The following is a 71,579-nucleotide window of genomic DNA, read 5'->3' as shown; positions in this document are numbered from 1 at the left end:
CCGTAGCGTTTGCAAAACGGGATTTGCCACGACTGTCACACTGAGAGCAGGAGGTTAGGACCCAAGATGCAGAACACCCAGAACGACACGAGGCAGAAGCGGTGTCATGTTCTGTGTCCCCTTGGTCCCCAGCCCCCTCCTGTTCTTCCTCAGGTTCTCCTCATGTGTCCTCTTGTGTTCCTCAGCTCCCTCTAGGCTTCCCTCATGTCTCCTCCTAGTCACTCACTCATAGTTCGTGGTTAGTTTTAGTCCTCCTCACCCCGCTAGTCATTAGTTGTTTATCTTTTTGCCCTTAGTCTTTAAGTTTAGTTATTTAGCGCTTTTGAGATTATGGTTTATCTCCCCCTGCTTTAGTTCTTCCCCCATTTTGTTATATGAATGCACCTGTCTTCCCTCCAGACCTCACTCCTCACACCTGTCACCTGTTCCCCTGATTGCCTCCCTCTTTGTGAAAAGCCTGTCTTGTCCCTCAGTGTTTGTTGGTTCGTTGTCATATTGTCTACGTTGTTCGTTCCCCTCTCGAGTATTTCCCGAGTCTTTGCTCGTGTGTGAGTTTTGTTTGTTTTTCGAGTCTTCAGTTTGTTTTTGAAAGTTAATCTTATTTTTGTGCCGTGGATTTTTGCACATCCTCCTTAATAAAGGAATTGTTTTCTTTAAAACCTCTCCTGCCTTGAGTCGTTCTGGGATTTCTGCATTTTGGTTCCAACCTCCTACTCTAAACGTGACAAGCGGATGTAAAAATAAAAATTCCTTTTATTAGGATGGGGAGTTTGGTGGCAGGAGAATCTCGTCTCTGCTTTTTGCGGATGATGTGGTCCTCCTAACTTCATCCAGCTCTGACCTTCAGCTCTTGCTGGGTAGGTTCGCGGCCGAGTGTGAAGCGGCTGGGATGAGGATCAGCACCTCCAAATCTGAGATTATGGTTCTCGACCGGAAAAGGGTGGCTTGCCAACTCCGAGTCGGGAGAGAGGTCCTACCTCATGTGGAGGAGTTTAAGTATCTCGGGGTTTTGTTCACGAGTGAGGGTAGGAGGGATCGGGAGATCCACAGTCGCTCCAAAGGGATTAGCGGGGCTGAGACGCGTTTAGCCCTCAGAGGCGAGGGGCTCATGCAGCAATATTACTACGAGTCTAAAGCGCATCAGAATCGAGTTTTATCACCTTTCCCCTTTGCTCCTTGCCGCATTCACGAGACCCACAAATTCGGATTTATCACTCTGTAATGACGCGATGGTCGGTCTTATAAAAGAGGCTATAGAGTGCTGCAGCGCTCATTGGAGCTTCTCATCGTTAGAGCTGGAGGTCAGATCACCAGAGACTGCACGGGGACTATGGAGGACAGACACCTTTAGGAGCAGCTTGTGAAAAAACTTAATGAGCCTGGCTTCAATTGCAATAAAAAGCAAGTCATGTCCAAGATAAAAAAAAAAGTCTGCTGCAGTGCAGGGACCCCTCCCATACCCCCTTCATGATGCCATCACCTAAGCGCTTACAAACAGGACATGATTGCGCCACATTAGCGCCACGGTCTGACCACTTATAAACAACGCCACGGCCTTGCGGCAAATTGACGGCATTGTGTTGTAAAAACGGCATTAGTGTTACATGAAGACTGAGATGTGTGACGATGAATGATAAATGAGGCACATCTTCTAAGTGATGAGACATTAAACAGGCAATCTAAGACGATTAATGTTGAATAGATAAACATAAAAAACTTTCATCATGGGGCCCATAGTAAGGTGCCCTTTAGACCAAGTGTGTGTGTGTGTGTGTGTGTGTGTGTGTGTGTGTGTGTGTGTGTGTGTGTGTGTGTGTGTGTGTGTGTGTGTGTGTGTGTGTGTGTGTGTGTGTGTGTGTGTGTGTGTGTGTGTGTGTGTGTGTGTGTGTGTGTGTGTGTGTGTGTGTGTGTGTGTGTGTGTGTGTGTGTGTGTGTGTGTGTGTGTGTGTGTGTGTGTGTGTGTGTGTGTGTGTGTGTGTGTGTGTGTGTGTGTGTGTGACGACTCACCACTGTTGCAGTTCTGACTTGGTTCAAGTTAGCAGGTCCTCTGGGAGTTCCTGTTGGCCTGGGGGCACCGAGCAAACGCCTGCCCTGCCTGTCAGCATGCAGCACCTCCGGTGGTACTCAAACCACTTTTGCTATTGGCTCAGCAGTGTGGTTTATGACATACAGACACAGGCCATTAAAACAGTATTGTAATAGAAGAACTTCAAATCGTCACAAATTTATTTACCCTAAAGACAAGTAGGCACACTGTGTATGTTGCTGGTGTGAGCATTTACACTCACTTTAATTGGGTTCTTTAGCAGTAGAAGTAACCAAACCAAGCTAAATGAACTAATTTTGTTGTGAGGTAATATGACTTGTAGTCTGTTGTTTGGCACACTAGTCAGCAAACATTAAGCTGCCTTCCTTCCTTTTTCCTCCGGTTGGGCCTCCCCTCACTGAGCTTTATCTTCTGCGCTTCCTCTGCCCTCTACTAAACACAACTTGATTAGTTTATATAATTTTTATTACTGGGCTTGAAAATGAAACTGCTTTAACAAGACTCAAGTTTCTATATGCCTGTGGGATTTACTTGTCTGCATGTAAATAATGACCTACAGGCTAAAATGCTAATATTTAGAAGGGGCCAGTATACAGATTTTTACATGGTCACAGAACACACTCAGTCATGGCTGTCAGATGCTGTGCTGCTTGATTGGCCTTAGGTTGTCAAACCACTGTGCTCTGCTCCATTTTGCTCAGGAAGACATAAAAGGTGATGTGGTAATTTGCTGGAGCAGCAGTTTTATTGTTAAGATAATTGAGCATTACCAATATAGAACTGTTACTTTGAGTCAGAACGGCCATCCAGTTTTTTCTGTCTTTTGTCCGTAAGGGAACTTGCAGAACTTGTTGGTGAATAAAACTGTTTTATTGTTTTTAAAATTCAATTCAATTCAATTCAAGTTTATTTATATAGCGCCAAATCACGACAAGAGTCGTCTCAAGGCCCTTCACATAATAAACATTCCATTTCAGGTCAATTCATTAAGCCAATCAGAAAAAAAATGTTTCCTATATAAGGAACCCAGCAAATTGCATCAAGTCACTGACTTGCCAGTGTCAGTGACTTTACAGCAATCCTCATACTAAGCAAGCATATAGCGACAGTGGACATGAAAACTCCCTTTTAACAGGAAGAAACCTCCAGACGATCCTGGCTCAGTATAAGCAGCCATCCACCACGACTCACTGGGGATCGAGAAGACAGAGCAGACACACACACACACACACACACACGCACACGCACACGCACACGCACACGCACACGCACACACCAAGCAATGTGTCCATGGTTACACCGTGATTGCTTAGTATATATTCTATTTGGTGAAAGATAAACTTTATTGTATTTATCCTAGTGGATCTATAATTAAACAGATAAACTAGAATTAGCACATCCAACGTCAAGGAAAGCAAAACGTTATTATCAAGAGAGGGAGAAAGTTTAAGTGGTTAGTAGCAGTGTGCTAGACGACGGCCCCCTCCATGAGGCCACGACAGCTCAGCAGAACATCACCATAGCTTCTTCTGGGGAGAAAAATACTTAGAGAAAAAATAAAAATAACAGCTGAAATAGCAGGAAATAATACAGTTAAAGAGCAGATTGTAGAAGAAAGTTGTAGAGTGTGAAAACTGGTCAGTGTATCCTCCAGCAGTCTAAGCCTATAGCAGCATAACTACATAGATAACTCTGGATAATCTTTCCTATTTAGATGGAGGCATGTTGGAGGCAGGGCAAGGAAGAGCCGTCTTTACCGACTGTACACTACACCTCCCTCCCCCACTTGTCCAGATCTAGGCTAACATCAGATTTTAACCATAAGCCCTATCAAATAAAAATGTTTTGAGCCTAGTCTTAAAAGTAGACAAGGTGTCTGCCTCACGGACTAAAGCTGGGAGCTGGTTCCACAGGAGTGGAGCCTGATAACTAAAAGATCTGCCTCCCATCCAAATTTTAGATATTCTGGGAACCACCAGTAAACCTGCAGTCTGGGAGTGCTCGGTTAGGAATGTATGGAACAATCAGATCACTGATGTATGATGGAGCTTGATTATTAAGAGCTTTATATGTGAGAAGGAGGATCTTAAAATCTATTCTGAATTTAACAGGTAGCCACTGTAGGGAAGCTAAGACAGGAGAGATATGATCTCTCTTTTTAATTCTCATCAGAACTCTAGCTGCAGCATTTTGGACAAGCTGAAGACTTTTAACTACATTCTACAGACTTCCTGAGAGTAATGAATTACAGTAATCCAGTCTTGATGTAATAAATGCATGAACTAGTTTTTCAGCATCACTCCTGGAAAGGATGCTTCTAATCTTAGCAATATTCCAGAGGTGGAAAAAGGAAATCCTACAAACCTGTTTAACCTGGGATTTGAATGACATGTCCTGGTCAAAAATAACACCAAGGTTCCTTACTTTGTTCTTGGAGATTAATTTAATGCCATTCAGGTCAGGTGATTGACTAAGCAATTTCCTTTTCTGGATTTCTGGTCCAAAGATGTGAACTTCCGTCTTGTCTTGATTTAAAAGCAAAAAGTTTAGAATCATCCAATTTTTTATGTCCTCAAGACAAGCCTGTAATCTAACTAAACGATTAAGTTCATCAGGGTTAATGGATAAATATAACTGAGTATCGTCAGCATAACAGTGGATGTTTATCCCATGCTATCTAATGATTTTACCAATTGGGAGCATATATATAGGAAAAAGAATTGGTCCAAGCACTGAACCCTGTGGTACTCCACAAGTAACCCTGGAGTATGAAGAAGATTTGTCATGTACATTTACAAAATTAAATCTGTCAGACAGGTAGGATTTAAACCAGCCTAACACTGTTCCTTTGATCCCTACAACATGTTCAAGTCTTTTTAAAAGAACATTGTGATCAACTGTGTCAAAGGCAGCACTGAGATCTAACAAGACTAGAACAGACACAAGATTCTTATCTGAGGCCATGAGAATATAATTTGTAACTCTCACTAATGCAGTTTCAGTGCTGTGATACTCTCTAAAACCAGACTGAAATTCCTCAAACAGAGTATTAGTGTTTAAATGCTCACATACTTGGATGGCCACTATTTTCTCCAGGACTTTGGATAAAAATGGAAGGTTAGATATTGGTCTATAATTCATTGGGTCATCTGGATCCAGAGAAGTCTTCTTAAGTGAAGGTTTGATTACAGCAACCTTAAAATCCTGTGGTACATACCCATTTACTAAGGATAGATTGATTGTATCTAGAATGGGGGCAGTAACCAAAGCAAATGCATCTTTAAATAATGTGGTTGGGATTGGATCCAAAATGCAAATGGAAGGTTTAGATGAAGCTAATATTTTATAACTCTGAAAGCTCAACTGGATCAAAACGGTTCAAACACAGATGAGGTTCTACAGTTACCTCTGATGCTGCCTCACTTACTGAGGAAGAAGAAATCGCATTAGGGAGGATGCTAAAGATTTTGTTTCTAATAGAATTAATTTTACTTGTGAAAAATCCCATAAAGTCATTGCTGCTGAGGGCTAAGGGAATAGATGGATCAGAGCTATGATTCTGTGTAAGTTTGGCAACTGTACTGAAAAGACATTTAGGATTATTCTTATTCTCCTCAATTAACACTGAGAAATAAGCAGTTCTAGTTTGTCGAAGCTTATTTTTATAAAGCACCAGACTATTTTTCCAGGATAGGTAGGCCTCCTCATGGCGCGTAGAGCGCCATGTTCTCTCCAATTTTCTAGAGTTTTGTTTTAAAGCTCGTAAATGAGAATTAAACCAGGGAGCCGACTTCCTGTCCCTAATTACCTTCTTTTTTAAAGGGGCAACCTCATCTAATGCCACACGTAAAGAGGAAGTAATATTTTGAACTAAGGCATCAATTTGTGAGGGGCTAGAACTGAAAATATTGCCCTCTGCTACATGCCTCTGAGATGCAGAGGACAGTAAAGATGGAACAGTTGATTTAAAAGATGCAACATCGTTGTCAGATAGAGACCGACTATAGTGAAATTTACTTTCATGTCTCGAGAACTCAGTTCTAAAAAACTCAAAGGTTATCAGAAAGAAATCAAATCATTAGATACTAAATTGTCCTTATGGGGCAGTGGTGTTGAATTCTGGTCCCTGAGGGCCACTATCCAGAAGGTTTTGGTTGTTTTCCTGCTCTGATTAAATGGTTGAATTACTTGATAAAAATTTCATCAAGCTCTGCAGATGCCTGTTGATCACCCACTGAGTAAAAGCCGGTGGGTTGGAGCAGAGAGCGAGCTATCCTATATATATGAATATATAGTGTGGCCACGAGCCATAGACAGAGCTCAAACTGTCTCCACATGCTAATGGACAACAACAAATGTGACACATCACTGCTACACATGTCAGTCAATAGGGCAGACAAGCTCCCATAAATGAGTCTTTGGATGTTCATCTAATACTGATGTACTTTTGGAGTAAACCCTAAACCAAGATGGCTGTCACAGCTGACCCACCTTAGCAAACACAAAAATGGCTTTAACACTATCAACTTCTACTAATGTTGTCGTTTTAGTCATGAAAGGAGAAATCTTTTGAAGAATCTCTTTTAAAGGGTTGATGTTGATTTTAGATGTAACTGACTTTGGGATTGTTATAAGAGCGTCTCAGTAGGTTGATATTTTTCTTGAGAGAGAGAGAGAGAGAGAGAGAGAGAGAGAGAGAGAGAGAGAGAGAGAGAGAGAGAGAGAGAGAGAGAGAGAGAGAGAGAGAGAGAGAGAGAGAGAGAGAGAAGGAACCCATAAATACAAGGAAAAGGGGGTGCAGGAAATTTGGAATTCCTATGTTGACAATGTGACATTCTTTCCTCTCATCTGTTCTCCTTCAGCATTGTTTTAGTGCTCTGTCGGTTTTCCTGTTCTTGTTCTTTTACCATGCTCCACCCACTGTGCTTCTTTCAAGTATCAGTGTGAATGCTTTATTATAGGTGGATAAACGTCTAAACTCATCCCTGATAAACACACAAACACAACCTGCTTTATTTCTTTGATCTTTGCGTCTGAGCAAATCAATGATCCTTGCACCGTGTGTGATATTTAATGTCTGGAATACACCACCACCCTCTGTCTGATCCAGCTGTGACTCACACACTTTGCTGTTTGTCATCATCGAGTGCCAAATCCTGTTTGGTTTTCTGATAAGAGCGCTGCTGTCTCCATGGCTCTGCTGTTGTTTCTTAGGTTGCTCAATGTGCTGATGTGTGGTGTCTGCTGCTAATCCAGAGAGAAAAGCTCCCTCGGAGATTCTGTCAGCAGAGTGTTTCCACATAACACACCTAGAATGACCTGGCTTTTGTGTTTTTAATGCTTAGCCCTAGCAGGAAGAACTTTTTTTTTCCATCCAGCTTCCCTGTAGGAGCTTTGGAATTACAAAAACCTGTTTCCAAGAAACAAAGATGCAAAAAGAGCCATCAAAATTTTCTTAAGATGAAAATGTTTGCATAAAATTCTATTTTCTTTTTATGTAAATAAATAAGAAATTTACCAATACCTGATATACCAATATAGTTGACTAGGGGTGTGCAATCTCAGGTATGTCACAATTCAATTCAATTCAATTTCAATGCTGGGTCCTTTGATTTGTTTATTAAAGGTTTATCATGGTTACCACGGTTACCACTTATTTAAATGCATTTTGTCACTGTTTAGTTTTTTTCTCACATCAGAGCTTTTTGATACTTTCAGCTTAATTCAGCACACATTAATTCAAGTTACCAGCAATATGTACCTGTCGTACTTATTGTTTTCAGTCAAAATTAAAATGTTTTGCAGCGCCAATGCGTTACTCTGTTTTGTTCCTATTGTGAGTTGGGTTAAGAATGAAGTGCATTAAAACATGTGAGGACCAAGCAACAACCATAGGTTCTCCCCTGAGTACCAACCCAAAAATATTATGTGCACCCCTGCTTATGGAAAATCTACATAAAGCATGTGACCTTTAGGAGACTGGGGCTAGTTTAAAAACCACACCAGACTAGCGGTTAGCTTCTCTTTTGTGAAGGGTGTGAACTATTTCTTCAAACAGAGGCTGTTGAGCAAGCTATCAAAAATAGCTAAGAAAGTAATTTTGTTTTAGGCTTTGTTTTACACCAAAAAATGGTTGAGAAATCTCTAAAAGTCTTCAAGGACAAACCTTCAAATTAAAACTTTACATCTGACTGGTAATTAAATAGTTTTAGTCTGTAGCACTTTCAGAGAATTTCTTGTCTCTGATGAACTTGAAAAAAAGAGTTAAAGTTTAAAGTTAAAGTCCCATCAGTTGTCTCACACTGATGTGTGTGCGAAAGTTGTTATCCACATTTGACCCATCCCCTGGGGGAGCGGTGAGCTGCAGACACAGCCACGCTCGGGAACCATTTGGTGGTTTAACCCCCCAATCCAACCCCTTAATGATGAGTGTCAAGCAGGGAGGCACTGGGTCCCATTTTTTCAAGGTCTTCGGTACGACCCGACCAGGAATCGAACCCCTGATCTCCCAGTCTCAGGGGGACACTCTACCATAGGCCACTGAGCTGGTCACACAAAAGAAGCTAACAGCTAGTCTGGTTGTCTCACACACACACACACACACACACACACACACACACACACACACACACACACACACACACACACACACACACACACACACACACACACACACACACACACATTATTTCACCATTATTTCTGAGGTTGAGGCAAAGACTTAATCCTTATTTCCTGCAGACTCAGCCATCATCTTGTGTAAATCGAATGTTTCGTTAAGAAACTTAAGCACACAGACTCATACAGGACGGTGGTGAATCATCTGAATTGAGCAATCTGATGGGCTCCTGTCTCCATGAGTTCTGTTCCGACAGATTAGAGCAGAGGTGTCAGAAAATAATGTTCTGACCAAGAATATAAAGTGAACAGAATCTAATGAAACACCTCTGGGAGATTCTAAAGAGAAGCAAAGGCACATTTCCTTCCAGAAATGCACGTAACATTAAAGCACATTTCATTGGAAAGTAATGACTTATTTAAATTACAATCACATGAACTGATTACCTACCAGGGCATCTTTAATTTGAAAAACAAACCTGTTGATTTTATTATGGTCCTTTCAGATCATGGAAGGTGTAACTGTGGTTTCTGTCAGTGTGATGCCGGTTGGACAGGGGACAGCTGTGACTGCTCCACTCGAACGGACACCTGCATGTCCAGCATCGGCCTGCTGTGCAGCGGCAGAGGGAACTGTGAGTGTGGTGTCTGTCAGTGCACTCAGCCCGGTGCCTACGGGTCTACCTGTGAGAAATGCCCCACCTGTCCAGATTCCTGCACTATCAAAAAGTAAGTTCATCTGTTAAGATTTAGATCCTCAAAATAGGGCAAAAATATCTCCAACAAAGCCTGAACAGTTTGTTTCCATTTTCTCCAAAGCTTTTGTTGCTGCTTAAATGTCTAAATGCAAATGTGTATACTAGTAGATACTGTAATATGACCAATGTGCAGTATAGTACAGGGTACTTGAAGACATTGTAGACCAAAAACAGCTCAACATCCTTTAACTCATTCACTGCCATTGACGACTAAAGTCGTCATTTTAGATCCAACCGTTCACTGCCAATGACGACTAAAGATCGTTATTTCCTCACACTCAATGCCATAAGTCAGCACAAGGTCCAATGTATGATGGCAGGAGTGGGTGGAGCTATGTATTCTTTGAGTAAAACCAATTGAGTCTAAGATATTACAAAAGGCTACAATGAGGCTATCATTTTCAATGTCCACATGAATATTAAAATCCCCCACTACAATGACCTTATCAGTATTTATCACCAAATCAGATTAAAAATCAGAGATCTGATCCAAAAACTCAGAGCAAGGGCCTGGTGGACGATATAAAACTACAAACAAGAGTGGTTTTACAGTTTTGCAATCTGGATTAGGAAAACTAAGAATAAGATGTTCAAACGAACTGTAACTATTTATCTGTAAGGGACTGATTAATAAGTCCGAATGAAAAATGGTTGCTACTCCTCCTCCTCGCCCTGTACTTCGAGCAATATGATGATTTAAATAATTTGAAGGAGTCGACTCGTTTAAGCTAACATAGTCCTCTTGCTGCAGCCAGGATTCTGTGAGAGAGAGCAAAGAGATCTGATTATCACAAATCAAGTCATTAACTAACAAAGTCTTAGAAAAAATAGATCTAATGTTCAATAACCCAAATTTAATTTTTCTAGTTTTCTGCTCAGTTGAATTTGTTCTAATATTTATGAGATTTCCATGATTTGCTTTATTAAGCCTGATATTTAATCTGTGTGATTTTGGCCATGGGCAGGACACTGTCTCTATGGGGTAGTGGGTGGGTAACAGTACAGAAGCTGCAGAGGGGTGGGTTAAACTACGACTCTGCTTCCTGGTCTGGACCCTGGGTTGTCATGGAGGACTAATAAAACTGGCCATGTTCCTAGAAAGAAGAGCTGCTCCATCCAAAGAGGGATGGATGCCCTCTCTCCCCATCAGACCAGGTTTTCCCCAAAAAGTTTTCCAATTATCAATGTAGCCCACGTTGTTTTCAGGACACCACCTAGACAACCAGCGGTTGAAGGACAGCATGCGGCTAAACATGTCGTCAATGGTCCGATCAGGCAGGGGGCCAGAGAAAATTATGGAGTCCAACATTGTTTTGGCAAACTTACACACTGAAGCAACATTAATTTTAGTGACCTCCGACTGGCGTAATGGGGTGTCGTTACCGCCAGCGTGAATAACAATCTTACTGTATTTACGCTTATCCTTAGCCAGCAGTTTCAGATAAGATTTAATGTCGCCCGCTCTGGCCCCAGGTAAACATTTAACTATGGTTGCTGGAGTCTCTAATGCCACGTTTCTGACTATGGAGCTGCCAATGATCAGAGTCGGCTTGTCAGTGGGTGGTTCACTGAGTGGGGAAAATCTGTTAGAAACGTGAACGGGTTGGTGGTGGCCCACGGTCTGAGTTCTATGCTTCCTGCGTACCGTCACCCAGCCGGCCTGAGGTCCGCAGTCACACCAAAAGAAATACCATATGATGAATTCATTGTAGCAACAGAACTAGCATGACAACAGATCACAGATGAGGGAAAGAAAGCAGAACTCAGAAATAATGTAGTTGGGAAATTAAAAAACAGCCAAATTCAACACAGCAATATTACAAAAGAACAATCAGCCATGACAGCTTTATCCAAAAATGAACAGATAATTATTCTACCGGCAGACAAAGGAAGAACTACAGTAGTTATGGACATAGAAAAATATAAACAACAGATGAAACAGATGCTAGAGGACAAAAATACATACAAAATACTTAAAAAAGATCCAACAGAAAACATTAAGAAAAACATGAAAAAATTACTGAAGCCACTACAACAAAAAGGCAAAATACCAGAAAAAATGTACAAACACTGGATTCCTACAGCAAACATAACACCAAGAATATATGGAACGCCAAAAATACACAAACAAAACACCACTTAGACCAATAGTAGACAGCATAGGTACACCAACATACAACATGGCAAAAGATATCAGCAAAATCATCAGCCCGTTATTAGGAAACACAGATCAACACTGCAAAATAGTATAGAACTGGCAAAAGAACTAAAGGAGATTACAATAAAAGATAACGACATACTCATCTCACATGACGTCACATCCCTGTTCACAAACACACCAACCCAAAAAACCATAGACATAGTAGTTAACAGAATCAGACAAGACAAGACTTTACACAAAAGAACAAACCTCACAGCAGATGACATAGCACAACTGATAGGACTGGTAGCTAACTCCACTTACTTCACATACGATAACACAATATACAAACAACTGGAAGGCGTCGCCATGGGTAACCCGTTATCAGCCACCCTGTACGAGTTTTTCATAGAAGACCTAGAACAAAAAGCCGTAGCCACTGCCCCCCCAAACTGCAAAATAAAACTATGGAAACGCTACGTAGACGACATACTGGAAACCATACCAAAAGGACAGACAGAAACACTAACATAACACTTGAATAACATTGACGACACAGGCAGCATAAAGTTCACTTATGAGTCAGAAACAGAAGACAGTATAGGATTTATGGACATGAAAATAAGCAGGCAGACCGACGGGACCCTAAACATAAACACATACAGGAAGCCAACACATACCAACCTCTGTATATTTTATATCTCTTATTTTATTGTTTACTTTATTCATTTGTTAAATATGTATATACACATTATACACACACTCACATGCACACACGTAGAAAAATAAAATACTTAGCACACACATTTAGGAATGTTATATACCTTACATACTACATACATTATTCCTTAGATTAGCCATTTTTATATTTTGCTTGTTTTTATGTTATTGTATTTTGCACAACTGTTGCTGTGAAACTCACACACAAGAATTTCACTCTCATGTACTGTACCAGTGTACCTGCACATGTGACGTGACAATAAAAGTGATTTGATTTGATTTGAACACACACAGACAATATCTATTATGGACATCAGAACACCCCACCATACACAAAATGTCAGTAATCAGAACATTATATCACCGAGCAAACATAATAACAGAAGAAAGAGACCGTAAACAAGAGGACAAACACATACAACACGCTTTAAAGACCTGCGGATACCCGGCATGGGCAATAAACAAAGGAAAACAACAAACAACAAAAGAAAGAAAAGAACAACCAAAGCAAAGAACCAGAAACCCAGAAAGACAAGAACCAAAACCAGTGATAACCCTACCATAAATCAGAGGTATAACAGAAAAAATAAGAGCAACAATGAAAAAACACAACATAAACACACCAACAAAACCATACACAACAGTTAGAAACAGACTAGTGCACCCAAAAGACAAAATACCAGCTAGACTTAAATGTGGAGTCGTTTACGAAATCCCATGCAAACTCTGCTATAAAACATACATAGGAGAATCCGGACACCAACTCAACACACGAACAATAGAACATAGAAAGGAGTGTGAGAAAGAAACAAGTCAAAGACACACGAGAGCAGCAAAAGAAGAAGCAGAAAGCACAATAAAGAAGTCAGCCGTAACAGATCAATGCACAAGAGAAAACCATGTAATGCACTGGGACAACACAAGGATCATAAACACCGAACAACAAAAATACAAAAGATGGATAAAAGAAGCTATCGAGATAAGGAGATATGGATGTGGGACCATGAACAGGGACAATGGAGTTTACACATTGGACCGCGCATGGGACTGCATCGTCGGAGAGGGGAGAGCGGGCAGCAGAGGGCGGCAACGTCCTCTGCTGCCCGCAGATAAACGGAGAAGGAAGTGACACCACCATCAGCGTCAGCCTGAGGAAGTTTGCAGCCGCAAACGAAACGTAGCGGGAAAACAGGTAAACAAAACTGCTCTGCGTTTTAAAAAAGAACTACAGCATGGAATTAGAGATACGACACAGCAAGAACACACCTAAGCTACTCTACTCCAGTTGGTGGCAGTAATGCACTAAGCAGTGGTTTGCTAACCACCGCAAAACAGCTTGAAGAAGAAGAAGAAGAAATTGTGTGGAGCTTACACATTTGCTAGAATAAAAAAAAATGATTTTATGAGAGGTGTACCCCCCCCCCACCCCAAAAAAAAGAAAAGAAGAAAGCATAGCCATAGGTGACACTTAAGCATAAACAGGTGTCCCACCTTGGCCACCCCATTTTAAAAATCCTGGACACGCCACTGAATACATCATATTACTAACTTTTTTAGAATCAGACGTGAGGTAATTTCTTTCAGATGATCAGAGGACAGGTAATTTTGTCCTCATTAGGCCTGACGACATGATAGTACAAGCTACAGGAAATCACATCTCACCCTTCTGTCACACAGATTCTAATGAAGTCAGAAGTTCTAACGGGAACACAGCCTGAGCAGCAAGAAAATGCCAGAACCACCTGTTTGAGGTTGTGTTGTTTCTTTTGCAGGGAGTGTGTGGAGTGTCAGCACTTCAAGAGAGGACGGTACACTACAGACGACAGCTGCAATAGAATCTGCAAAAATGAAATACGAGTGGTGGATGAGCTTGGTGAGAGCTCCTCTGTTATGACAGCGCTCAGCCGTAGTCATTCTCCTGATTGTGCATTTTTAAAAGCTGTTTCATCCAGCAGAAGCAATCTGTTTTCGAGAAACTCGTGGGGAATGAGTGAAAACCCTTTCCACCACAAGTGTGATTTACAGCAGATTGTAAAGTATGGACAAAAGTTTGTTTTCTACTCCTTTAACAGCTCAAACATCAGCTGTTTCATAGCAGTTGAAGCAAACACTAATTTATGAATCCTTACATCACCGATAGTGTTAAGTCACAGCGCTTAAACTAAATTCTGTGTTTGCTCCACAAACAGCAGAACCAAAAGTCAGAGCAGTGGTTCTCAACAGGCGTCTCGCTAGCCTCCTCTTTCTGGCCCCCGGACCAGACCTTTCACTCACTTACAATGTAAACAGGAGGATGATACATAACTGTCATGTGAGCTCACTGGTTCGGTCATCTGTCTGAAGTTTTTTTTAACAGCGTACCACAACCGATACCTCACTTGTTTCTTTACATCGATTATGATCATATAAACCTGACTGATCGATGACCAATTTAGCCAGTAACCACTCACTACTGATCAACACTTATCATGTGTACTGTGCGTAAAAGGTATTAAAACATTCACGTGAACTTCTTTAATATTTTTTCAGATCAGAGTTGTTCCAAGATGGCAGCAACCCTAGCCATTAGCTCATCAATCTAGACAAACTATTTCTCCCATACCATACCATACCATACCATACCATAGTTTATTTATATAGCACGTTTAAAACGCAGCATGGGAGCTGCCCAAAGTGCTGCACAGGCTAAAACAAAACGTGACCATTCCAAGAAACTAAAACAGGAGATAAAAATACCAGTCAAAACCAGATAAAACATGATGAATACCAAGAACACATTAAAACAATGACACAATAAAACACTGAAACGAGTCACTGTCTAAAAGCCAAATCGTAGAAGTGGGTCTTTAAACGAGATTTAAAAACTGCCAGTGATGGAGCCTGCCCAACTCCAATGGGCAACGAGTTCCACAGCTTTGGGGCAGCATGCACAAATGCTCGTTCACCCATGATTTGTATCACATCCGGGGCGTGCACAGCAGCAAAAAGTCAGCCGACCTCAACGTGTGCGTGGGTGCATATGGAGTGAGCAGGTCAGAGAGATAGGGAGGTGCCAGGTCATTGAGTGCTTTAAATACAAGTCAATAACTTAAACTGTACTCTGAAAATGACAGGGAGCCAGTGAAGATGTGCTAGGACAGGGGTAATATGGCTACGTCGGAGTGTATTCGTCAAGAACCTGGCAGCAGCGTTCTGGACGACCTGCAGCTGATTCAGGGCAGAGACTGGAACACCAACGAGGAGGGCGTTTGCGTAGTCAAGGCGAGAGGTAATGAAGGCATGGATGACTGACTCCAAATGCCTCCGTTTCAGGATTTGTCTGAGGCGAGTCAGGCGGCGAAGCTGATAAAAGCAAGACCTCACTACGGAGTTTATCTGTGGGGTCATTGTGAGTCCAGCATCCAGCTTTACACCGAGACTTGACACACACTGTTTGGGGTTGAGGGTTAAAAGGTCACAAACAGGGTGAGAGCCATGGTGGTTGCGGGGGTCAAAAACAATAAACTCAGACTTCTTTTCATTTAACTTTAAGAAGTTGGATGCCTGCCAGCCCTTCACGTCATCTAAACATGCGGCCAATCACGAGCCCGCATTCTTCTCATCCATTTCTACATATAGTTGACAGTCATCAGCGTAAATGTGATAGCTCAGGCCGTGCTGATTCAGGATGTTGCCCAGAGGATTTTATTAAAACCTACAAATGTCACCTCCAGATAGTTCTTGTACCTGTCATCATCAGTTCCAGGTGGAAACATGCAGCAATATAAAAAAGATTAATTTGGCCAAAGTGTTTTTCTGGCTGAAAATGATTGCAAGCTTTAAAAGAAGTGAATTGTTTCTCTTTTTCTGCTCCTTCTTACAGTTTTCCGTGCTAAAAATGCGATGAACTGCTCGTACAAAGATGAGAACGACTGCGTTGTGAACTTCCAGTACTATGAAGATGAAACTAGCAAATCCATCTTATTCGTGGTGAAAATTCCAGGTACTGCAGGACTATTACACTCGTGTTGATCATTAGAGCTGCCAGAGAAAGAGCATCATCATTTAGACACATTAATAGTTGAGAACAACGTCTTCTTGAATGTTATTTGACTATTTTTGGCCCATCGCAGCAGAGGGGGAAAAAAGAGTTGTTAGTTGAAGAGCAATGAGATAAAAAGTAATCATTTGCCAGATAATTCAGAAATGTGAACCTGAATAGTAAATGCTGCGTGAGTGTTTTCCTCTCGTTCTGACTCTACATATGATTTGACTCTCAGAGTGTCCTGAGGGGCCAGATATCTTATTAGTGCTGCTGGGGGTGGTTGGAGCCATTCTGCTACTGGGACTTGTTGGGCTACTCATCTGGAAGCTGATGGTCACCATCCACGATCGCAGAGAGTTCGCCAAGTTCGAGGAGGAGAAAGCCAAAGCCAAATGGGACACGGTGAGACACAAAACGTCCCCTCCAGGGATCTGCTTCGTTAAGTTGCACCGAATTAAACAGAATTACTTCTGTGCTTATTTTCCAGGCAAACAATCCTTTATATGTAGGAGCCACCTCCACCTTTACCAACGTAGCGTACCGAGGAAACTAACGACTAAAGGCAACGGGGAAGAACTCAGGGAACCAGATGGAATGTAGCAAAACGGATTCAAGATCTTCACACTGTTATGAGACCAGCTGCAGATCTAATCATTGTAAATACTGTTAAAAGAACGTGTTAATAAGTCACCGGCAGTTTTCTCTGAGGGTTTTGGTTTCCAGCCTTTGTCATCATTCACCCTTAATCGGGTTTACGTTTATAAAAAATCAGTGTCTCTGTTTTTCTGCTTATTTTAAGACACATCTACACAATTATTGTTATTTTCACTGATTGTGATGACTAATAATTGCAGCACCAGCTGAATAATTTTCTTTAGACTGCACAGCCATTTTTGGGAGTGACTGACTGTCAAAAAAAAAAAAACATTGAACTTCTTTGCTGCACATTTGCTGCTGCAGGTTCATTTGTGATTTACATTTTCAGATTTTCACATGATTTGCTTTTGTGCTGGGTAGACTCTGAATCGTCCATTTTATTTTGTATTCTTTATACTTTTGATTTTTTTTTCAGTTTTTCATTGGACAGCATTATTTTACACCTTTTTTTCTTTTGTTTCATATTAATAATGTGGTTGGTTGTAAAGCTAATGGCTTTACTCTGCAAATGAAATATTGTTTTAAAGGTTTTTTTTTTTCATCATTTGTACCTACAGTAAATCATAGAATATGGTCCGCGTCTAGGAGCAGGATTGGACACTTAGGACGTCTTGGGTGATATAAATGAAATATTGTACATTAAAGGTGTAGTTCACACATTTAATCAATACATTTGCAGTGGTCTCTAGGAATGAATGCCTAATAAGTTGTACTCCGTTACAAAAGGCCCCAGTGCACCTGTTTCAGGATCTAGAAGTTTGCTAGATCAGAGGAGAGCTTTAGACGACAGGATTTAGAGTACTTGCTGATATTTGGACATCTCACTTCTGATTAGCTAACAGAAATATGACTCTACGTGGACTCAGATTGCTCTGCAATGGTGATGTTTTATCTCCACAAATAAGTCAAGCCAACTTTATTTGTATAGCACTTTACAAAAACCGACCAAAGCGCTTCACAGAATTTCAAAACATTAAAAACACAACATAAACACTAAATCTTAAGAACAAACACTAAAAAGACTCTCATGCTAAGTTAAAGCCAAATCATAAAAATCAGTTTTCAAAAGAGATTTAAAACCAGACAGTGAAGAGGTCAACCTAATGCTCAAAGGCAGCGCATAACAAATAACACAAGCCTAGAGGAGTACTGCCGTGTTGTGGGGTTGCTAATGCTAACGGTTAGCTTCTATTAGCCGATACGTTCTCTGCTTGTTTTGCAGCTAGGGGAGCAATTTTCTGAATGCTAAACCAACAACATCCTTCCCTGTCACGAGTCAAGATGGCCGAGTCCATGAACATTAAGTGACAGTGTGATGTAGATTTTCTTTTATTGAAATGTATTTAAAGGATAACCCCTTGAGATTCAACAGCTCATTTTCAAGGGGGTCCTTATAAAAAGAAAGAAAGAAAAATCATAACAATGACGATACAGACAACAAACTTCAGGTTACCATATACAACACATAAAATCATACACTCAGACATTCATTCTGCTCTCTTTACCTATATTCCAAATACAATCCCTCAAGATGTATTGACGCAAAAAAAAAGTAAAAATAAGAATTCAGTTACAAAGAGTCAAATAAAAAACAGTGACATGTATTCTGTTGAAAAACATATATAGAAGCCTTAAAAGAATTAAAAGAGGTGACAGATCTAATTGTATTAGGTTACTTATTCCAGTCTGATGGTGCTTTAAATTAAAATGCCCGTTGACCAACTTCTTTATTAATTTTGGGAACATAAAAAAATAAGTGTTCAATATGTCTTAAGCTAAAGGAAGAACTAAATGGGATTAAGTAAAGTTTCAAATAATAAGGATAATTTAAGAAATGGCATTTAAAAATAAACTGTAACCAATGAAAATGCTTTCTTGAGTTTAACGATAGCCAGTTTAAAGATTCATACATATGACAATGGTGGGGTTTGTATGGACACCTCAAAATAAATCTGCAAAGATTAAGAGGACGAAGATTTGTGTTAGGAGTGTTCTGATAAACAATATCAGCGTAGTCAAGAATTGGTAATATTAACTGAGTAATAATTCTTTGTCTGACCTGAAAAGTAAAACAATTGATAGAAGAGTATAGTATTAAGTCAGTATGAGATTTTCTTGACCAGTAAGTCAATATGTGATCTAAATGACAATTGTAGGTCTAAAACAGGGGTGGGCAATTATTTTTTCCATGGGGCCACATGAGAAATAGAAAATATTGTGGAGGGCCGCAGGCCAAAAGGCTGAAGTCAATTATGCATAATATTAATGGTATTTCTTTATAAAAAGCAGTAAATACCATTGTTTCTTCAAGCTGGTAAGAGTAGACTATATGTTATAAATGAGCAAAAAGGAAAAAGTGAGGTTGTCTTACAAAAATGTGATTTATTCAAATTTCCCAAGGCAATGGTAAACAAAGTGTGCACATTTGGTTTTTGTTAAACATTTGTGACTTATATTAGTTAACAGTTTCAGTCACATTCACTCCAAAACACATTCTGAGTTTCAAATATTGTTGGAAAGAGGTTCTTAGCATTCTACAGACACACAGTATCGTCTGTAAAATAAAATCACTGAACTGTGATCTTGAGAAAGAGGTTTAAAAAAAGTGTCCCTAGTTCACTGCTAGTTGCCTACATTTGTGGTCCAAACACCTTATTTTGTGTTTTTAAGTGATTTTTTTCTTATTCAGTGAGAGAAATCTAGTCTCTGCTGGGCTTTAGCGAGTGCATCAAAGTCAGGTTGAATGTCTGAGGTGGAGAAGCGAAGCACAGCTGACAAATGATCATCAGTGAGAGAGGATCTATACCTGGATTTTGTAAACTTCATCATTGAAAATGTTTGTTCACAAATGTAGGTAGAGCCGAAGAGAACCAACATCTTCTGAGCATGTCTCCTCAGGTTTGGAAAGTCCTCCTTAAGAGAAGAGTAGAAATCCAGCAGAGATCCTGAATCTCTGCTTTCAAGTCCCAAACCCTCTTCAGCACTTTCCCCAGGCTGAGCCAGCTGACAGCTGTGTGGAGTCCTCCAAAAGAGCCACAAACTGTCTGTGATCCATCGCCCGCGCCCTGATGAAGTTTATTATTTTAGTAACAACATCAGTAACATGGTTGATTTTTAGCACTGACTTGCACAACACATGTTGGTGTATAATTCAATGCAAAAACACCTATTTTTGATCTGCATCGATTTCTGTCACTTTATCTTGCATGCGTTTCAAAAGTCCGACATTTTTCCATGTAAAGCCGGGCGTACACTGTGCAACTTTTTCACTCGCAGCACTCAGCTTCAGCTCAAACTGTACGACTTCCTCGCAGAGCAGATCTCACGAGTCATGCGCTCACACTGTACGACCCAGTTCTCGGATGCGACCTGACTGCTCACACTGTACATCTGGTAGCAACACGTCGGCCCTAAAAATGTGCTAAAAATAGCAGTTTTTACTCAACACGTCAGAGTTTTTTGTCTTGTCTTGCCTGTTGTCCTTCGGGAGTGCTGCAGGAGGACACACAGGGATTTATAGGGGTTGGATGAGGAAAACGAAATAAAGAAAGTAAATCTGTGTTTTGTGATCAGTTTAATTTGACATGAACACGACAAACACGCTTTCTTGACAATCTTTGTGAGTAAAAAAAAACGTGTAGAAACAAAAACGAACAGCGTGTGTTATTAGGGAAATAGCGAGCGACCGGCGTTGATGCAGGATTGCGCGCGCATGCGCCGTGAGCGGTTCTGATACTTTTTGGGTCGCAGCTGCTCGCAGCGCCGCTTCAACAGTGCGATACCCTCACGAGGGACGAGCGAAATATTAAACACACCAGAAGTCCCTGCGACCTCACGACTGCTGATCGGCGGCTGGTCACGTGGTGTTAATCGCCTCTCGTAACCCCCTGTACACTACACGACCGCTCGGCGCAAAACTCGCCCCGATGTCGTGGCTTCTCGCACGACTGGAAAATCGGCTCAAAAAAGTGAAAAAGTCGCACAGTGTAAGCCCGGCTTAAGATTTGGACAACCGTCTGTTGTGACACCTGACAGTCTCTCCCATTTCAATCCCAGAGTGTCCGTGCACGCATTTACCTCTGTAAAAAGATCACTCCCTGTCGTTGTCCCTCTCATCCACCGCATTGCTGCCCTCTCCTCTGTGAGCTTGAAGTCCGTTATCCCCGGAAAAATACGAGCAGCTGGGCTGTGTCGCGGACATCACAGCTCCCGTCTAATGAGAAAAAGTCAAAACTTGCCACTTCACGTTGCAGCTGAAGCTCCAGGTTCCCCGCAATGTCCTCGATCCTCCTGGTCAACGTTCGCCTGGACAGCGGGATTTGCTCAAATGCGCCTTTTTTTTTTCAGGGAATATTAGTGCGGCAGAGTCCACCATGCAGTCTTTGACAAACTCTCCCTCCGAAAACAGCTTGCTGTCTTTAGCTATTTTGTGGGATATCACAAAGCTGGTCCTGGCTGCTGCATCCCTGGATGTGTGAAGCTTAGTAAAACAGCATTGCTGCTTTTGCAACTTTGCAAGCAAAGCTTCGGATGTCCGTGCCCTCTCAGCTCTCAGCATCAGACAAGTTCTTGTATTTTTCCGAGTGTTTCTTGTCGTAATGCCGACTCAAATTGTAGTCCTTAAACACGGCAATCTCCTCCCCGCAAACCAAACACATGGCTTTACCTCCGACTTCAGTAAAAAAAAATACTTAGCAGTCCAATTTTTGTTGAAAATCCTGCATTCGGCATCTTTCTTTTTTTTTTTTTTTTTTTTTTTTTTTTTTGCATGAGCGGACATTTCTCAGGCTACAATCACCATGTCAACCGCGGGCACTTGTTGCTATACGTATTGCGTCATTGTGCACGTAAAAAACAACTTCAAAATAAAAGCAATGCAGCCTTAGCCCATGCATGAGGTAAAATGAGAAAATACATTTATTTTGTAATTTCCAATTAACCTTACGCGGGCCGGTCAAAGTCAACCAAAGGGCCGGATGTGGCCCGCGGGCCGTAAAATGCCCAGGTCTGGTCTAAAAGAAGTCCTAAATATTTAAACTCATTTACAGTTAACACTGGTGTGCCGTCTGTAAATGTAATCACATATTCAGTTGGTAAAGAAGTTTGTTTTGTACTAAATAACATATAATAAGACTTACTTTTGTTTAAAAGAAGTTTATTATATGTAAACCAATTTTGAACTTGATCAAAGTCAGACTGTAATGAGCACTGAATATGAGAGGTATTATTACTAGAAAAATAAAGAACTGTATCATCCGCATATAAATGAATTTGAGAATTAGAGCATACCTGAGGCAGATTACTTATAAAAATGGAAAGCAATGGTGGCCCCAGAGATGAACCTTGTGGTATTCCTCTGATGACCATTGTAAAATCTGAGTAACTTCCCTGATAAAGAACACACTGTTGTCTGTGGTGTAAGTATGAGTTAAACCAAAGTAAAGAGGCTTGAAAAACCAATAGCATGAAGTTTGTCTAAAAGAAGGTAATGGTCAACTAAGTCAAAGGCTTTAGTTAAATCAATAAATATAGCACCAGTTAACTTATTTGAATCAAAAGAAGATATAACATCATTACTAAATTTTAAAAGTGCACTTGTGGTAGAAACATTTGGGCAAAAGTCAGACTGAAAAGGAGATAGAATATTGAAATCATTAATATAAATAGATAATTGTTTAAAGATAAGTTTTTCTAATATTTTTACCACACTATTAATTATTGAAATTGGTCTATAATTATTAATGTCATGGTCACCATTTTTAAAAAGTGGGGTAATTCTAGTACGTTTCCAAGATACTGGAACATTACATGTTGTCAGTGATAAATTAAATAAATCTGAAAGAGGATATAGACGTCTGAAGCCATTTTCAAAAACTTGATTTGTAAACCATCTGGACCAGTGCTGCAATCAGAATTTAGATTATCAAGAACTTGTTGAGCTTCAATAGGACTAACAGGTCTAAAGAAGGAATTTTCACAAATAGGATTGAGAATGTCAAAGTTAATATTAGGATCTGTAAAATCAGAGGATACAGGACCACATTTAGTAAAATGTTGATTAAATGTTTCAGCAATTTTAGAGGAGTCATTAACAATTTCATTATTTACTTGTATAAAGGTATTCTTTTTCCCAGGGGAAAAATTTGTTAAGTTATTAATTATTTTCCAAAATACTTTTGGATCCTTAAAATCTGCTGCTAAGCAGTCCTGAAAATAATTTGCTTTTGCATTTTGCGTTTCAGTTGTGCATGTATTCTTTAATTTCTTATACATAGCCCAATCTGAAGAGTCCCTTGTTAAACAATGTTTTTCCATGCATTATCTTGATTTTTAAATAAATTTATTAAATTACCATTTATCCATATAGATCTGTTGGGCTTTCCAAATCCTGGAGTTTCACCGTCTATTTTCCATCAGAAGCTAATGCAAGAGATAGGTGTAGGAGACTATTTTCATGTTCAGCCTGCATGAAAAACTCAGAGTGGCCGATTATAAAGAGGAATGATAAATAAAAATGGGGTTTTCAGTGTTCCATACCTTTAAACTGTGTTATGCTGTATTTTTGCACTTTGCTCCAGATGAGACCTTTAATCTCTCTATCTGTCAACTACGAAAACACTCACTGGCAAAACTCTGAGATTTCACCTGACTTCAACATTTGTGCTTTCCTTTGTCTGATTTTTTTTTTAAAATTATGAAGCACGAGATGTGGTTCTTTTTTTTCCTGCAGAACGATTTACATTATTCACACGTAGAACGTGTTACACACATTCTCACTGAAAAAAAAGCTGAAATATGTTAACTAAATTCTTCATATCATTAATTTCATTTTGGTTAGGCTTGGATGTATCTTGTCTTTTGACCACACACACCAATGAGCTTCAGATTTTGCATGCAGCACCTTTTGTGTTATAAATACATGTTGCGGTGATGAAGCCTCCTTCCTTTTTAAACATCACACCACTTTCAGCAGGTGCAATGTCAAGTGATGGGAAATTCAGCCACGTCACAATTATTTCTTATCACTGATGACTGAAATGTGAACAGTTGGTTGTTAAATTCAATTCAAACAAAATTGATGCCAATATGCAAGATATATTTAGTAAGGTATTAGCAGACGGGAGGGTTTGGGGTTGGAAGATATTAATCATATGCCTGCACAATCTTCTCTGCTTAAATTTCTCATTACGTGCTGCTATAGTAAAAATTACTCAAGTGTTTATCTCCCTCTCCAGTTCCCTTTAAGAATTGCATCACAAGAAAGGTTCGGGATGGTTCTAGAAGAGAAGATTCAATGTTTGAGAGAGAAGGAAAAAACAGCAGTTTATGAAAAAGAGAAAATTTACTCTTACTATTAATTTACAGTAAAAATAAAATGTGAGCTTTTTGTTTGGAAAAGTTTACTGAATAAATCGGTTTGTGAAAGTGTACTGATTCTAACTGCATTAAAAAAAATCCAATGACTAAACTTATAGTTGAAATACGAAATACATAGTTAATATAAAAACATTTTAAAATATAATAGTCAAAATAGCTGAAACATATTTAACATTTATTTAGCTTTAGCATTAATTTAGTTCGTTTCACTTAATCTATGGTGTTTTAAATATTTTTTGTTGTTCTTGTGAGGCTCCTAGGGATTTTTATATTGGCGCTGTTTAAAATATCGTTTCTTCTTCTTCTTCTTCTTCTTCTTCTTCTTCTTCTTCTTCTTCTTCTTCTTCTTCTTCTTCTTCTTCCAGAATTTGTGCGAAGTAAGTACAATATGAGCATTTTAAATCTCAGCCGCACGCTGACCACCTGGTTGATTAATTTAATCCATTTTCTGAAGCTATACTACTCGCTCAATATCACAACTTCAGGATTTTTCCCGATTGCTTCTGAACGCATCACTTTTGAAAGCCCGCCCCTTTTGACGTCAGGTAAGATCCATCATGGCGGCGCCCCGTACCGTGGACGGAGTGGAGGGAGGCTGCGGTGAAATCGGTTCGGTTCTAGCCCTTTCATCCTCGGACACCAGACCCCGGTTCGGAACGCGTTTCCTTACCGACCCGCGACAGGTCTTCCAGCACAACGCATGGTCGGTACCGGAACCAGAACAGAGATGTTCATGTGGATCTCCTAATGGGACGCGATTAGCTTGGAGTTCCATCTGTTTCTTAATCAGAGCTGATAGTTTAAAACAAGCCTGTTAGTTAACCAGTAGCGCCAGCTTTAGTCACAAAGTAAATAATTTTCTAATTTTGTTTTGAGATTCACTATAAATTAGCGTAGCTGCTGTGCAAGGCCTATAGTAGAGAGTAATGAGCATTCAGTGCCATCTCATGAGATGAATCTGAAAATCACACCATGGCAGGGGTTTTTCAAAGATGCTTGACATTCAACTGGGACCAGACTTTCTCCCTCCAAGCTAGGTCTTCTTAGCCTAGTGAACTAAACCAAATTCTTGCTTTGCAAAGTTTGACTAATACATTTATTTAGTCTGGCTTGCCAGGCTAGGTGTCTCCAGCATGCCCTGGGTTTTCCCCAAGATCTGCCCTCGTTTGGTCATGTCTGAAACACCTAGGGACGCATGAAGAAGGCATCCTTTCCAGATGTTTGATCTATATGTGGTTAATGGAAGAAATCTCCAGGAAAGATTTCTCTTTGGGAATCTGAGGACTGCAAGGCATGCCTCGTCACTGAAAACAGTGTTTTGGTGTCACCAGGGACAATGTGGAGTGGACTGATGAACAAGAAGAAGCTGCAAAGAAGAAAGTGTCAGAAAACAATCAGCCGCTACCTCCAGAAAAACAAGGTTTGAATTTGCCATACTTCACACTAATCTCACTACTTGCCATAAAAAGAGAGGGATGCAGAGCTCCGATCAGAAGAGCATCAGTGTTGGATGTGCACATTTTGTGTGAGAGTCTGAACATCTGTAGTTGCCGACAGAATTGGTTTATAGTCTGTTGAATGTTTACAAGGGATTTTATGTGCAAATTTAATATTTAAATTGTGCAAATTTCTGTTTTATCTGTCTTTCCAGAGGAATATGACAGCCTGGCCAGTGAATACTGGAATGAGTTTTACACGATACATGAGAATCGGTTCTTCAAAGACCGTCACTGGCTGTTTACAGAGTTCCCAGAGCTGGCTCCACATTGCAGCCTGAACCATGAATCGCATCCAAATGCCCGGGGCACAGATTGCAGCCAGAGGAGCAGTCTAGATGAAAAACAATGGCAGGAATCTGCTGCTTTGCCCCATGACAGCTGTGACTTTCCTGGTTCTTCTGCCACATATCGCATTTTGGAGGTTAGAGAATGTTACAAAAGCAAATCAAACTAGCTGGGCAATATTTCATATTTTCAAAACCAGTTTTTGCAAAAAGTGAACATGAATGCTAAAAAGTTATAGGTTTTCTTTAGAAATGTGAACTTTGCTAAACGACTGTTCATTTGAGTTGGTGAAATTAGCCTTTTTTAATGGGTAACTATGTAGATTAGGACTCATCCAGCATCATACTTTAGCTTCATATTCATGCTAGATACAACACACTCCCACCCCCGCTCTGTCATACTATGACACCCCCCCCCCCCCCCCAGAAGATTACCTGCAGGGTGGGGCATAAAAGGTTATATTTATCCTAGCGAGGGCATCACAGCAAGTAACACTAAACAGTTTCTTACCTCTCTGCCCTACTGGTTGAATGTGGAAATACAACTATCGTAAACAACCCTGCAGCAGCCCGCTGTAGCTAGCGCTAACAAGCTAACACAAACAGGAGCCAGCTAATACTAACACAAAACAAAGTAAAGAAATCAATACTGTTGGGCAAAAAATATTGTTACTTAAAAGTCCAGTAGCAACAAAGCCAGGTCATCATCACAGGACTGCCAGCGTGGATTGTTTCACCTCCATCTGCTGTCGCACTTTATGTACAACACGCTTGATTCACCTGTTCAGCTCATCAAGTTCTGCAGAAACCTGTTGATCGCCTGCTGATTAAAATCAGGTGTGTTGAAGCAGGGAAAACACTAAAATGTGGGATAGCGGCCCTTGAGGACCAAAATTTGACATCTGTGGCTTAGAGTGTCAAAAACGGTTTTGAATAACTTTTAAGAAATTTTCAGCCAATTTAAGGTGTTTTTCTGTTTAAAAGATCAAATATCTTAACTGTTATTTAGATTAAAGAACACCCATGGTTCAGAGAAAAATCATTTACATCCTTCACGACTGATGAGCTAACAGCTAGTCAGCACAACAAAGACGCACCTGAAATACTGCGGTCTTAAAACAGCTTCAGTCGCCAACGTTTCTCAACTATTTATGTTGTTCCAAACACCGGTGTGAATTTCACCGTTGGTTATTTACATCAAAGTCTGTGTTTATTTACAAGCATAAATATTCTAAGTAGCATATCCAGAGGTGAAGTTTGGCAGAAATGTCCTAATTTTCTAAGTGAAATAACAGATTTAAACTTGACAGCAGCAGGAATGGTAAAAAAAAAAAAAAAACAGCTATTGACCCTTTGCACCGACGTCACCTAATCCTGTGGGTCCACCATGGTGGACGGCAAAAGCATGTAAACAGTGAGCGACACGATTACTAAACAAAGGGAAAAGTAGAGCCTGAAACTGTTTTTGCGATCAAAACAAGAACAAAACTCCTCCAGCATTCCTTCCACTAGTTCATGCCCAGTTCAGTTATCAGAAGAAGTAGCGCATCTAGCGGGGGCTCATAGAGAGCGGTATGCTAACTAGCTTACCAACGTTAGCTTACTTCTCTCTGCAGCTGTTCACCGATGTAAACATGTTGCTGACTTTGCCTAAATTCACCCCTCTGGATTTATAACTTTATGTTATAAACAGCGTTTCACTTCACACCAAAGCTGATTGTTAAATAGTCCGGATCCCTACCAGCTTCTGTTGCTGGTGGTGTTACCGGGTCCAGCTGCTGCTCTCACACCGGAATGAGAAGATCTCTGAACGCCGACGCTCATAAATAAATAAATAACGTCATTTTAACACACGTAATCATACATCGGAGCTTTAATATTGTTAATAATTGTCTCGCTTAACACTACAGTGGACGGAGCGCAGCCTCCGTGGTGAAATACCCATCCATCAGGATTATCAGTAACTAGTATAAACACATCACATGTATCCCTGTCCCCGTCTTCCTCGTGAAATAAATGAACGTTAATCTTACCCGGTAAAAACATGTTCGCTGCTAATCTGAGGCCTGCTAGTCCGCTTGATTGATGCTGCAGTTCATCTCCGTCCTCAGTCTCCATCAAAGTTATTAAAAAAACAAAACAAGTTGAGTTTACGTCCTCGTCTGTTAGTGCAGCCGACCACGCAGCAAGCTAGAACCATTTTACTGTCAAATCAGCTCAATAAAAGCCATAAAAGGCTACAAATTGGCTTGTTTTGACTAGCTTCACTGGTGTTTCTACGGGTGTCAACGATCTTTTTGCCGTCCATCATGGCGAAGGGGGCGGCCACATGAGTGGCGTGACGTCACGTGCAAAGGGTCAATATCAGACAAAAGGCTTTGAAGTTTAGGAGAATGGAATAGTTTAGCCCCCCCACCCCGACCCTACGTGGACAAGCGGGTTCAGAAAATGGATGGATGGATGGATGGAATAGTTTAACAGCAGCAAATCAATCTCAAAACGCCTCCAATCTCTTACATTTATGTTTTTATGCTATTTAAATACCTTCACAAATCTTTTCATTTTTACATTATTTCACACTTGAGCTCTGATTAAAGCTGTTCTAGCAAATCTGCAAACAATCTAGGTTTTGAACACAAACATGGTCATGGAATACTCACCCCTCCCCTTGGGTATCTTCCCTGAAACACTTCTGCCAGAATCGTAAACCCGCAAAGCCGGATGAAATGAGAGTTGCCGTTTTCTAGGTCCAAACGTCTTTAGTCCTTGACTTTAAATGGTGATTTTCTTTTTGGGACTTTGTTAGTCTGTCCTGAATTTGAAGTGGTAGCAGCCGGCTGTTTCTTCTTCTCTGATGTTATTGAGCCGCCAACCTCCCACACCAGTGGTGTTCTGTTGCTAAATATGTGAGTGTGTGATGAATGGAGGAGCCAGGGAAATGTGGCGGTTTGGCGAGACCGACAACCGGATAGTCTGATGGTTGCTGTTGGTTCGAAACGTGTGATTGGTAAACGTTTTTAGACAAATGCAAGAGAACCACTTCATTATTTTTTTTATCTCCAAAATATATTTATAGCTATACTTTGTCAGAACGTTGTTAAAGAGACGTGGGGGAAAGGGGTGTGAGCTAATTTGTTCATTAAATTTGCAAGTGCAGATTTAACAGCTGAATACAGGTCAGGGCTGGACAATAAATCGAAAATTTATCATTATCGAAATTTCTGACTCATCAAGATAATTTTTCCCATGTCAATAAATTTGATCATAAAAAATGAAAAGATGCGTGTAGGTTGGCAACGTTCATCGTGTCCCTTTAAGAACCTGTACCACCTAGAGTCAGGTAAAAATGTGACTCAACATGATTCATGTGATAGCTCCATCTAGTGGACAACTTTTGTTTCTGCTTATACCTGTTGTCTATTTATTGTTATTGAGGTGAAATCCCCAATATATGTATCATGATAATGATTTAAGTCCATATCGCCCAGCCCGAGTACAGGTGAAACTCAAAACTTTGAATTTGCAAAAGTTAATTTATGTCAGTAAATCAAATGAATAGGTCTGTAATATATGATATAGATTTGTTACACACAAAGCCAGGTATTTCAAGTCTTTCTTTGTTACGCCGGGGACACACCGGCCGCGGAAGCGCTGCGAAAATGGGACCGCCTTCATTCGGTGCCCTTGTTAAGCTATTCTATAGACCACATGGGCCGCCGAAGCGCCGCGAATCGCCTCGCGCCGGCGCTCCAGCCCGCGCCGTGCAGCGATCATTTCGGCGTCTGCTCTATTTTTTTCGCGAGCCGCGGGTGAATCACGTCAATTCTGGCAGGAAGTCAAACCTAGACATAAGAGGCAGGCCCGTAAAGTTAACAAAATAAAGCATTTCAAAATAAAATTCCGCAATAGTCAAATGTGTTCGTAATCAGACACTGCAGAAAAACCACACGAACACACACACACACATACACACACATCGAACTTGTGTGCGTGTGTGACCACGTGAAGGGGGTGTGGTTTTGGGTGTCTTTTTTCCGGAGCAAACAGGACAGAGAGGCAGAAAGTCTGAGGCAAGCAGTTAAGATGGATGACTTTAAATGAATTATGGAAGTTGAGAAACACGAGCTGTACGACCCCCGAAAAACATGAATATTTATGTACCCATTTGGGAGGAAACTGCTAGGATATAGCTGCAGAATTGGAGCGGGTTCCAAGAGATTCAACTGGCAGAAACAACTCATACCATAGACATAGACATAGACACAGACACACACACACACACACACACACACTCAAACGTAGAGGAAAAGAGCTGAGAAAAGGCAGAGAGGAAATGGAGGACACCAAGTGTTTAAAAGAAAAACTACAGCTAAGCCGAGGCGCGCCTCGACTGGGGCGCATCTGATCTGAACTGAGGAGCGGCGAGCAGCGGCCGAATTCCATGAGCGATTCGCTTCTCGGCGCTTCTGCGGCCGGTGTGTCCCCGGCGTTATAATTATGATTTTGGCTTACAGCTTAGAATCTTGGATTATCAGAATAATGTGAAAAGGCTCAATATTCTAGACTCCGTGTTGCACCTTCATCAGCTAATGAATCTAAAACACCTACTAAGGCTTCCTGAGCCTTTAAATGGTCTCTCAGTCTAAGATGAATTACTGAATTAAATGTAATTTTGCACCCTATTCTAATTATTTTAGTTTATTCTGTAGACCGTTTCTGGTTTTGCTGTTGAAATTCCTGGAAAGGGTAATTACTTTAGGAAATGACGGAGTGAGAACGTCTAACACCAAAATGAGGTTCTGTGTGATCTGATCTGAACAGGTTGGCTGTGGTGTGGGGAACACAGTTTTCCCAATACTGAAGACCAACAAGTAAGGCCAACAGAATCCAGACTCATTAGTTAAAGAACCATTTTATCCTCTGGAGTCTGTAAATGCAGCTTTCCCTGTTGCAGTGACACAGGACTGTTCGTCTACTGCTGCGATTTCTCCAGCACTGCTGTGGAGTTGGTCAAGGTGAGAAGATGTTTGGAGCCACGAATGAACAGGCGACCTAAAGGCCTGTGGGCTTACTAATGAGCTGAAAACTTCTCTCATCAGACTAATCCAGAGTACGACTCCCAGCGCTGCTTTGCCTTTGTGCATGACTTGAGTGATGCAGAAGCCAATTACCCCGTCCCCGATGGAAGCCTAGATGTTATAGTGTTAATCTTTGTGCTATCGGCTCTTCATCCGAGCAAGTAGGAGCAAGCGTTTCTTTACCTCCTTCCATCTTTTCACTTTTGCCTTAGCAGTCATAGACTGTGAAAGCATCATGTCTGTTTCAGGATGCTAACGTCCATCTGTAGATTGGCACGTCTGCTGAAACCAGGCGGGGTGATGCTGCTCAGGGATTATGGGCGCTATGACATGGCACAGTTACGTTTCAAAAAAGGTTAGTCCATCTCAGAAATCACTTGGAGCAGTTACAGAATTTAAACTCGTTTTTAAAGCTGCTTTAATGCTTCAGGAGCATTTAAAGAGAATTTATGGTTCAGTTATAATTTACTGATGGGTGTTGGTGAAGAAGAACTGCAACATTTAACAAAAATGATTCATTTCTTTCAGGAAGATGTCTTTCAGAGAACTTTTATGTCCGAGGCGATGGAACGCGAGTTTATTTTTTTACTCAGGGTAAAAAAAAAAAAAAGGTTATAATCAGATTTGTATTTGCTATAAATCCACTCATCCATGAACTTCTTTTATATTTGTATTTCAGATGAGCTTCACGAGCTGTTTGTTGAGGCTGGCTTAGAAAAGGTGCAGAACCTTGTGGACAGACGGCTACAGGTGAACCGAGGGAAGCAGCTGACCATGTATAGGGTGTGGATCCAGTGCAAGTACCGCAAACCTTCATAAGACAAGAGGTGGAAGCAGAAATAAAAAAAAATAAAACAAAGTGTTCTCTCTTCTTTTTTTTATTCTGAGAAGTTGTGGAACTCAGGACATTTTTGGCAACAGGATAACTTATCTTTATCTCCGTTGCCCTGACATGTTCTGATGGAGCTGCAATCTTCAACATGAGGGCTGATCTTTTTTTTTTGGGGGGGGGGGGGGGGGGGGTTGTAATCTGAAGAAAGGCTGGTAAAAATGTTTCTACTATGCCAGAAATTGTTTTTACTTGGCATATTTTTGAATAAATTGTATGTTTTTTGAATGCAATGACAATTTCATACTTAAAAAAATAAATAAAATTAAAATAAAGAGCAATAAGCATGCTACTTGGTTTTTATTTGGTACTTCCATGCTGCCCTGAAAGGATAAGTGATCCTGTTTGCATGATTGCATTAGCTAAAACGTGTGAATGCAAAGTTTATTGCAGTGAGCGCAGCATGTGGGTGTGATCATCACCGGAGCTGCAACTTTTTAATTATCCATCACTAGTGGTTGGGGGTGGGCCCTGTTGTTGTGCGGAGAGGGATTTACGATTGGTCCAGACAACAGATTTTTGGGGCAGGCGTGGACCGAAGGAAGGTGAAATTACTTAAACGATCTCACGAGAAAAAATGAGATTTTACTGATTATTGTTTACATTGCAAAAACATGAGAACAGAACCGAACTGATCCGGATTCAGCTGAAACGCATTCAAGTCGGATTGTTTGTTTTTATTTTTTTATTTCCATCTCTTCTCTGCAGCTAGGAAGGGAACTGCAACCTAACTTCGTTTAATCGAGTTGTAAAACAGGGCGCTAAATTCATCACAGCTCCGGAGGAGATAAATAAAGGGGGTAACTAACGTTAGCTGAAAGACATTTATACCTGCTGAAAAACGCAGATTCTCTTGGGTCGCCATTGTGTGGAGCGAGACACCACAGCAAGCCATTGCATGGTCCTCGGAAAGAAGAGGGATGTGACGGGGATCCCCGTCTAACCAGTACGGAAAGGCGGGTTAGGGAGACCCAGAGAGAGTGGCCGAGGCCTCCGACGGAATCGTCCGCCATCTACCTGAAGGCGTTTGTACTGGTCTTGGTCGTTAACAGTGAGCACGCGAGGGACGAGGCTGTGGATGCGGCCTAAACCTGGGAGGGTCTGCCGAACACCGGGGAAATAACAACGGAGACGGTTTCAGGATTAATAACCCCGGAGGATCGAGAAAATCTGAAACTACAGTGAGTATCTGTGTAGGTTGTCGAACAAAGAAAGAATGTGTTCTGAAAGGTGCTGCGAGTCCAGATGTCGTGGCACGAGCACCGAGAAGATGCTTCGCTAGCTTACTGGACACATTACCAGTTTTCGGACAGTGGTCATTTTTTCTTCCACGATTCAACGTAATGTAACATTCCCAGTCTTTTCAACATTGATACGCAGTTTTCTTCGGTTCCGTTGGCCTTTTTGCTATTATTTTTGGCAATATTATAGTTTAATGCCAGCAGCTAATCGTTAGCTAAGTGATGGCAAGCTTACTAGCTCATTTATCTAAGCGATCATTCTCTCGTTCTTGTGTTTTTAAACCTTTAGACTTGCATTTTAATGTGGTTTAAGACTGACTAGGGTTACACGTGAACTGTAGTTTAAAAAATAGTCCAGAGCAAATATATTACTGTTTGTTTGATAAACATAGACCATAGGCAAGAGACAAGCCAGTTTCTGGGCGTGTAATTTAAACCTTCGCACAGGCCAGTAAACTGGGCACTTATTGTCTTTTGTGGCCTTTTCCATAGCTGCCAGTATTTCTTGGCAGTCCCTGCATTCGTGACCTTTTATAGAAATACTATGTAACTTAGGTCTGTCATTGTCAAGGCAAGTGATGCCATGATTCACCAAGAAGCAGTGACTCTACAAATCTGTCTTTGATGCATATTAAACATGAGTTATATTCAACACATCTATTCTTACTGAGTAATCATTGTTGCATGTCTGGTGGGCTTAAATGATAGTGTAAAACATTGTCAAGCTTATTGATGACTCAGAACAGGAATTTTCCACATCCATATAGCTAAAAACAGCCATGACTCATCACAACCAATGCCTTTTGAAATGATGATCCCTCACTGTCATCTGGTTACTCCAGTCTCTTCCAACACCTTCCTTAATCTGCGCTCTTGTCTCTGCAGCCATGATGGAAGAACTGCACAGCCTGGACCCCCGACGGCAAGAACTGCTGGAGGCTCGCTTTACAGGGGTCGGTGTGGCTAAGGTTTGTATCAGCTCAGATGTTGCAGAGCAAGAAGCCCGATGTTTGGTGTGTGTGGAGTGTGATGGGGTGAAAAGTTTGATTAATCACACATTTAATTGATCAAGCACATAATTTTTTTCAAATGTTTTCTTCTTTTGTCTCATTATCTTTAATTCAGCCCCTACCAGTTTGGGCTGCCTCATTTTCTTTGTTTCTGCAGAAGGTTGAGGTGTGTGTGTGTGTGCGTGTGTGTTTTGGCTGATGTGACATGCCATCTCTCCCTGGCTTGTGATATAGCAGCTGTATAAGCAAGTGGTGATGCCTGCCAAAAAGGCCACAGACAGGACAGGGTTGGTAGTGGGATAAGAAGGAATGCGGAAATAGTTGCCAACCAGGTCTAAGTGGGGGCGGCATTTTTGTCTTCCAACCTTTGTCTCACTATGTGGATGGAGCTGTCTTAGTGGAAGGTGATCTTGGAACGGTTAGGGAGCCAGAGTTGGTGCCAGGAGTGGGCCCGGTGCCAGCCATAGGCAGAGCTAAGCCCAGAGCTTGGCATGGCTGCTGCCGCAGAGAAAATGGCGGAGCTTGTAAGGGCATCATCACCCGGTTTGACAAGAGATGCAACGCTTGTTTATGAGTGAAGTTTGTTAGCAAATGGATGTGTGGACACATGTTTGATCAAAGTGTTTCAGTGTCACAGAGTGGCTCAGTTTTTCTTTCTTGACCTCGGATAGCCTGCGGCTCTGCTGCTGCTCTCTGTCATCTCTCAGTTTAATAAGAAAAAAAAAATTGTCATTTGAGGATAAGAGACAGAACACATTTGGATAAACCTACAAAGAATAGTTAAAAGTACGTTTCTGTTAGAACAAACGACCGGTGCATCTTTTGGTGACATTGGGTTTAATCCAAAGATTTAATTCTTTGATTTAAAAAAAGGCTTTTTCTCGCTGGTTTCTTCACGGATGAAAAGAACATTTCAGACCTGGGTGAATGGAGGAAAAATGTATGACATTATCTAAAGGTGACGGGGGAGAAATGCTTCCCCAGCAGCTTGCCTAATGTTCAGCCATTTTAGGAGGGTTCAGTGAGAGAGAGCTCCAGTGTGCTCAAAATGACTAAGTGTCTCTTCCTGATTGGACAGTGCATGCTGAATTCTGATGTGAATCATATGATTGACAGGCGTCACCTAGGGAACCGGCATTAGTACTGATGGAGGTCTACATTCAATGGGAGTTTAGTGGTGACTGGATTGCCGGAACCTCTCCATCTCTCTTTTGGCTTTTTTGTTGTTTTTACAGCATTTCTATGGATCTTTTGCTGCTTTTCAACGACCGCTTACAAGGAACACACACACACACACACACAGACACACACACCTTTTAGGGATTTTTGTAATTATATTTTTTATCTCAACAGGGCTCAGGTCAAAGTCAGAATGAGTCATCCAATCAAAGCCTGTGCAGTGTGGGCTCTCTCAGTGACAAAGAGCTAGAGGTTGGTGTTTTGGGGATATAAAGCATTTATTGTGTTGGTAATATTTTGGTTACCTCACTAGCATGTGATTGATCCTCACTGGTTTCCATACAGACTCCAGAGAAAAAGGCTAATGACCAGAGGGTGAGAAAACGCAAAGCAGACCACTTTGAGAGCAACCAAGGTACGACTGTCCCGCTGACCTGACACGTCCGTTTGCCTTTGTTGTATTCTCTTCTTTTTAAACTCGCTGTCTCTCTTTTTTATTTTTTTTTACAGGCAAAACGGGAGCGAGGGGACTTAAAATTAGTGATTATTTTGAGGTGAGTGTAATAAAATCCTTCCTCTTTGCCCCTTTTGGTGTAGCACTCCTTCATTTCTTTATTTTGCAACATTTCATACCTTCTCTAACCCCGTTTTGTTTTCTTAACTTTTATGTTCTGTCTTCTTCTTTTCACGTCTGTCAGTTTGCGGGAGGTAGCGGTCCTGGTACCAGCCCTGCCAGGGGAATTCCACCAGTGGTCCGCTCTTCCCCACAACACTCTCTGTCCAATCCTCCTGTCACGGTGAGCACGTTTGCTCTGCGGTGCTTTTCGTGCCTGTTTTCATTGGTCCTGCACTCTCTGCCTTGCCTTTCTCTCATCCAGACTTGGGAAGTTTGTTTGCTAGATCTGATGTTGTCTACTAACATGATCCGGAACCCACAAAGCCAGTATCTCGCAATTTAGAAAAAGGGGTTGTCTAAAATATATTGAAACATAGCAAGGGTTCCTGATGTCATGATACAGGTCCTTCTAAAAAAATTAGCATATTGTGATAAAGTTCATTTTGTACTGATAAACATTAGACATTCATATATATTAGATTCATTACACACATCTGAAGTAGTCCAAACCTTTTATAGTTTCTAATATTGATGATTTTGACGTACAGCTCATGAAAACCCAAAATTCCTATCTCACAAATTAGCATATTTCATCCGACCAATAAAAGAAAAGTGTTTTTAATACAAAAAAAGTCAACCTTCAAATAATTATGTTCAGTTATGCACTCAGTACTTGGTCGGGAATCCTTTTGCAGAAATGACTGCTTCAATGCGGCGTGGCATGGAGGCAACCAGCCTGTGACTAGGGCTGGGCGATATGGCAAAAATAGAATATCACGATTTTTCCAATATTTTATCACAATTTTTTTATCCATGAATAGCATAACTTCAATTGCGTATTAAAGAAGAGAAACATTGAATAAATAAACATTTATTCATATTAGGGATAATCAGCACAGTGCTAACACACTTATATTTTAAACTCACACCAGAGATGATAAAAGCCCTGAGAGAAACTATTACAAAAATCAGTTTTTCTCGTTTTTCATGTAACTTAACATAAATTAAAATCGTAAACATATTTAAAGTGCGAACATGTCAATTGCAAACGTATTGTGCAAACATTAACTTGTTCAAAATACTATGTAGCTCCCAGTTGCTCATGTAGTGGATAGTTAAGCTCAAATAAGGCTCTGATGTGCAGCTGGACCAGAGATCGCTTGTGGTAGCAAAAAACTGAGCATTCTGAATATTTTCTACAACAAGTCTCTAAATAAAGTAAAAATTTCCAGTGCAGATTGGAGACAACCCATAGAAGCACTGATTTGATCTCATTTCAGAGAAAAATAGAACAGGTTAGATGCACCTAATAAATAAAATTACTAACAAACTCAGGAATCTTTCTTTGCTTCACTGTTCTGGTGCTGAAAATATCACTAATGCGGGTCAAAGGAGATACACAGATGAATGCACCTCTTATTATTTGGAGACTACATTTACTGCAGCTGGCAGAGGCAGAGATTGTTTCTACTGATACACGGATTTAGAGAATCATTTTAAATGTTAATAGGGGAAGACTGCAGGAGGGAGCGGTAAAAACAAGAAACTACGAGTCTGATGAAACCCGCTGGTTTTCCATCAGGCAGTCACGGGGCAGCCAACGACCCAGTGACCGAGCTCAGTCCGGTACCGACACCGGCTCGGCAGAGGGTGGACGAGCCGAGGCGACGTCGTGCTCTGCTTAAGAAGCGGTGTTATTTTCCTGCTTCAGAAGAAGCGTCCAACGTGTTTTTACGCTTTCTCCGAGACATGTCACGTCACTAAGTTGTTAGCGCCGCGCGCTAAGGAAACCCTGCGTTCCTCTTCGGAACAAAAACCTCGTTGTCGCTCAGCCGCGGCGAAGCCATGTTTGTTCACACACAAGTGAAAACAAGCAGGGCACTAATATATTACTATGACTCACTCTGATTGGTTAAGGGTCAAACAAAGGCGTGTCATTCGCCTGAGGTAAGTTCCCTTTTCATTCAGTGGCAGAAATTCAACAGCAGAGCTGTGAATCGTGATAAAACGGTCTCTCCAAAATGACAGACCGTCAGATGTGTGGATCGTAAAACGGTCTAAAATCGTCATATCGCCCAGCCCTACCTGTGACACTGCTGAGGTGGTATGGAGGCCCAGGACGCTTCGATAGCGGCCTTAAGCTCATCCACCTCTACGGGGTTCAGGTCAGGAGAGTTGGCAGGCCAATTGAGCACAGTAATACCATGGTCAGTAAACCATTTACCAGTGGTTTTGGCACTGTGAGCAGGAGCCAGGTCGTGCTGAACAATGAAATCTTCATCTCCATAAAGCGTTTCAGCAGATGGAAGCATGAAGTGCTCCAAAATCTCCTGATAGCTAGCTGCATTGACCCTGCCCTTGATAGAACACAGTGGACCAACACCAGCAGCTGACATGGCACCCCAGACCATCACTGACTGCGGGTACTTGACACTGGACTTCAGGCATTTTGGCATTTCCCTCTGCCCAGTCTTCCTCCAGACTCTGGCACCTTGATTTCCGAATGACATGCAAAAATTTGCTTTCATCCGAAAAAAGTACTTTGGACCACTGAGCAACAGTCCAGTGCTGCTTCTCTGTAGCCCAGGTCAGACGCTTCTGCCGCTGTTTCTGGTTAAAAGGTGGCTTGACCTGGGGAATGCGGCACCTGTAGCCCATTTCCTGCACACGCATGTACATGGTGGCTTTACTCCAGACTCAGTCCACTGCTTCTGCAGGTCCCCCAGGGTCTGGAATCGGTCCTTCTCCACAATCTCCCTCAGGGTCTGATCACCTCTTCTCGTTGTGCAGCGTTTTCTGCCACACTTCTTCCTTCCCACAGACTTCACACTGAGGTGCCTTGATACGGCACTCTGGGAACAGCCTATTTGTTCAGAAATTTCTTTCGTGTCTTACCCTCTTGCTTGAGGGTGTCAATGATGGCCTTCTGGACAGCAGTCAGGTCGGCAATCCTACTCATGATTGCGGTTTTGAGTAATGAACCAGGCTGGGAGTTTTTAAAAGCCTCAGGAATCTTTTGCAGGTGTTTAGAGTTAATTAGCTGAATCAGATGATTAGGTTAATAGCTCGTTTAGAGAACCTTTTCATTATATGCTAATTTTATGAGATAGGAATTTTGGGTTTTCATGAGCTGTATGCCAAAATCATCAATATTAGAAACAATAAAAGGCTTGAACTACTTCAGTTGTGTGTAATGAATCTAATATATATGAAAGTCTAATGTTCATCAGTACATTACAGAAAATAATGAACTTCATCACAATATGCTAATATTTTTAGAAGGACCTGTATGAGCTGTACAGGTGAAACTCTAAAAATCTGAATATGATGCAAAAGTTAGTTTTTGTCAGTAACTCTACTTTAAAGGTGAAATCAACACGTGAGAGACTCATTACATGCAAAACCAGATATTTCAGCCTTTATTCATTATAATTGTGGTATAACTTATGAAAACCCCACATTTAAAATCTCAGACTGTTAGAATAAAAGGTTCAATATTCTAGACTCAAAGTGTCTCACTCTAATCAGCTAGTAAATCCAAAACACCTGCAAAGGGTTCATGAGCCTTTAGGTTGTCTCTCAGTCTAAGATGGATTTATGACATAAATGGACTTTTGCACCTCATTCTGACTCTTCCACCAACAACTAGGGTTGGGCATCGAGCATCGATTGGAACCGGTTCCAACTGTTCATTTTTCCCGGAATCGCTCAACGTTTTTTATTTCGATTCCTAGAATGCCGACGGAAGAGGAATCCGCGGCCGATCTCCATGAAAAATAAACGTGATCTGCAAATTGTGATCAACGCTTTTCAGAGCTGATCACACCAGCTGTCTGTGTGCAGCACGAGTCCCCCCACCCGGCACGCAACGGCCAGATATAAACAAACGCGTCCGCCGAACTTTTACTCCGCGATGTAAACTTTAACTCCTGCAGCGTAGAGGAAACATGTTAAAATACGTCAACAAGGTGGATTTAATGGAAGCTTTAAAGAACAAACTCTGGACAGTGTGAGGTGAGTTTGTCTCACTGCAGAAATAAGAACACACACGGAGCGTCAGAAGGTTGAAGAATAACCTGTAGAATAATTAAAGTCATCATGCTAGAGCAGCTTCTTTGTGGTGGACCACACCAGCTTCTGCCACAATAAATAATGATAATAATAATAATAAATCTCAAAGCTGTGAACATTTCATTTCCTTTCTGAACTATTTCTGTTGAGTTTTAATGTTTAAAATCTGTTAGATTGTTACTGACAGCAGCTACGTTTAAGTTTCACTTCCTGTTCTGACTGAATGCTGCTGCAGCATGGAGGTGTAGTTCTCAGTCATCCTGGACGTGATCATCCTGAGAGTTTTAGCTGAAAACAGCTGGACGTTTCTGGATATGTTGGAGACATTTAGCCTCTCATCCCAGAGGCTTCTTCCAGACTTTGCTTGTGGTCAGAAACAAACACACTGGTTGTGCTGCAAGTCTTTCTATTTTTTTTCTCCAGAACATGTTTTTGTCTAAATGAAGGTGATGTTGTTGTTCATAGAGTTAAAATTCATGTTGAAGTAGGACCTGTGGTTAGCTGGCTCATGTAAAGCATGTCATGTCTTCAAAGAATCTGAATCGGGAATCGATGGGAACCGGAATCGAAACGAGGAATTGGAATCGGAATCGTTCAAAATCAAACGATGCCCAACCCTACCAACAACAGAGGCTTGCTCCGCTAAAAAGACAACGAAGGCAGCGTCCGAAGCGGAGTCCGCTGCGGCTCTTTCCTCTCTTCTAAACGACTTGAACGCGTCTTTAGAACCACAACACGTAGAAGCGCTAAAAGCCTTTCTTCTAAAGAAAGATGTTTGTGCCGTCGCCAGACGCCATTTTTGACTACAGCTAAAAGACTACTGCACCACGCAGTACAGTCGGCGTTTCCGTCTTTCTTCTGATTGGTTATTTTTGAGCTGCCTAGTCCCGCCCCTCAAGTGCCTCTCTGCCTGTGAGTAACCAGACTAGTTCTCTGTGGAATTAATCAGGACGAGTCTGGCAGGCCAGGCTAGAGATTCGCTGAACCAGCTATGTAATTCTATAACATCTCTCTGTGTAGTCGGACTACTGCTCAGATAGTTGTAGGGGTGTCATTGAATATCCGACACTCATTTATAAAAATAAAAATCACCTTTATTTATTTATTTTATTTTTACTTGATCCTGTTTGTATCTAGTTTATTTTTGTCCCACGCTTCTCTGTTTTGTTAAACTACTAGAAAATGTTCCCTTTAGGGCCATTAACAGTTTTTAATTAAGTAATGACTGTATCTACCCTCCAGGTGCAGCAAGGAAGTCCCTCTTCCCTCAGCTCGGCCAACACGGACCACTCGTCGTGTTCAGTGAAGCCAGCCTCTCTTCACGTGCTCCATAAAGCCACACAGGTACTCCACGCACATTCAGGCTTGGCTGCCCGTTTGTCTGATTAACTTAATTAGATTTTAAAACTGGTTGTTGTAGAAATGTCTGACAAGCCAAACAATTATAGTAACAGTCTCTGGGAGAACTCCCTGCTGCACTAAGTTTGTTGGAAATTTTTCACCATTAACAACCACTCTTGTGCCCACTCTTTAGTCTGACCTTACTATTGAGAAACTAACAGCAATGGAGAACAACAAGAACTCTGACCTGGAGAAGAAGGAAGGCCGGATAGACGATCTGCTGCGGGTACTAATCTCATTACATTTCATCCCTGGCTCTCTGCCTACCTTGTTTCTGAGAATATCAGGTTGACTGTAATGATTTTCCACTCCACTAGCTACTGCTGTACACATTCATATATATATTATAACTTGTTTTTACCTGATCGTTTTCTGCTTTCGTCTCTGTTCTGCTTTAGGCAAATTGTGACCTCAGAAGACAAATCGATGAGCAGCAGAGGATGTTGGAACGATACAAAGAACGGTTAAATAAGTGTGTCACCATGTCCAAGAAGCTGCTGATTGAAAAAGTGCGTCCATCTTGCTGAGCTGAGACAGCTTTTGACATGACATTCAGCGTGTGTGGGGGATTCCATAATGTCTCTCTCTGCTCCTCAGTCTAAACAGGAAAAGATGGCGTGCCGGGATAAAAGTATGCAGGATCGACTTCGACTGGGCCACTTTACCACCGTGAGACACGGAGCGTCTTTCACCGAGCAGTGGACGGATGGATATGCCTTCCAAAACCTCATCAAGTGAGGCTTTATGTGATGGAGCTTGTCTTTTACGTCTTGACCGATTTGTCTTTTTCTTTAGGGGATTTTAGGGAACTCTGAATCTGAGAGTCGAAGTTCAGAAACGAAAGAACCAAAATAAAACTTGATTTGAGTTTCTAGAAGCCAGATGCGTTACTAAGGCCCTGTGATTTTTGCAATGCTTAAAATGTGAACAGAATCACAGAGTGAGATGTTACTGGTGACAATCTGCTGGACTCAATATTATACAGAACAACAGGGTTACACTACATTTTATGTAATAAAACATGCAGGGAATTTTTCTATAGAGCTTTTTAATTTAAGAGGGTGGCCAGTTTCTCATGTGAGGTACTGGAGCACGTTCATCATTTTATTAGGACACTAAATGTGTTTTTGCTGCATTTAAATAGTGTTTTAAATCATAGTAGTTGTTTTTTTAAATTTCTTGATAAAGTTGCATGAATCCACCATAAAATACAGGGTTTCCCTTACATAGGCGTAGCCGTGGCGGCCCGCCACGGCTGAAATCCCACCGCCACGCCTACAAGATCCCAAGTTTTATTTATGTATTTATTTATTTTTGCGCTGTTTCCCGAAGAAGCAGCGGGAACTACTATGTTGTCGCTGGTGATCACAGCCGGCGGGCAGCAAGGAGCAGCAGGCAGGGCAAGGTGAAGTTACAGCATAAGTTACTGAGTTTAAAATTAGAAAGGTAGCAGTGGATATAATGCTTTTGGTTTACATGTTTCAGTAGCGTTAAGATAAATGAGTGTTGACGATCTTGACAGGGTTTCCTCCAGTGCTTATTAGGCCAGATTTTCCTCCCCCCACCAGGCTAATCATAACTTATTCATGTAAAATTTATTTTTTCATGTCTGACTTTAACTGCATCTAATACTGTATTACGGCGTGAGCGCAGCAGCAACAACTTAAGATCGATGTGTGAGCAGCCTGAGAGGTCGGGTGTTTTCATCTGAACCCTTAAAACCTCCAGCAGGCTACGCTGCACTGTTGACGTGCTAGCGCGCGGCGCTAACAACGTAGCGACGTGACATGTCTCGGAGAAAGCGTGTGTCTTGTGTGTCCTTTTTGACCAGATGTTGAATAGATGTTGAAAGGTCAAACTACCTAAAAGCCGACCATTGCTGGACGTTACACAAACATTCACTCCCTGCAGTTTAATCATAAAATATAGAGTTAAGATAAAATTCAACAGAATTTGGGAAAACACTAAAACATAAATGAAATAAAGTTGGGTTTCATTGGACCTTGTATGGGTTGGTTTTAATGTCTTCTTGGATTTTGACTAGCAGCAGTTTCTGAACTTGGGAGTGCGAGTCCTGTCAGTAAAGCGTAAACGGAGCTTAGGGATTTATAATGAACACACTGTTGGTCTCCAGACAACAAGAGAGAATCAACTCTCAGCGAGAGGACATCGAGAGGCAGAGGAAGCTTCTGGCCAAGCGTAAGCCACCTTCTATGGCCCAGGCCCCTCCACCGAGCCTGGAGCAGAACAAACGCAAAAGCAAGACCAACGGAACAGAGAGCGAAACGTATGATGCTACGCTTTTCTTCCTAAGTACCTACAGTTGTTTTCCTTCATGTTTTGGATTTGGACTGAGATTGCTTCTGTTTTCTTCCAGACTATCACAGGCAGAGTACCACGAGCAGGAGGAGATATTCAAGCTCAGATTAGGATATCTTAAAAAGGTCATTTCTCATCAATTTTGCCATGCTCTGTGGACATTTGTGGTAGTTTTTGTTGCATAACTTTACTTCTGTTTAAATGTTGTTTGCAGGAAGAGGCGGAGATCCAAGCAGAACTGGAGAGATTGGAACGAGTCCGGAACCTTCACATACGCGAGCTGAAACGGATTCACAATGAAGATAATTCCCAGTATGACTTGTTTCCTATTTTATACGTGAAATGCGTTCCAGCACTGGTTTCCTCGAGCTGATGGTGTAATGCACGTGTGCCGTTTGACAGTTGGCTTTGGTTTAGCTGTTCTTGTCTTTTAGAAGTAAAATGGTGTCAAACCAGTCCCTGACTGTCATTGTCACTCCTGGTTTTAATCTCGACAACGTAAATGATCTAAAACATAAAACGTTACCCAATCTACTTGAAACATCCCAACATTTCCACTTCAGCATTAAAACAAGACGGCTTGTGAAGTATTTCTGTTGTAGCCGTTCATCTAGTCCTGCTTTGCGTGTCTAGTGTGATCTGCTTTGTGGGTTTCAGTGATTTTCTTTAATCATTTGTTTTTGTGTAACTGATAAGGAAATGTTTCTTTGGCTAACTTGCTGTTGTAACCAGTGTTTCTACTCAGACGTGAAACAGCTGAATTTTAAAAAAGAAAAAGCTATCAGAGGAACAGAAAGATATGCATGAATGAAAGGGACTTCTTGTCTTTCCTTTCTAAATTCTTCTCTCTAATTACTGGTTTTTCCATCTCTTTCCAGATTCAAAGATCACCCTACGCTAAACGACAGATACCTGCTTCTCCATCTTCTGGGGCGGGGGGGCTTCAGTGAAGTTTACAAGGTAAGTAGAGAAACACTTTACATCCTTGGAGATTTCTTCTGTTTTTAATTCTTGTTTTATTGCTTAGCTTTTTCAGATCAGCAAAAAACAATACTGGACAAAATATATCTGAGTAAGGACGAGATGCAATTTTCAAAATGGTCCCTTTGCTAAATCATGACTTGACAGTGATTTAACCACATAATCTGGAAAGCTGGGTTTGATTTCACCAGCCACACCCAGGCCTGGTTACTGCCCGACCTGCAGAAGTAATAAATCACTTTAATGGAACCTGTCTGGCATCATGAAACAAGCCAGAAGATCTCAACAAGCAACACATCATAACTAGTTCTAAAGACATTTAATAACTAAAGAAATGGCTATTTAAAAGTGACATTTTTTGTTTCATCTGGAGTAGGGCTGGGCAGTAAATCAAAAATGTATCGTTATCGAAATTTCCGACTGTTATCGTGATCTTTTTTCCCATGTCAATAAATTTGATAGTAAACTAATGAAAAGTTGCGTGTAGGTTGGCAGCGTTCATGTCTTTAAGAAGCTGTACCACCTTGAGTCACGTAAAAATGTGACTCAATTGATAAATGTGACAGCTCCATCTAGTGGACAACTTTTGTTTCTGCGCATACCTGTAGTTATCGTCCATTTATCGTTATCGAGATGAAATACTCAATATATCATGAATTTATTTTAGGCCGTATCGCCCAGCCCTAGTTTACTATTTTAGAGTCGGATATACTCCAGATAAGGGCTGGGCGATATGGCCTGAAATCCGTATCAAATCACTTTTATTGTCACGTCACATGTGCAGGTACACTGGTGCAGTACATGCGAGTGAAATTCTTGTGTATCACGATATATTGAGGATTTCACCTCGATAACGAAAAATAGACGATAACTACAGGTATGCACAGAAACAAAATGTGTCCACTTGGTGGGGCTGTCACATGTATTTCCTTGAGAGACATGAACTAGGGATGAGCCGGATACTCGTTTCAGACGAGTATCCGGTACAGATAAAGCATTTTTGACTAATACAAGTATGAAATGGGGTTGCATGACTTAATTTTTTTTTAAAGTCGACAGTCAGGTAATGAAAATAGAGTCGACTTTGACTAGTCGTTGATGACGTCATACGCCTGAAGGAGGGGTGGGGTGGTGGGGGTTCGCTGGAGTTTTTGACAATTAAAATTGCGCCCACATTTTCAAAGTTAAACATCTTTTAACAACGGTAGTTTCTGCATCTATACTGCTCCGCTTCAGCCCTCTCCCCTCTCCCCCTGCTCGTCACCTGTCCTCGTCACCTGCTGTCTTTTCTGAGGACTGCACCTTGTCAGTCATTATCACGTGACAGCGACTAGTCGATGACAGGCATAAAAAGTCACTACAGAGCAGTGAAGTCAACTGGTCGACTAGTTCATACAACCCCTAGCATGAAACGAGTAAAACTCGTAAATATCTGTAATCGTGCTGAAGGAAAATCCTCATTGGGTAACTGACTGTCTTCACGCTCTGCGATTGGCCAGTCACATAGAGCGCCCGCCCCTCCCTACACACAAAACTCAGCAGCCGGGAGCTCAGTCCGCGACCGGGCCATCCATGCACATGCACGCGCACACGCACGCACACACACACACACACACAGTAACGGATCTCTCTGTGCTTGTTTCACTGTTCACGTTTCTTCAGTACTCCCTGTGTTTTCTTCTGTTTGCTTCTTTTTAAAGTTACTTTAAAGTTATTTTTTTCGTAACGTACGTGGTGCATTTGACAAGACAGAGCTGAAAACGGCTCGTGCTGCGTCAGTCGCTGCCTCCGCTCTGCTCCGCTCAGGTTTTCTTTTTACTCTCTCCTCTTCCTCAGGATCCACTGATCTCCTCTTTCCTATTCACTCTCTCATTCTTTACATTTTTTAATCGCAGTTGTCCATTTTTTGCTCATTTAAAATATATTTTTATCATTTTCTAAATTCTTTTTTCTATTTTACATTTTTTGTTTTTATGAAGCGCCTCGTGATTTTTATCTTGAGAGGCGCTATAGAAAAGCTCTCTCTCCTCTCTCTCTCTCTCTCTCCTCTCTCTCTCTCTCTCTCTCTCTCTCTCTCTTTTCTATCACTTGCTATTGCGATCAAAAACATTTAATCTCAATTCTGAGGCCGCTCTGTAAAGTTTTCAAATAAACAATACACATAGCAACTTATGATCAATCCATATCAATTTCAGATAAAAAATAATGTATTGATGTGAACCACAGCCACTTCCGGTTAAACCATGCCCACTTCCGGTTAAACCACACCTGCTTCCGGGTTAGGCCACGCCCACTCGGAGTACAGATACAGATAATGGTGTACTCGCTCATCCCTAACATGAACGTCTGCAACCTTCAAACACCCGTTTCATTTATTTATTTATTTACTGAATTTATTGACATTGGAGAAATAATATCGGTTAAATTTTTATAACTATGCATTTTCGATTCATCGCCCAGCCCTGCATCTAACTAGCGGTCAAACAAGGAGGTGTGTGATGGTCTGGAGCTGCTTTGCCACTTCAGGACCTGGACCATAAATTCGGTTCTCTAGCACTTTGAAGGAGAATGTCCGACCTTTGACCTTAAACCTTCAAGCTAGAAAGTTCTTCAGTGTGTTTGAATTAGAACAAGGAGTGGAATGCCATTTCCCCCGTGGTGACATTGAGATGAGCATTACCAGGAGTAGGGCTGCACAATATTAGGAAAACCTGCGATATTCGATAGCAGTGCTTAATATTGTGATATCGATATTACTCGCGATAAATGAACAAATACTAAAGTATGCAGTGTTGATGTCGTCTGGCGTGTGACGTCTGCTCTGGGCTCAAAGCAAACAAAAACTAATGCATGAATTCCATTACAACATAACATTTTATTGCAAAAATATGCAGCTGCACCTGCTACTGTATTAGCAGCAAAACAACAAACTGCATGCATGCAGTTTCTCAGTGACTTTAAAACATCACCTCCACTATAAAACTTTTTTGAAGAAATAAAAAAATCTGTAAATAAGTTTAAATGTTAAATAATAGTTAACATAACTTAAATGCAACAGCAAATTCTCATTGCTACTAAACATGTTCTCCACTTATGTGGTTATGATATAAGGCCGTTGCTGCAACTGGGAAGTGAACTGTGCTGGGCCAAACTAGGAGAATATTAAGATTTTCTGAGGGAAAGAGAAAAACAATTGTCTACCTTTCAGAAGAGGAACTGGCAAAAAAAACTACATGGAAAATATGTGAAAACGTTTGTTTTTAACCCCAAATTGAACAAGTTTACCTGGATCTTAAAAAGCAGCTCAGATGATGAAACTGCAGCTATGATTCTGATAACAAGCTAACAAATTGAACTAGCTCCTCTAAGATAACCGGCTAGCAGAGTTTCTGACTGACAGTTTATGTGCAGCAGCAAATCAACTATCCTGACTAACAAGGTTATAAAAGCTCATAAATGAAAAATCACTTTGATGTGTGGGGGAACTTTTCCAGGCCCTCTTTAGCAGGGTGGGACTGGGAGGAGAGTGCTGTAGCCTATTAGCTGGAAGCTAACCGGAGCCTGGGGCTAACATCACCACCCGGTGGAACACTAGCGACATGGAGGGGGGTGGGTTGGTTCACCGGCACGTGTCGGAGTCAGCCCGTTTATTATCAGCTGCTTAATGACACCGAGCGGACTCGCGTTCACGTTTGAAAGCAGCGCTGATTCCAGAAACCTCAGCACAAAGTGCGTTCGTTGCTCTGAGCCAGCATGACGAACAAGGGAACGGCGCCGCTAACTCGGCTCAGGTGTTGCTTTCCATCCTAAGGGTCTACGTAGGGGGCGGGCGTATTACGTGAACGGACCCATCTGATTGGCCACATATCAGAAGGACTACATTTGATTGGTCAAATAATACTTCCACGTAAGAAACAGAGCTGGTTTACAAAAAGCTGATGTATGACACGGATGGAAATGTTTGAACCAAACATTTATCGCCGTTTTTTACGTGCTTTGCGATGGGCCTGTCGCACGTCCTGTTATCCCGATGACGATAATTTTTTGATATATTGTGCAGCCCTAACTAGGAGTCTGGTTGGCCTGGACAGATTTTCTTTTTCCTTTTTAATAAATTAAATCCTTTACAAACATTTAATTTGTATCTACTCCATTTATTTTTGCTACTGTTAAAATGTATTTGCTGATCTATAACAAAAAAGCAAAACTGAAGAATTCTTAACCATGACATGATATTAATAATGTGTTAGTACGGTGGCTCTGCAGGGGTTCACACTCATGTTAATGTCTTATGTCTGTTTCTAAAGTTTTAATTTCTTCTTCAGAATGTTGGATGTGATCATCTCTGATTCAGAGATGGTGATATGTAACCAGCAGCTGCTGATTTATTTAACCCTCAGAGTGATGGTGCTGTGCGTACTTTGCTGGCGCTGTAATAAGTTGACTTGAACGTGTGAGTGAAATCGCTGTGCCAAAATGTCGGCGTTCCAAGAATCTGCTGTCAGCATCGTTAAAGTGATTAATGGACGCAGCCATTTAATGTGAGGCAAGAGCCTCGCTGCAGCTGAAGCAAAACTCCAATCTTAACTGGAGCTTTCTCCTCTCAGGCCTTTGACTTAACGGAGCAGAGGTACGTCGCCGTTAAAATCCACCAGTTAAACAAGAACTGGAGGGATGAGAAAAAGGAAAATTATCACAAGTGAGTGTTTTTATTAACTACATTTGATGATATTTTATCATTAGGTCTGATTCTTTCTTGGTTTCTTAACTAAGTGTTTGTTTGTTTTTACAGACATGCGTGCAGAGAATATAGAATCCATAAAGAGCTGGACCACCCTCGAATAGTTAAACTTTACGACTACTTTTCACTAGACACTGACTCGTAAGTCCTCCAAAATATCTGCTTACATATTTGGTTGTTGATGTGGACCCTTTATTTATTTATTTATCTGTTTATTTTTTGATGACTTGGCGATTTTAAGTTTAAAACATCGTCAGATGCTTGAGTACTAGGGATGCACCGATATGAGATTTTGGGCAGAGACCGATGTCTGATAATATTGCTGTCGTTGCTGACAGCCGATATTTCCCGATATGGTATATATAATTACACACACGCACATGATCACCCCCTCACCTCAGAAACAGATACATGAACAGAAACAAGATGGAAAAATTATCGGCCCAGTTTTACGCATCAGACTGACTGATATGTTAAAAAATGACTTAAATCGACCGATAATGTTGCCGATATATTGTGCATCCTAATTTAATCTCATCCTTTTGTGTGTGAGCAGCTTCTGCACAGTTCTGGAGTACTGTGAGGGCAACGATCTGGACTTCTACCTGAAGCAACACAAGTTGATGTCTGAGAAGGAGGGCCGCTCCATTATCATGCAGATCGTTAATGCCCTCAAGTACCTCAATGAGATCAGACCGCCCATTATCCATTACGACCTTAAACCAGGTGAGTCTTTACATTTACCAGGGTTTTTCCTCCACACAGGTGCATGGATGAGTCCACGTGAGGCCGTGAGTGATTTATGAGCTTTTATTTACCAAACCGCTGTCACAGAGCCAAGGAGGACTGGAATTTGTTGGAGTGCAACACATTAAATGTGTGACAGACGTCGCCCATATATGATTCTATTAGAAGCAGCCAGGTGAAAGAGTGTGTTTATTATAGCTCTTCACTTCCTCTCCTCATGGGTTATTATGCTGATAAATAATGCTTTCAAGTCCTGCGGTCATCTGCTGCTGCATAGCCTGTCTGCCCCTTGATATGTCAGATGACATCACTATTTTTTATTGCTGAGGCCTTTCAGGAATCACTGACATGGCCAGAAGGCATCTCAGGCCTCAGTTGATCAGTTTTATCAATGGAACTATTAGACGTGATTCCATTGTCGGAACTTCAGGATAGTTTCTAGGGGATGGGATGGCCTGGTCCTGTCAGCAGTTGTATCACCATATATATTCATCCCTTTCAGGACTTTGCACAGACATCAGAATATCTCGACAGCTTTGGCCGTGAGTGATGTCGCTGGTCAGCACCCAAAAGTGCTCAGAGTTTGACAGATGCTGGTTTTTCTATTGCCAATACTGATGCCTATATGTGGGGGAGCATGGTCAGCCGGTGGCTGATAGTTACTGCAGATTTTTATGGGTCAATTTTCACGGCTGATATCCAGACGTTTTCCACCTGGTCTTCATGCTAAATGTCACTATTAACCTCAGTTGATGCACAAAGTTTCTGAAGCTGAATCAGTTTTTGAATTCTTAATTAACTGTTAACTCTTTGTGGATTGCTCAGTGGTGAATTCACATTATTTAGTATGCAGATGTTATTATGGGATGTAAAATGACATTTAAATTAAATTCTGCTAAAGCTCTGGGCTGCCCAAGGATGTGCCTGACTTGAAATCAGCTTTACTAAGGGCAAATAACTGCCGATGTATAAAAAAATGGTAAACAACGGCCTGGTATATCGGCCGACCAATATATAGGTGTACACCTAGTCCACAGTTACATGAAAAACTATAAAACTACGGAATCATTTCATCCATGCGCCTGCTGGAAGTTCTGGTAAAACTACCCTGAAGTTTCAACAGTGAAAAACACCTATTATACTCTTACACACACACACACACACACACACACACACACACACACACATTGATGAATCACATTTATTTTCTTATTCTCTTTAGTTCTGAAAGCTTGTTGTGACTCTGGTTATGACTGCGTCTCATCAGCTGATCAGCTCATCATAACCGCTGCCATTAATAAGAATGAAATTATCAATCAAACAGTTTATTTTGTGATCTTATCAACATTCATCATTCCATTATGTTCCCGCCTAACTACATTAACAAAACCATGTTTGTTTGTTTGTGACCAAATGAAATGTTGAGCCACAACCTTTTCTTTTCCATCCAGGTAACATCCTGCTGGTGAACGGCACGGCCTGCGGGGAGATAAAGATCACAGACTTTGGCCTGTCTAAGATCATGGATGACGACAGCTACAACTCAGTAGACGGGATGGAGCTGACCTCCCAGGGAGCAGGGACCTACTGGTAAGATTTACTCCGTGACTGATGCTAAATGTGTATTGAACTCTGCAGCTAATGTTCTTATTTACAAAGCTTAACGGTTGCATAAATGTAAAGTAACGTGTTTCGAAAGCAGGTACAAATAAACTCAAGTTAAATGATGGAAAACAGGATTATGCTTGTAAAACTACACTTGCAGACATTGCCTGGAGCCTTACTCACACCACAAAGTGTTTTACTCTGATATCGATCAGTATTGTGTTTCTGGTGTACACTCATTGCCTGGTTCCAGTGCATCAACAGTGCTCACAGCCATGGATATACTATTTATGTGTTGATTGTCAATTTTAAAACAGATTGGTATTTTTTCTAAGGTACCTTCCCCCTGAGTGCTTTGTTGTTGGCAAAGAGCCACCAAAAATCTCCAATAAGGTGGACGTTTGGTCTGTGGGAGTCATTTTCTACCAGTGTTTGTATGGCCGCAAGGTAGGAAACCAGCCGCTACTGCGCTCTGAAGTTGTGATGTTGGACAACCAGTGTGACTGATAATATTAGACTGGAACATTTTAGTGTTTGGCTTAATTAGGGCTGGGTACCATAAGATGTATTTTTATATCAGTACTTTAATGATACCTGGTTTTTGGTACCGGTACGGAAACGACACATTTCTTCGATGTATGTTTAAATCTAATATTAAGGAGAAAAATCCTTAAAGGTATAACATGTAAGAGTTTTATAGTGAAATCACAAAACAGTCTAATGTCTCAATCATGCAAAAAGAAAGGTTGCATTGAAAAAGACTTTCCCCTCAGCCAGCTGAGGGCTTGTTCGTTTTTCTCTTTTCAGAAAGTTCAAAGAGGGACGTAATCCCTGTTTACAATCTAAGCGTGTGGGGTTGCCGAGTGTGTGCCAGCTAACGCTGCAGCGTCATCATTTGTAATTTGACACTTTCAGGCAAAGAGTTGTGGACCGTAAGTTAGCCGTCAAACAGGAGCGACCCAGAAGTTATTTCTTGAAACCCTCAGAAGCCACGGTATCTTTTTATTTTACTTTAATATCGGGTAAAGAAGGCTAGAGGCTAACATTGAGCTAACAAAGTTAACCGTGAATTAGCAAAAAGTAGTTGGCTCTAAAAATATCTCAAGCAATTTTTTCTATTACCAACAAGTCGATATTAGTGTGATTCGTGTTTATCTACTTATTAACTTACTGTGTAGGACTCGTCTTCACTTCTGGTGCTGATCCATAACTGCCAACAGCCACCAAACTCATGAAACTGGTGGAAGAAGTCATCGTTTGTTTTGAAAACGCGCTGCAGTACACAAGTTTACCCACAGGATGCCATTCTTACTTCATTCTTACATAAAGTGCCTTTAAAATGTTCTTTATAATAAGGATCATTAAAAATGTCATATTTTCCTTTTATTGCAAAACAAAGTAAGCAGTAGGAGGATGCTATTGCTACTACGATATCAGAAACCCATAATAAAATATGTTTGATTCTCAAATAAGCCAAATCATTAGATGACTACCTACATGTACAGTTAAAGTAAGAGGTGGAAAAAGACAGAAAACATTACATCGTAAGCGTAAGTCCTAGTCATTTCTGCAGGGTTGCTGTTGCAGCCGAGGAGGAACGTTGTGGACTTGGGTCTGCTGTGTTTTTGCTGCAGATGGCTCATGCTTCCGCTTGTGAATGAGTGATGGCGTGCTTTATTAAATTACTGGTATTTTCATGATTAGCGACACAAATCTCATCACAGATGTAACTTTTAGCTGCTGCAGGTTGCTTTCACAAGATGCAGCCAGAACTTTTGGGCCATTCCCATCTGTACCGGGTCGGGCCGGGTAGCGTAGGTTGTTTACATATCTGGGTGGCCTGGTATTTTTCCGGGCCAACCAAGGCTCATTCTCAGCCCTCTTCTTGAGGGGGTCTGCTTCAGGCCGACCAGGGCTAACACACCCACTGCTGACAGCAAATTCACACCTTCCATTAGAGCAAGCCTCTGATTGTTGGGTAGAATCAGCCCACATGGGCTTAAGGCAAGGATGTGTGGAATCAACCGGGCCAGGCTGGGGCCGACTGGGGCTACCCGGCCCGGGCCGACCCGGTACAGATGGGAATGACCCATAAGTTTTCTGAGTTCGCAAACTCGGAGGAATGTTGTACAAAACTGTGTGAGTGAGAGAGCAGCGTTCCACCAGTCATGTGATAAACGGTAAAGTTTTAATAAGGAGAGTACAGAAATTTAGCACCAAAGAAGATTTTTTTTTTGGTACCAGTACACCAAATATTTTTAGACTGTACTAAAGAGGAACAGCGTTTCGGTACCCAGCCCGAGACCCAACTGTGGACTGATTACAGCTGTTTTCATTGTACGAGTCACATTGAAATCTTCACTTTAAATGGATCAGCTCGGAGTAATTCTCTTTTTTTCCATCTCCCTTTTCTCTTTAGCCATTTGGCCATAATCAGTCTCAGCAGGACATCCTGCAGGAGAACACAATTCTGAAGGCCACAGAAGTTCAGTTTCCTCCTAAACCCGTCGTTTCACCTGAAGCTAAGGTATTCTATATGTACTGGCTGCTCCCACATTTTAATGAATGTCTTAGAAAGCAATCATTTGGTTTACATCTACAACCGTTTAATCTCTGGAGTTAGCCCGATTCAGGTTAGCTGCAACACATTCCTCTCCATGACTCAGTCGGTTTTACTGATATGAGCTACAGTTTGGTTGTCAGTAGCTGAAAGTCGGTCACAACTCACTCTCCAAGGATCCCTTCATGAAACCCTGAGCTAATGTACGGCTATAAAATTAGTTTATAGTAAAATATTTTGATCTTCACCTTGACCTTTCTGTCTCCAGGCCTTTATAAGGCGCTGTCTAGTCTACCGTAAGGAGGACCGCATCGATGTGCACCAGCTGGCCAGTGACCCCTTCCTAATGCCCCACATCCGCAAGTCAGTGGCTTCCTCGGGCACCTCTGGCATGGCCGTGGCCTCAACATCCAGCTCCAACAACAGCGCCTCAAACTGAGCTCACACCTCTTTAATGCCTGACTCGATCATTTAAAGGGGTGGGGGGCACGCGATACTGTCTCCCCTGTCCTAACAGCGTCCCACCTTGCCACGAAGAGCCCAAGAGAAACCGGTCAGATGGCAGCAGGGGCTGGGGGATAAGTCACCGAAGCACTGGGAAGGAGGCGGTTCTACTCCAGTCCTCTGATGTCTGCCCAACCCAGAACCACCTGTCCTGTTTTCTCAGAAAGAGTGGCATCATTCTGGGGGTCAAAGCCCTGGAAGACTCACGCAGTCGAGGGGCGAGTCTTGGCACTGTGTTGGGAAGGAGCGGGTTTAGTTATTTTGATTTTTTCTGCTTAAGTAACAGAAAATGAAATGAAGTACAGAACATCTTCAGCTTGGATGGACGGAAAAGACTGTAGAAGGTGTCATATTCATTCACACACAGACACACACACACCCGTGCATGAGCCACCCTGGTCCAAGGCTGTCAGAACCTCCCAAGCTGCAACATTTAGTTTGTCCCATCTGGGTTGTTGGTGTTTGGAACCCTGTCATCACCCTTACCCTGTTGAAACTGCAGACCCTCGTGGTTTTGGATGAAGAGGGGCACAGTTCCCCCTCACCTCCACCCTCCCTCCTGTATCTTCTCAAACTCCTGTGACCAAAGCTTTTAACTTCCAGCTGGTGGCAGTGTTCCACCTCAGTTTTTATAACGAATGGTTTTAGAGTGGTGCTACGTGAGAGTGGAAGCTGCTGATAAATGCCCACTTCTTACATTTTTAGAAGAAAAAATGTGTTTAGTTGAATTTGTTCATGGAAAAAAAACTTCAACTTTCAAGTTGCCTTTAATTAGAAATGTTATGGCTTTGGTTGAACCCCCCCCCCCCCCCCCATGTGAACACATATTTATTTAGGTATGTTTGAATTTATTTTTGGTCAATAAAATGCAAGGGACTGGTTTACCTAATAGTACTGTTGTGGGGGGAGATTGGGCCTTAGCAAAAAGTTGCATAAATCATTAAATGCTATTGGTTAAAATGTTTGTTGTTCTGAATTTTTGTACAACTGGATCTTCCATCAGCTGAAGTAACCAGAGTTGTCACTGACCATGAATCAAACACTGCCCATGTAGTTCTGAGTGGTGCCTAATAAACAGGCCAGTTGGTCGTTTCCTGCTGACAGATTTTGGGTATTAAAGCAGCTTTTTTAAGGTAGTCTGGTAAAATTCCACCTAATCTCCCTGAAGCGTCTCCTGACAATGCACTGGCCTATTGAAGGTGTGTTTTTGGGTCATTGTTCTGTGGTAGAAGAACATCTGCCCAAATAGAGAAATTTGCAGGTAACCGTGTTAATAGTTTCTGTAATCAATCAGCTGGATTAGCTCTGATTTATTCAAATCTTTCTTTTATAATTATACATTTTATTTGTGAAATGGATGAAACGGTTTATCTTTGCAAAACCTGAACCTGAACTTCTGAATGAATTTAAAATTTGAGCAGAAGGTCATTAAAATAACAACACAGACTTGAATTCTGATCCTTGTAGGGGTAGAGTTAAGTCTGCTCCTTAAGCCTGGGCTGGAAAGTTAGATTTAGTTCTTGGTTTATAAATAAACATGTTTCTATAATGTGGCAAATGGAAGATGCATCTACTGTTAAGAGCTCAAATAATGAGGTACCAAAGTTTACCTACTGGTGAAGCTGAGGAGTAAATCAGTTGTGTTCAAACATTAAATGCATTTTCTCAGCAGTGGCTTTGTTCTTTAAAAATGGAAACCAGCAACCCATAATTGTAATTTCAAAGCACTTTAAAAAGCAGCGACTCGTATCGGCTTCAGTTTAGTCCATTGTCAAGTTTATTCATAAGGAACTTTACCAGACAGCATGGCGGCTGGCCAAAGCGCTGTACGAAACGGTTAAAATAGCACGGTAATTAAAATTCTGAAAAATGATACGCACAACAGGAAATGAATTTGAGGCGGTACAATATGGAGCACTACAGAAATACATTCTCACAGCCAAGAAAATAAAATATTAAACATCAGAAACCAAAAGCCGAAATAAAAAGTGAGCCTTCGCTGTTGATTTAAAAGTTGGAAAATAATGAAAGTAAAATGCCAATTAAAGCTGTTATGACTAATCTGCAAACAAGCTTTTAGTCACATACACGGGAAACTCATTGCACCATGGTTCTGCCGGAACCGGAAACCCACGATGCCGAAGAAAACGAGAATGTAACAGTTGCCATTTTCCACCAGTTTCTCTCTGATATTATTGAGCGGAGAACCTCACACACACCAGTAGTGTTCTGTTGCTAAACACAAGTGTGATGAATGGAGGGCCCAGGGAGGTGTAGTGGTTCGCGAGACTGAAGACCGGATGGGCCAGTAGTTGCTTTCAGTCCAAAACATGCAACTGGCGGAGGTTTTTAGAGGAATGTGAGAGAACTACTTCATTAATTGTTTTTAGCTTATTTTTTTATTTTTTGGTAACGCTTCCTTTTAGTCCTCTAATTACTAAGTACTTACATAGTAAGTTAAAGTGTATTATTGTTTCTGAGTTCCTAAACAGTTATTACCGTGTAACTCAGGTTCAATACTAGTTTTTATTTTTACTAATCGTTTCCAGTAAATACTGCTTTTCACAATAGTTGCACTTTATTACATTTATACACTTTAATTACACAATAATACACTTTTACTTACTATGTAATTGCCATGTAAGTACTTAGTAATTTTGGGACTGTAAAAGGAAGCACTGTCTTTTATTTAATTTTTTATGTTCACAATATATTTACAGCTATATTGTGTTAGAAGGTTGTTAAGCATAAAAAAAAAAGTTTTAAGCTAGTTTGTTTTCCAAATTTGCAGCAAATGGCAACAAATCTTCATTTGAACAGTATCCTCCATCCTGAGCAAGCACAGCGCCACAGCAGGAAAAGCTCATTTGTCCCCAGGACGAAACCATCCTAAACGCCAGATGTGGTCTTATTTATGTTTACTGGACTATGCTAAGAATTTCTATGTCACTTATTTTTCTACATGTGCGAGTTTTTCCTCTTTGTTGAAATTGTGTTAAATGTATACTGAATCACAAGTCCCAAAGGCTGAAATGAATGATCAGTACCCTAAATGCTGACAACAATAACATAACCTTCCTTGTAAGATTTTACCCCAAGGCCACACACACCAATCAGTTACAGTGGGGTGTGAAAGTTTTGTCAGCCTTGTTAATCTTCGTGATTTTTCTGGGCAAGTCGTCGGTTGTTACTATAAAATTTTCAGATATATATATATATATATATATTATATATAGCATTCATCATCCCCGTCGAGTGTGAAGTGGCTGGGATAAGAATCAACTTTTCTAAATCCGAGACGATCTTGAATCAGAAAAGGGTAGATTGCCTTCTCCAGGTCAGGGAGGAGGTCCTGCCCCAAGTGGAGGAGTTTTAAGTATCCCGGGGTCTTGTTCACGAGTGAGGGAAAGATTGTGTGAGATCTACAGGTGGATCGGTGCTGCGTCTACAGAACTGTGGACGTTGTACGCTCTCGATTTACCAGTCGATCTACGTTCCAACCCTCACCTATGGCCATGAGCTTTGGGTAGTGACCGAAAGAATGAGATCGCGAATACAAGCGGCCAAAATGAGTTTTCTCTACAGAGTGGCTGGGCTCAGCCTTAGAGATAGGGTGAGAAGCTTCGTCATCTGGGAGGGGCTCGGAGTAGACCCGTTGCTCCTCCACATTGAGAGAAGCCAGTTGAGGTGACTCGGGCATCTAGTCAGGATGCCTTCTGGACACCCCCCTAGTGAGGTTTTCAGGGCACGTCCAACCAAGAGGAAACCCAAGGGAGGACACGCTGGAGGTACTATGTCTCTCGACTGGCCAGGGAATGCCTAGAGGAGCTGGTCCAAGTGGCTGTTTTATAAGGCGGACAATTACTGTAATATTACTACCAAACGAGGTGGAACAGACTCTGCAAAATTTGCACAATGCCATTCCAGCATGGTGCGTCCGTAGGACACACCGTTGCGGTAATATTACGCCAATTTGCCAGCACGGTGTGTCTTGCACAAAGGGCTTTAGGCCATACGCAAACAGTGAGAACAGAGGGTTACCAATCTTCTCCTTTAATAGAAAGGGTCGATACTGGGCCCAACCTTATTTAAAATCTACATTAATAACATTGTTCATGCTGTTGACGGTTCTCATTTACATTTATATGTGGATGACACCATTTTATATGCATGCAGTTCTTCCTTGAATGCAGCTTTGTCCTCTTTGCAGTACAACTTTAATTGTCTTCAACATGCCTTCTCCAACCTTCATCTTCATTTAAACACAAGTAAAATAAAGTTCATGATCTTCAACCATAATTTACCGCCATCAACCTGCCACCCTAGTGTTGTTTCCCTGTATGGTGCAGAACTACAACTTGTCAGTTCTTATAAGTATCTGGCTTGACAGCACACTTTCATTTGACATTCACATTAATTACTTTCTAAAGTCAAGTATTGGGTTTCTATGCCACAACAGGTCATCCTTTATTCATTCTGCAAAGCAAACCTTGGTCAAAAAGACAATCTTTCCATCTTAGATTATGGTGACATCACATCATTTATGGAACTGCTTCAAAAAAACGTCTTTATAAACTCAATGTCATTTATCACTCAGCAATCCATTTCATCACCAGTACCCCTTTCACTACTCATCATTGAGATGTGTACTCACTCATTAACTGGCCATCACTCCATTCCTGCAGGTTGATACATTGGTGTAAAAACAATCATCGGTAGAACACCGTCATATCTTCGCTCATTACTCATCACTTCCAATAACGAGTGCAATTTATGTTCCAGTAACTTAATCTCTATGGTTATTTCCAAAGCTTGCACCTCCTTTGGCCGCTCCTCATTGCAGTTTGCTGCTTCCACCGACTGGAATGAGCTGCAAAATCACTGAAGATCACTGCCTACATCCCATCATCTACTTTCAATAATTCATTGCAATCAATAGTTTCTGATCAATGTGCTTCTGAATACTTAAAGACTGTTTTAAAACAAGTCTGTTTTGATTGTCTGTACATATTATATATGAGAACAGCCATTTGTCTTTATGTGTAACTGTTTTATCTTATTTGGATCTTGTATGTTTTGCTTTGGTGTAAATCTAACTGTGTGTTTGTTGCTGCTGCCTCTTGGCCAGATCATCATTGTAAATGAGAATGAGTTCTCAATTGATTCATCTGGATAAATAAAGGTTAAATAAAACAAATAAATAAAATAACAAGGGGCGTTATGTAGGAAAAAGAACACTGCTTTCCAAGATAAACACCTGCTACCTACAGTAAAACATGGTGGTGGTTCCATCATGCTGTGGGCTGTGTGGCCATTGCAGGGACTGGGAATCTTGTTAAAGTTGAGGGACGCATGGATTCCACTCAATGTCAGCAAATTCTGGAGACCAACTTCCAGGAATCAATGAAAAAGCTAAAGCTGCACCGGGGCTGGATCTTTCAACAAGACAACGACCCTAAACACTGGTCAACATCTACTAAGGTATTCATGCAGAGGAACAAGTAGAACGTTGTGGAATGGCCATCTCAGTCCCCAGACCTGAATATTATTGAACATCTGTGGTGTGAGTTAAGAGATGTCTATGTTCGAAGCCTTCAGACCTGAATGAACTAGAGATGTTTAGTAAAGAAGAATGGTCCAGAATACCTTCAGCCAGAATCCAGACTCTCATTAGAAGCTATAGGAAGAGTTTAGAGGCCTTCATTTCTGCAAAAGGAGGATCTAATACATACTGAGCTCATTTCTTTTTTATTTGCCTAATTTTGTTAAAACAATTATTGCACACTTTCCGTTAATCCACAAACTTTGTTTAACGTCTCAGATGTCACTGTGTGTGTCCTATACGACATAAGCTGATATTTTTTATTGTAAAAACCAACAATTAATAAAGAAAAATCATGAAGATTAACAAGGTTGCCCAAACTTTCGCATCCCACTGTAGTTTTTTATTCCTTTCCAACAAATACATGAGGTTCAGTTCAATGCATGTGATAAATAATAAGAGTTAAATAGCTTTTTTGTTTCTAAACGTTCTTTTTTTAAGTGAGATATTAGATAAGTGATGACGTAGGCTTTAAAAGGGCTAGTGAAACAAAGATGAGAAAAGTTTGTGTGGCTGCTGCGGGTTGACGTGGAGATCCCTGGAGGTCCTATATGGGAAACACACACACACACACACACACACACACACACACACACACACACACACACACACACACAACTTTGTGGACTCTGCTCCATTCATTCAGTCTGATCCGATAGAGGCGGACAGAGGGACGGAGCAGACCGTCAACAGCTCTCCATCAGCCGCGTCGCTGCTCCGGGTTCGCCTTCTCTCTCTCTCTCTCTCTCTCTCTCTCTCTCTCTCTCTCTCTCTCTCTCTCTCTCTCTCTCTCTCTCTCTCTCTCTCTCTCTCTCTCTCTCTCTTGTTTTTTCCTTCCCTCTCGTTTCGACTTGTTTTCGTCCGTGCGTGTGAGCATGCAAAGCAACGATCGACACCGAAGCCAGACTCCAGGAGCATCATGGACAAATCTGACACTTCTGTTTTACAAATGCACTTTATATTTATTCATCTTTGGTCTGGAACTGAAGCACGGCGCTGCGGGTGAGCGAAAACCAACACTTTTACTTCTCTTCACTGCTGTAGAAGTCGATGGATCTGGAAGAAAATGAACTTTTATGTGCACGTCTTTGTTTTGGGGGAGGCTTATGGAAAGCCAAGTTTTAATTTTTTATTTGGAGTGGCGGAAAGCTGCGACCTAAAGTCCGAGCAGTGAGTGGAACCAGATGTGGAGACAGGCGAGGGGAGGAGGGAGGCAGCGGCAGGCAGCCTCGCGTTACTGGTGAAGTTTAGGGGAAAGGCAGACTTCAGTGTTTTCCTGTTCTGTCTTTGTTTCAGATGTCTTTGTCTTTTTTAGGGATGGGGTGGGGGGTGCAGACCGTGGAGCTTCAGTTGTTGGCCTGCGGGCTGATGTGACCTTTGCATCCGGTTACAGGCTGCAATTAACAGGCTGGTCCGTCCAGGCCATCCGAACACATGGAAGCCACATAAACAGCACTTTCTGACACATTTGGACCGAATCAAACACATTAAGGCAGGTTTAACAAAGGGGATTTCTCTACCCTGCTTTTATCTTGGTGGTTCACCTACTCCTGCTTTATGGCAGTCAAATTTTACACGTATGCTTCTGAAATCAGCAGATTTAGACTAGTTATGCACGCAGAATTTCTAAATGTCTTGCTTTATCTACAGTGCAAATATATATATATATATATATATATATATATATATATATATATATATATATATATATATATATATATATACTCACTGGCCACTTTATTGGGTACATCTTGCTAGTAACGGGTTGGACCCCTCTTTGCCTTCTGAACTGTCTTAATCCTCAGTGGCATTGATTCAACCCCAAGTATAAACATTCCTCTGAGATTTTGGTCCATACTGACATGAAAGCATCCATGATGTGAATCTCCCGTTCCACTACATCCCAAAGGAGCTCTACTGGATTGAGATCTGGTGACTATGGAGGCCATTTGAGTTCTACAGTGAACTCATTGTCCTGTTCAAGAAGCCTGTCTGAGACGATGTGAGCTTTATGGGGCATTATCCTGCTGGAAGTAGCCATCAGAAGATGGGTACGCTGTGGTCATAAAATTTCTATTTTTATGTTATAAACACACACCACACACAATTACGCTTCTGAGGTTAATCACTGTCACATGACTAAACAATTACACATCATCACCTCCTTCACACTATGAAACAAATACACAAATGGGAAACATATTGGTTGTTAATGTCGGCCCAGTTCGACCGATACATATACTGATGTCAATATATCATCCCTAATTTATACTATTTAGATTTAATGAAGATGTGACTGAACATTTAAATTCAACTTGACACATTTAGATTTGATTCAAAATATCATCTTTTTGGATTTATTTGAACAGAATGTTGTAAATTCCTATATTATTGCAACAAATCTGTAAGCTTTAATAGTTTTATATCTTAATGCTTAATAATATGGTGATGAGGTGCTAAACATGAACACTCAACTGTTGATTTCTCAGCATTGTTTTACAGTCTGATTATGGTCAGGACATTTAAGTGGAGGGGCTAACGTGGTGTTGGATTTAAAAAACAACGTCCGTCTTTTATCAGTCCATGGTTCATATCTCAAAGAAAACAAATCTAAGCACGTCTCCCTCCTAACACGTAAACTCGGGTTGTGATAGATTAGTCAGTTTCATGCTGCAAGTAAACCCTGAGACACTTTACCTTTCCTTTTTTAGGTTTCTTATATTTGACATCCACTTTTCCAGGTTCTGTGCTTCTGAGTGTGGCTGCAAATGCAAACACGCTTCATTTGCCAAAAGCCCTTCTCTCTCGCCCATGCCTCTAGGATGAGGTCAAATTTATCCACAAGAATTTCTCCAGAGGCCAGACCACCAGAAAACAAACGCAGCAGGCGGATCATTTTAAAATTTTTATTTATGGCATTATTTTTATCACACTGATTATTTACAGTTTCTGTTCCTGGGGACAGTCCCGCGATCCTGCATCAGTTTTTCTGAAATGAAACAAGACTAAAAATATTAATAATCCCATCGTGCCGTAACACTCTGGCATCACCAATGTGAGAAAAGCTAACGCTGAATTGAGGAGTTTTGGCGAAGCTGCCAGCTGCTCATGAATATGTTTCATCTTTGGTAGGAAACTTTCATCAGCGTTGAAATAAAAAGAGGTGACAGGGCCGAGGAAGAGGATGAGATCACAGCAGGAGGGCTGTTGTAGCATAGCTTTCACTGAGCTTGGAGGATTAAAGCGTATCTGGAAGGAGTTTTCTCACATCAAACAACCAGTCGTGTCCCGTCCTGAAGGAAAATCCAACTTCCTTTAAAAAAAATTCCCTCTTTTCTTCCTAAACTTCAGCTTTAGTTTGTCTGATTGTTTGGAAACTCAGCTTGTGTGAAAACTTATATTCTAGCAATTTAATAACCGATTGTTTTATAGAGATGCACCCAAACATCTGTGTAACAATCAGAATCTGTGAGTAATTATGATGACCGGGCAGTCTGAACCTCAGCAAATGCACTGTTGCCAAGCAGTAACAAATAACAATTCCAACATTCTTTCCCGTCCTTGAACTCACCATTGCTAAGTGCTCACATTACTTCCAGAATAATCTTTTTAAGTTATTAAAGAGCAAGTCACCCCCAAATCAACTTTTTTCCCCTGATAAACTAAATAAACGAGTGTCTAATCATGCTGCAGAAACGTGTAGTCCATGGTTTTGCACTTTAGTGCATTTTAGTTAAAATTTTAATTTTCTGCCTATAACTGTCAGTGTTGTGCCGTTGTCAGGTAAAAACTCTGCACTGCATTTGAATTTAAATCTGCCACCGCTATTAGCTAAGAGGTATACTATGATGTAAACTGGTACATTATGATGTCACAATGCTGTGGTGAGCCTGTGTGTGTGTGTATTTGTTAGCGGCTCCGCCCTCTGGGTCTGCCAGGCAACAGCATTTGTTGCATTTTTTAAACATGAAGAGAGAATGGAGTTAGACTCTGGTAGGGGGTGACTTGCTCTTTAAGAGAATGTATTACTTATAGCGCTTGTAAATTTACAAATTGACTTGAGAGTTTATACAACTGTTGTTGTATTGCTGTATTTATGTGCTGAATAGAAAATAGCAAGAGTCAATTAAATGTTCATTTTAATAATCATATCTAAGCCCTAATTTAAGATGTGATAAGATCAATGATAATAGAAATCCTGTAACTACACAAAAGTTTATTACTATGAAAAAACATTCAGTTAGTGAAGCTGAGGCGAGGATTTCAAATCAGTCACGTCTTTTTAGGTCTGTTAGAGGATGTTCATCGCATGGGCGTAATTCACGCGGGGTACGCGTGGGACATGGCCCCCCCTCAATTTATCGCCTGTTTATTCATTACGGAGACACGGGAGGCGTTGCGACACACCCCTGACTTTTCAAAGAACTTTACCTTTGTTCACATTTTCTTGTGGCTCTGGATCTTGCTGTCGGTAGAGGCGATGGTTTTGCTTCAGAAGCAGCTGACGTCTCTTTTTTCTTGTGCACTGGTGCTTTTAGTCAGCGGAACATAACATTAGTTTTCTGCTCCAGTCAACGCAGAAGCTTTTAACCGAATCTGTTGTGGTTTAAGTTTGAAGTAAACAAACTAAAAATAACAATAAATCATAAATAGTGTCAAAAGAAAAGCCTTTTCTCTAAGGTTTTGGGGCAGTGTGTGAAACCTAAACAAAACAGTGATTTAGGACAAAGCCCCACATTTAAATGGTTGTGCTGGTTTACTATTTGATACCAACAACGTTTTAAATTCAAAGCCAAGCACATCTGTAAGGGAATGAAAAATGGTAATTGACCTGTATTTGATATAGCACCATCTCTGGTTCTACAACCCCCCAAGACACTTTACAACACAATCAATCATTCACACAGACATATTCACATGCTGGTGATGAGCTACAATGTAGCTACAGCTGCCCTGGGGCGCACTGGCAGAAGCAAGGCTGCGGAAGGCAGGCACCACCGGGTTAAGTTTCTTGCCCAAGGGCACAACGACTGAGACAAACAGGGCTTGAACCTGCAACCCTTAGGTTTTTGGGTGGGCACCATTGCCCCAATGAATAAGGAAAATTGCTGATGACATCATGTGTGTTGAAGTAATTAGTGAAAAATTAATACATGAAATGTTTGCTCGTTATCTGTTAAACCGATGGAATTTGGCCATTTTTGTTTGCCAATGCCACCTACCTCTGGTGGCCATCTTGGATTGGGTTGACTACAAAAGTCAACCAGTTGTTTGTTCAATAATGACTTTCTGGAGGTTTTAGTCAAGTCTATCTAGTGGTTTATGAGGCGTTTAGCTAAAGATTACCAGTGTTGAGGAGTAACAGAATACTTGTACTGCCGCCACGTATTTAGAATACAAAGTATGAGTAACTGTATTTCATTACAGTTACTATTTTAAACATGGAATTTAGAATACAGTTACTGTCATAATACCATTGGAATAACTGTATGTTTTCCTAGCTTGGCGATCCATCCCATTTATGTGAATGTATGTAGTCTGGCCACGGTCCATTGACGGCTCTCGGTCGTGGGGCGGGACCTACGGCTGTCTTTCAAACTGTCTCCGTATGCTATTAAATAACAAACTCATCACCACTACAGATGTTGGTCAATGAGGCAGTCCACCCTGCTCTGTTAAAGAAGTATCTTTCTCTATCTGCTCTTCACTCAAAGAAAAGTCCAAGTCAAAATAGTTCAAAGACGCAAAGGCCGTTTTAAGCCGCCATCATATTTGGTTTTTCAGTAACATCCCGCCCACCAACTGAGTGCTGTGACTGGCCAACATAATAGAGCGGTGTGACTGGATCCGTAAAGATGCCAGTCACAGCCAACAGGGTGTTCCACTGCTGAAGAAGATGCAACATCCCGCCCACCAAACAGACGGAGCGCTGTGATTGGACTGGCACCAGACGTCTGGGACTGCTTTGGTTCCAGACTGGCAGCAATGCTGTGCTACGTTCAACACTTTTTCACTTTATTACAGAAACAGAAACATAATTTATTAACACTTTGATAAATAAACAAAAATTATAGAATAGTTTTATTAATTTTTTCCCAGTACATAATGTTTAGCATTAATATGACGTACGGGTGTAGCTACCAACACATGTAATAGACTTAAATGCTGTTTTTAAGGGGAAGTATTCTAAGTATTTAGAATACAGTATTAATATCAAGTAAAGTAAAGGGATGCACTATAAAATACGTTTTTAAATGGGTGTTCAGTGTTCTGTAACTAAATACATTTATAACGTATTCCATCCAACACTGTTGATCACACAGGCAAGAACATTATTGTCCCCCTCGTGGTACAAAATCATAAACATGTCTTATAAAAGTTGAGGGATTTTTCTTTGTTAGGCCCTCTGGAGTGAGAGTTACAACATAGTTGGAGGAAAAATATCTTGGTTCCTTTTCCAAAATTCCAGTATTTGTAGCCGACATCCTGCCTCAGTAGAGCTTTAATTTTTATTAGCTGCCTGTAAGGATGTGTGGGTAACACTCTGCAGGCATCTCAGAGTTACGAGGGAGTGAGAATACAGAAGATCACTGCCACACATTTTACTTTTGCAGACAAAGCTGTTAAAATCACCACAAACTCCCAAATGAGCCAGTTTCCTACAGATTCTAAAATAATTCAAGTCCTAGCTAAGAGATGCACAACGCCCACCATATTTCATGTCAGAGGTTTAAACTAAGATCTGTTGACAAATGACGGAATTAAATTTGTTTTGGACGAATCTTATTAGAAATCACATCATTTGTGAGATCTTGTGCAATCTTTTTGTGCTGTGTCATGGATGAATCTCAGCTATGACCACACTGACTGAGTTAGAGCTGCTTTAGAGTTTGTTGATCAGCCGTGGAAGCCATTTTGAATCAGGTTCACTCCAAAAGGGAATCATTAGTAGATAAACACCCAGTAATGACTTTCCGATAAAAGTCCTCCCAGTGCTGCTTGAGGTATTTTGCTAAAAGTCAAACAACCACGTACACAGATTTGCTTGCTTTTTGCCATTTTGTTAGGTGAAGAAAACTAAATTTAAAAACAAACGTCACCTGAAAATGTGTCAAACCTTTTGCATTCTGAGGAGTTTTCATAAACCTTGAAATAAAATGGTTTGTAAAAAAAAAATCAAAAAAATAAAATCTGTGTTTTCCGTCAGTGTTTGGTTTTAGGAATTATGTGCCTAAAACAAGCCGTTTCACAAAGTCCCTGTTAGTGATGTCACAAATGAGGAAAGTAGAATAGAACCACCTCTCATGTACAAGAAAGATCAGCTTCTGGAGGAGCAGTGTCTCTACTACAAACTCCTCCCACATATCAGAGCTTCTCAGCTTATAGCAGCTTGAGTTGGACAACAGCAGCTCAGGAGGTAGAGCGGGTTGCCCAGTAATTGGAAGGTTGCAAGTTCAATCCCGGCCCAGACCAGAGAATGCTGCTGTTGAGTCCTTGGGCAAGACACTTAACCCGCTTTGCCTGCTGGTGTTGGCTGGAGGGACCAGTGGTGCCAGTGTTTAGCAGGCCTCACCTCTGTGCCCGAGGGCAGCTGTGGCCACATCGTAGCTCATCCCCACCAGTGTGTGAGTGTGTGTGTAAATGGGTTAATGGTTGTGTAATGAAGCGCCTTGGTTTTTTTTTAGAACACTAAGAAGGCACTATACAAATACAGAGCCCTGACCTGGCTCACTCTGGAAGGTACTGAAAATGTCAAGAATAAAAGTTCTGAAATTGTTGCATGTGAGCGCGAATTAGTGCAAAGAACATCATAACCATGTTTTTTATCGAGCATAAAACTAGTGTGATTTGAAAAAAAAAAGGTCATTATATGTTGCCTTCAAGTTGTTTTCTGATCCTTTAGAGGATTATTTTACTTTTGGGACATCCATGACTGAAACTAGTTCACCCCACCAGGACCTCCATCACTGGGGACATCGATTAGATCCCTGACCTCCTAACTGTTGACATGAAACTCTATTCTCATCAGTGTTATTGACAGCAGCTGTTGTTTCCCTCTCTCTACAGCACCACCGGAGTCTGATGACTTTGCTTTTTACTTAGAGGACTTCAGCAGGTGCCTGGGGGTGCAGGATAAATCTTTAAGCCTGACAACCTCATGTGAAGACCCCCATCAGCGCTGGAAGTGGGTGAGCCGGGGTCGCCTCTTCAATCTAGGCTCCTCCACGTGCCTGGGTGTGACCACTGGGAACATCAACTTCAGTTTGGTCAATCCTCCTTTGGGTGTGTACCCGTGCGACCGAGAGCCCCCACGGGTGCAGTGGACCTGGAACTGTGCCGAGGTTCTGGATAAACTCAACAGTCTCATTCGGTCACCTGGGAACGTCTCCATTCCCTCGACGCCCAACAAATCCAAATGGAGATTATTTGGAGAAGACCAGGACCTGTGCTCCAAACCATATCGAGGTAGGTACAACTGGAATGAAACACATCTAAAATGTTTCATATTGACAAGCGATGGGATTTTCATCTAGGTTTATGACAAATATCTTTATAGAACAGTTTTAAATACACAAGTCCAGATTCCCATGAAGACCAGGACACGGCTAAATAAAAAAAAAACAAAAAAAAAAAAACAATACAACAAAGCAAAACAACAACATGGACAAATTTAGTTGCTCAGGAAACTACAATTACAGTATAATAATAATAGGTTAGATTTATATAGTGTTTTTCTAGGCACTCAAAGTGCTTAACATTACTCAGACATTCACACCCTGTCAGCGATGGTAAGATACGTAGCCACAGCCATCTGGGGAGGTCAGACAGAGGCGAGGCTTCCATTTCCCGCCATCGCCCACTCTGACCACCACCAACACAGGCGATTCTGGTGAAGTGTCCTGTCCAAAGAGACCCTGGTGGGAGTTGGGATCAGTCTCAGTCCTCCGATACCTGGGCAACCCGTTCTAATGCTTCATAAAAGTTCGAAATCAGCACATCCACAAACAATTTTACCCACTTTTAATGAAAATGATATTCTGATCTGTATTTGCACTTAGACCGGGCAGCCTTGCCTTCTTCCGTTGTTTAAAGTGAGGACAGGATGTCCGTGTTACTAGAGTCAGTGTTGTATGTTTGGAGCCAGAGTCATAGCTAATTACCAAACATATTAAAAAATCTGCATGAGAGGTCAATAAGGCCTTAAAAAATCCTTCAAGGATTGCTTTGGATTCCCATCCTGGGTCCAGATTAAACCAATCAGAGAGAAAAATGGAGCTCACCGCAAGGTTTTCTTATTTCAGCCTTTTTTATGATAGAAGGGAACCTGAATGTTTACAATCTAGCAAACAAAGCTGAGCTGCTGGAATATTTAGCATCAGGTATGGCATAAAGTCCCCCAACACAGTGAAAGACTAGCAGAAAGCATGTGGAGGTGCACAAAAGCTGTGATTAAAACCTCTAATAAAGTCCTTTCACATTTAAATGGTGTTGTAGGACATTATAGACATAATTCACTATAAGTGATGTGTTTTTTATTTAGTTCAAAGTAAAGCACCTGTTCACATTTGCTGTTTCAATCAATCATCAATCAATCAACCAATCAATCAATCAATCAATCAATCAATCAATCAATCAATCAATCAATCAATCAACCAACCAATCAATCAATCAATCAATCAATCAATCAATCAATCAATCAATCAATCAGTCAGTCAATCTTTATTTGTAGAGTGCCTTCCAGGAGCCCATGGCGCTGAACATAAAATACAGTAAAAACACAGACAGCAATAAAAAGGAGGTGAAAACAACATACAGACCTAAAAGCACCATACAAAATGTAAACAAGGAGCATGAAAGCATACAACCAGGTCACATAAAAGCCAAACGACAAAAATGACTCTTCAAACGACTTAAAAACCTGCAGGGAAGGTGACAGTTTAATATCAAGTGGAAGCTCATTCCAGAGAGAAGGAGCCAAGACCGAGAAAGCGCGATTACCTCTAGACCTGCACCTAGTTTGTAGGACAGTCAGGAGCTCCAGATCAGCTGAACGTAGAGTCCGTGAGTATGCCTTTTTATTAATGCTGCCAAGTATGGTGGAGCACCATCGTAAAGAGACCGGAAGACAGCACGTAATGTTAAACTTAGCCCGAAAACCTACAGGGAGCCAATGTAATGAGGCCAGCACAGGAGTGATGTGTGTTGACCTCCTTGTCCCTGTCTGGCCACAAAGTTCTGAACCAACTGTAGACGTCTCAGTGCTGCCTGACTTAGCCCAACATATAAAGCATTGCACTAGGCAAGCCTGGATAAAACAAATGCGTGGAGCACAGACTCCATATGCGCACGAGACAACAAGGGCTTGATTCTGGTAAGCCACTAGACATCACCACATCTTACGCCTTTCTCAGTTCCTAATTGTATTCATTTATTCATTATTATTATTCATTACTTTTACTGCAACCATCCAACTATCTTCCTGTTAAATAAAGTATATCTCATTAACAGTGCTTGACTTAATTATTTTTTAGCTAATTTCAAACACAAAAGAAACACCTGTCATGTTTCAGTTCAACACTCCTCCTGAACCTTTGTCGTTCTGGTGGGAGCATCAACTCTGAGACCGTCAACGTGAACTCTAATGGGCCATTCCCATCTGTACCGGGTCGGCCCGGGCCGGGTAGCCCCAGTCGGCCCCAGCCTGGCCCGGTTGATTCCACACATCCTTGTCTTAAGCCCATGTGGGCTGATTCTACCCACCAATCAGAGGCTTGCTCTAATGGAAGGTGTGAGTTTGCTGTCAGCAGTGGGTGTGTTGGCCCTGGTCGGCCTGAAGCAGACCCCCTCGAGGAGAGGGCTGAGAATGAGCCTTGGTTGGCCCGGAAAAATACCAGGCCACCCAGATATGTA

General features: G+C 41.3%; 4 protein-coding genes across 6 annotated transcripts in view; all 4 read left to right on the top strand.

The window, feature by feature from the left end:
• Positions 1-17,632, top strand: part of itgb3a (integrin beta 3a) — a 23,564-nt gene extending 5,932 nt beyond the window's left edge. Inside the window, exons 11-15 of the mRNA XM_015948885.3 lie at positions 9,172-9,394; positions 14,056-14,156; positions 16,146-16,265; positions 16,543-16,709; positions 16,795-17,632. Coding sequence (XP_015804371.1) covers positions 9,172-9,394; positions 14,056-14,156; positions 16,146-16,265; positions 16,543-16,709; positions 16,795-16,860 — 677 coding nt within the window. The 3' untranslated portion in view covers positions 16,861-17,632. The remainder of the gene's footprint in view (positions 1-9,171; positions 9,395-14,055; positions 14,157-16,145; positions 16,266-16,542; positions 16,710-16,794) is intronic.
• Positions 17,633-24,859: 7,227 nt separating this feature from the next.
• mettl2a (methyltransferase 2A, methylcytidine) lies at positions 24,860-32,378 on the top strand. Its single transcript, XM_015948884.3, has 9 exons — positions 24,860-25,044; positions 25,673-25,761; positions 25,993-26,261; positions 30,946-30,995; positions 31,079-31,139; positions 31,224-31,363; positions 31,451-31,557; positions 31,731-31,796; positions 31,882-32,378. Exons 1-9 carry the CDS (start codon positions 24,899-24,901, stop codon positions 32,019-32,021), a joined length of 1,068 nt encoding a protein of 355 aa, XP_015804370.3. The 5' UTR covers positions 24,860-24,898; the 3' UTR covers positions 32,022-32,378.
• A 679-nt stretch (positions 32,379-33,057) lies between these two features.
• Positions 33,058-55,311, top strand: tlk2 (tousled-like kinase 2). 3 transcript variants are annotated; one of them, XM_015948882.3, is made up of 21 exons: positions 33,058-33,272; positions 34,218-34,300; positions 35,696-35,773; positions 35,867-35,936; positions 36,032-36,075; positions 36,220-36,318; positions 41,451-41,552; positions 41,743-41,835; positions 42,008-42,118; positions 42,207-42,343; positions 43,744-43,896; positions 43,987-44,053; positions 44,143-44,240; positions 44,807-44,888; positions 49,517-49,608; positions 49,702-49,791; positions 50,207-50,376; positions 51,849-51,987; positions 52,338-52,449; positions 54,422-54,529; positions 54,831-55,311. In XM_015948882.3, exons 2-21 carry the CDS (start codon positions 34,220-34,222, stop codon positions 54,999-55,001), a joined length of 2,097 nt encoding a protein of 698 aa, XP_015804368.3. In that variant the 5' UTR covers positions 33,058-33,272; positions 34,218-34,219; the 3' UTR covers positions 55,002-55,311. The 3 variants fall into 3 exon arrangements, with proteins under 3 accessions (XP_015804368.3, XP_015804367.3, XP_015804369.3); XM_015948881.3 differs by having other exon boundaries at positions 43,744-44,053; XM_015948883.3 differs by lacking the exon at positions 36,220-36,318 and having other exon boundaries at positions 43,744-44,053.
• Positions 55,312-61,482: 6,171 nt separating this feature from the next.
• The window catches only part of mrc2 (mannose receptor, C-type 2), a 33,496-nt gene continuing 23,399 nt past the window's right edge, over positions 61,483-71,579 (top strand). The window contains exons 1-2 of the mRNA XM_015948880.3: positions 61,483-61,670; positions 68,736-69,134. Of these exons, the coding sequence (XP_015804366.3) occupies positions 61,544-61,670; positions 68,736-69,134 (526 nt within the window). The 5' untranslated portion in view covers positions 61,483-61,543. The remainder of the gene's footprint in view (positions 61,671-68,735; positions 69,135-71,579) is intronic.

The sequence above is a fragment of the Nothobranchius furzeri genome, chromosome 5, assembly GCF_043380555.1.
Source record: "Nothobranchius furzeri strain GRZ-AD chromosome 5, NfurGRZ-RIMD1, whole genome shotgun sequence".
In the NCBI taxonomy this organism is placed as follows: domain Eukaryota; kingdom Metazoa; phylum Chordata; class Actinopteri; order Cyprinodontiformes; family Nothobranchiidae; genus Nothobranchius; species Nothobranchius furzeri.
This window is presented reverse-complemented; position numbering and strand designations above follow the sequence as displayed.

Coding starts and splice junctions, on each gene's coding strand:
- tlk2 (XM_015948881.3), top strand. CDS start 34,220: ATGATGGAAGAACTGCACAGCCTGGACCCCCGACGGCAAGAACTGCTG. Junction 36,076..36,219: donor AAATTAGTGATTATTTTGAG/GTGAGTGTAATA, acceptor CACGTCTGTCAG/TTTGCGGGAGGTAGCGGTCC. Junction 41,836..42,007: donor GGATAGACGATCTGCTGCGG/GTACTAATCTCA, acceptor GTTCTGCTTTAG/GCAAATTGTGACCTCAGAAG.
- mettl2a (XM_015948884.3), top strand. CDS start 24,899: ATGGCGGCGCCCCGTACCGTGGACGGAGTGGAGGGAGGCTGCGGTGAA. Junction 26,262..30,945: donor CCACATATCGCATTTTGGAG/GTTAGAGAATGT, acceptor TGATCTGAACAG/GTTGGCTGTGGTGTGGGGAA. Junction 31,140..31,223: donor CTGCTGTGGAGTTGGTCAAG/GTGAGAAGATGT, acceptor TTCTCTCATCAG/ACTAATCCAGAGTACGACTC.